The 72089-nt window shown below is 35.2% G+C and overlaps 1 protein-coding gene across 1 annotated transcript; it reads right to left on the minus strand.

Annotated features, from left to right (window-relative positions):
• Positions 1 to 41415: 41415 nt before the first annotated feature.
• LOC105155405 (autophagy-like protein) lies at positions 41416 to 49303 on the minus strand. The gene is made up of 6 exons (XM_011071279.3): positions 48950 to 49303; positions 47254 to 48615; positions 43570 to 45235; positions 43044 to 43261; positions 42160 to 42370; positions 41416 to 42060 (listed from the first exon to the last, which is right to left on the minus strand). Exons 2-6 carry the CDS (start codon positions 48195 to 48197, stop codon positions 41647 to 41649), a joined length of 3453 nt encoding a protein of 1150 aa, XP_011069581.1. The 5' UTR covers positions 48198 to 48615; positions 48950 to 49303; the 3' UTR covers positions 41416 to 41646.
• Positions 49304 to 72089: the final 22786 nt, after the last annotated feature.

Consider the following 72089-nt stretch of genomic DNA (forward strand, 5'->3'; position numbering starts at 1 on the left):
TTCTCTATAATTATCGAATAGATACTTATGTCAATTCTAAAATTTTGTAAAGACAAATACATCCTTAAATCTAAAAATAGTTTCTCTCTCTCCTTTTTTATTTTCTTCATTAGAATCAAAATTAGTCTTAAGTATTTATTTATTTATCATGGTACATTCTATGACTAAATAAATAACATGATTAATTATAATAATAAAAGTATTCGTAAATATTAATATATAAGTATTTTGTCCTTTACTGACATACACTTGATGGGAGACACTAATTTTATAAATAAAAGGCTACTATTCTAAAACTAAAAAAAATGTATGTATTACAAAGTGCCCAAATCAATTCCAGAAAATATGGGTATTTAGGGTTCAAGGGTGGGTGCAAGCTTGAATGACAATTCTTATATCTTCAATTTTAGTGTAATTGCAACTCACATATAATAAATAATAATAAAAACTAAAAAATTAGTCTTTTACTGAAATTAAATCAATATTATGAAAACATTAAAATTTCAGCAAGAATAATATCATAAGAAAATTCTAGTCCCTTTATGAGAGATTTGTGAGAACTGAATTTGGAGTCTTATAAAACACTGCATACAAAATAAATAAATAAATAAATAATGAGTAATACTATACAGATATTACATAAATATATATACATATATATTTAGATGTGATGCATATCGGGGTCTAGCTGCACCATAAAGATCAAAGGGCTTTCACGAAAATTCTAAAATTATCGAGGAACTAATATGCAAAGTAGAGGTTAGCACTCTGATACTTAAATTAGTAGCATATTTACTGAAAAAATGAAATAAAAAACTTAAATCAAAGTAAAAATAATGACTTAAATTATTTGTGAAAGTTATATAATTCGTGTAGAGTGCAAAAAGTTAGCTTGAGATAACTTCAACATCGAGAGAGAAATAAAGTTTGAGTGCGAGAATAGATGTTATTGCACCAAATATCTATTTATAAGTGCTCGTGGGGCAAGATTCGGAAAGTTGTTACTGCAAGCCATGTGCCGTTTGAATGCTACTCGTTTTAGCTATCCAATCAAAGAAACTGTCATGATTTGGACTTATATTGACTGAGAATATGACTCTTTAATTAAGTCTTACCTAGTCTGTCTGAGAATTTAAGAATTGTTACCTATTAGTTAATAGTCCAATTGCAATCAAATTACTTGGGATTAGCTGAAGATCTTTAAGTATGATGTTTCTCAATGTGTCGGCAATCTATATGGCTTGTCCGCATTGCTATATGTTGACTTGTATTACTGTAGTGAACTTATTTCTACCCCCTCGCCCCCCGCCCTCGGAGCGCAAGATGTAGTGTTGGACTGCTAGAGTAGATAAAATAGTCTTGTAAAAAAGATTTTTCTTGCTTTTGTTCAAATAATAGGGTGAACCTTGCTGGGTTGAAAGAGGTTTTTCCTGGTTAGGCTATACTCTCATGCACGTGGATTTAAGGAAAGTTGAACATGTTGGACTAGGTGACCAAAAAGTTAATTACATTGGTTGTTTTTCTATTCGTCAATCTTTATCAAAGTAATATTGATAAGATAAATAAAGTATTCATCATTGGCTCATGCGTTTGTTGTGCTTATTACTTATATTGAACGGCGTTTCAATATCATAACAAATTCCAACAAACTGAAATGTTAAACCTCTGGAGTTGGGCTGCCCATAGGCTGATAGCTAGGGAACCAACTTCTAAAGATTGGTATAAAATGTTACAAGTCAAGGACCTCTAAACAGGGCATTGAGAGTCCTATAAAGACTTGCACTAAATATTGCAGTATTGTCCTCCATTGGTGAGGGACGTAGGTCGTCTATGCAAATTTAGTGGGTTGATTGGCAATGACTGATTAACTGAACTGACTTGCAGGAATTGTCATATGGAAGCCTTGTGGACTTGCTCGGTATGACTGGAATTCCCAATTCTAATTGTACGAGATTAGTCCTTGAATTTGAGGAATCATGGCAATCGTGTGCATGAAGACTGTGTCTTGGAGCTGGCGGGCAATGACTGTTTTGTAAGATATGGTCATCATAAGCCTTGTCCAGTGAAGTCGGAGTATGTAGCAAGGACGGTAGATTCCAAGAAAGAATCTGTTTCCTCTTTCTCCTATACGCTCTGAGATAGTTTAGACTCTCAAGGTCTTTGGCCGAAGCGATTGAGTAGTTAGGATATGTTCTCTAGATCAAATCAATAGAGTTAACACATATCGAGTATGAAGCATAGTTTCCTAATCAAGAATGAGAATCGATGCCCAATTCCATACCCTAGACAAAGACCGAAAGACGATTGACATTAGGACCATACTCGTATGGAACTCGGATCCAGAATGTTCACAATACCATTCACATAGTCTCTTATGAACCATTGCTAGACGGCCACCTATAGTAATGGTTTTTTTTTTGGTTATAGAATAATCGAAATCAGATTTAGTTAATTTTATTGGTCAAATGCCCAAGTATAATTGAGGATGACCTAAAGGGTCATTTATAAAGAAAAATAAATAATTAGATCATTTATTTGGAATAATCCATTAGATGGATGGCCCAAGAATTTAATTATGTTTAATTAATTGGAATAATTAAATTTTGGGGTCAACCTTTTAAATTAATTAAATTAATTTAAAATAGACTTGAGCTAATTAATTAGTGGATTGAATAAATTAATCAATTAATAGATGGGCTTGTCTAATTAATGAATTGAATTCAATAATTAGTGGAGATGGGCTTAATTTAATTAGTTGGACTAATTAATTGTTTGGGCTTGATTAATAAATTAAATTTATTAATTGAGCATAATTGGGCCTGTGTATATGTATTAAATATTTACATGGATTTTATGTTGGGTATTTTATTTAATTGGACTATTATTGAACTTGATTTAATTTGTTGGACAAATTGAAAGAAGTCTGGTCCAAATATTCAACCATAGACTAATTTGGATGAGACTAATCTAGAGTATCCTTTTCGGAAAGAGGTGTGGTCGAGTGGACTTTTTAGAAGAGTCCCACTTGGCCAAATAGGCCGATTATGCATAAGTAATGCATGCTTTGTGGAGATTAGGTGTGTAGAAGTTTAAAATACTAGGTCTTTTGAACGTACTATAACACTATCTCACAGAAAAACTCGCTCCTTATAATGTTTTGGCTCTCTTTCTTTCTTGAGGCAGCCATGAGCCACAAAATTTCTCACTTTCTCCATTGTTTTGAGTTCTCATTAAAGTATATTCAAGTTGAGAACAAGAAGAAAATGTTTACACTAATTTACAGTGAAAAACAATTTGGAAGCCTTCTAGCAAGAAGGTTAGATCCATCTTCCCATGATGTGGTATGAATTAGCTTAGAGGGGTTCTACAATTGAACCCTCTAAGTGAATAGATCCGGAAAAAGGAGAGCATTTAACGAGAGTAGCTGAATAGAATATAAAGAAAATGTATTTTTCATGGTTACTTTTATGCTCCCCATTTATTCATCCTTTGCCACTATCCAACGCTTGTAATTTTATGTTTCTATGCCTTTTATTTGCACCGAAGGCTTGAGAATGATCTAAGGGTACACCCTTTTGATCTGATTTTTATTCCGTTATCATTTTAATCACCATTTCCAATTCCCAGGTCGATTTGCTCCCGTTCAACGACGACGGGGTGAAAGCATTTTTTTTTGTTTTTTGTTTTTTGTCTCTTATACCATGGAGATTTCCTTCTATGTGGATTACCTCTCCTCTTGAGCAGCCTAGGTATTCTTTCTGTAATCACCCAGCTCCTTTCCAATTTCTGCTAGTTCACCCTCCATTCTCATTGCTTTGAACTGAGTCTAAAAGACGTCACAACAGATGACGCAATTGGTATAACTTCTTGTATACCTTGTTTGCGGTTATTCCTGTTGGTCAAGAAATAAGACTAATGTATATTCTTGTACCTAGTGTTTGCACGTAGGATGTTTCACCAGTTGTTATTGGATAAACACATCAAGGGGGAGAAGACCCCAAGTGCTAGCCTTTCTGCCAAGTCCACTATGCTGAAAAGTCCCCCCTCCACTCTTGCTAGTTCTGCTTCCATTGGGGATAAGGCAAGTTGCAGGTTGATCCTGTCCCCATGCCTACAAAACATGCCAAAGGACAAACTGACCCCCTTACACCTCTTGTCCCCCAACCTGTTACTAGAGCGGGGATGCCTCTACCTGCCAAAGAGAGGGCTGGAAAGAAGAAATTCCTTGCTTTGGGATCTGAATGAGGGACACTGCTTGTTGTTTAAAGAAGGTGAAAGGAACCTAACTGCTGAATTTCTGAAGGGGTTCAACCACCCCTAGATAAGACCTATGTAAGTACTCTACCAAGGGCCGAAGCCCTATGCTTGTTTTTGTCCTACTTTAGTGGGGTAAATATCAATCTTTGAGTTTATAAAATTTTATTATAGACAATAGCTTAACCTGACAAGTTGTTTATTCACAGGTGATTGTGCTGGGAGGTGGCTTCCTTTGCTAGTTGGAACAAAGAGGCTTACTGTCAGAAGACGCTTTCAAAAGGGTAGCGGAGCTAGAGAAGGCGATTCAGGATAGGGATAGTGTGCATGAGGAGGATGCTGCGAGCATCCTCCATCTAAGGAAAGAGCTTACCAGTCAGCACACTTGCCTAGAACAAGTTAAGCTGAAACAAGAGTAAATCAGGAAGGAGGTGATCCGTGATTATTTCTCAACTAAAGAAGGAAAAGAGATGTTGAAGTGCATATGGGTAAACCACCTAGAGGAATACAAGAAGTTCTTAGATTTCCAGAGCCTGCTAGCTGATAGTGCTCTAAAATATTACTATCATGGGTTCTGAACTTGTGCCTTGCAATTAACAGTTGCTGGTCATCCTCCAGATGCTGGGTTGGCTAATTCTTCAAAGCCGGAAAAGGACATCCCTCATGAACTACCAGAAATCCTGTTGCATGCGAAAGTGTGCGGATTAGCCTGAAAACACGGCCGATTAGTGAAAAATAGTAAATTAAAATGATTAAAATCGGATCAAAATGGTGTACCCTTTAATCATTCTCGATTGTTGGTGCAAATAAAATGAAGCGATACATAAAATAAATATGCGTTTAATAAAGTGGCAAAGGATAAATAAAAAGAATAGAAAATTAACCACGAAATATACCTTTTCTCCATTTCCTATTTGGCTACTCACATTGACTCGAAGTCCTTCTCCAAATTCGTTCACTTAGAGGGTCCAAGTGTAGAATTCCTTTAAAGCAAGTTCACACCACACCGTGAGAAGATGGATCCAACCCTCTTTGATAAAAAGGATTAAATTTAGTGAAAGAAATCAAAACTGTTTTGCACTATCAATTAGTGTAAATGATTTTTTCTCGTTCTCAACTTGAATATACTTCAAGGAGAACTCAAAACCATGGAGAAAAGGGGGGAAAATTCGTGCTCATGGTTGTCCTAAGAGAGATAGCCCAAAAAAAAAAAAAAAGAATGAGGGGATTGTTTTGGACATAATGTTATAGTGTGTTTATAAAACCTAGTTTTTTAAACTTCCACACACCTAATATTTGGACCTAACTTATTTTAATTTGTCCAACAAATTAAATCAAGATTAATAATAACCTATTGAGTTTATTATAATCCAATTAAATAAAATACCAATAGAAAATCCATATGAATATTTAATCCAATTAAATATACACAAGTCCAGATATGCTCTATTATAAATTCAATCTATTAATCAAGCCCAAATAATTTAGTAGTCTAACTAATTAATTTAAGTCCATCCCCACAATTAATGAATCCAATGCATTAATTAGGCAATCTCATCTACTAATAAATTAATGAATTCAATCCACAAATTAATTAGCTCAAGAATATCTTAAATTAATCTAATTAATTTAAAAGGCTAAACCCAAAATTTAATTAATCTAATCAATTAAATTATTTGATTATCCATCCAATGGATTATCCCAAATAAATTATCCAATCATTAGTTTTCTCTATGAATTAATTTATTTCTTCCAAAGTTAATTCTAAATTAATTCCATCACTTCCACTATGATTTGTATGTGATTCTTTAAGTTCACCCTTAACTAGACTTGGGCTTGTTACCAATAAAATTAGTTAAATCTAATTTAATTAATTATATTCAATTATCCCATAACTAGAAATGCCCGTTACAATAGGTGTCTGTCTAGCAACAATCCATGACACTTGAGATTAGGTGAATGGTGTTGTGAACATTTAGACTCCAAGTTCTATACGGGTACGGTCCTACTGTCAATCGTGTCCCGACCTTTGTGTGGGCATGAAAATGGGTATCGATTTTCATCCTTAACTAGGCAACAATGCTTGATACTCGAGATGTGTTTACTTTATTGATATGATCTGAAAAACCCATCTTAATCAATCAATCGCTTTGGCCAAAGGCATTGAAGTTTAAATCATATCAAAGCATAGGAGATCTCACTGTGACATACTGACAAGGGAAGAATCCTTTCTTAGAATCCACCATCCTTGCTACATATTTCAACTACACTAGACAAGGCTTATTAAGGACCATGTCATGCGACACAACCATCGCTCGCCAGATCCAAGATACATTTTTTGTATGATGCGCCTATCATGATGCCTCAAGTCCGAGACTAATTCCATATTATTGGAACAAAGAATTCCAGTCATACCATCAAGCCCTCAAGGCTTCCATATGATAATTCCCGCAAGTCAGTTCAATCCGTCAACTATCTTGCCAACTAAGCCATTAAAATTGCATAGACAACCTACGTCTCATACGGATAAAACACGGCACTACAATGCTTAGCGCAAGTCTCTATAGGACTCTCGAGGCCATGTGTTGAGGTCTTCCACATGGAACGTTTCAAACCAACCATTAAAAGTTGGTTTCACAGCTGCCAACCTATGCACAACCCAACCTCATGGAATTAATCTTTCGGTCTGTGGACATTTATCGTGATATTAAAATATCGTTCAATGTAAGTAATAAGCACAACAAATACATGTGCCAATAATGAATACTTACTATATTAATTGGATAAATATTGTTATATAGGTGACCAGAAAGCGAATTGAATTTTGAAAATCATTTAGCAATCTTTATGAATGTGATATTAGCCTGATAAATGTAGTAAGTATTCATCTGTGGCACCATGTGTTTGTTGTGCTTACTATTTACGTTGAATGGTGTTTTAACATCACAACAAATGCCCACAGACCAATTGAATAACCTATGTAGTTGGACTCCGCATTGGATGACAGCTATGAAACCAACTTCTCCGAACCTTCCAGAGGTCTTTAGACTTGTGAACCCCCTCTAGTTCTGCGTATTCAATGACTCATAGATGTCTAATTGGATCCAATCTAATATACCATTTGCAAGCACACTTTGTCCTACAAAGTGTTTCTCGGTGCTCATCTTGCTCAGGAAGGACTTGCAACCTTGTAGACTCAACTTGTCTATTTCTAGACTCATTGAATTCACCAACTTTCTTATCTTAACTAGAGGAATGTGACCTAGCTTTGCATGCCAGATCAGTGAGTTTATCTTGATTATCAATTTTTGACCTAGCTTTTTAATTATTTACTTTGAGCACTCATAATCTGATTATGTGATAGTGTTGAAATAATTACGTAAACAACCTAGTAGATAAGAATAACCATTCTTTGTCAAATGAAATAACCATCGTTGATCAAAATTATATAATTCAAATTGTCCAACAATGGGAAAACATAATTTGATCGTGCTAGGTTACATAATTATATCCTATAAAATTTATCCTAATATGATCACTAATAGCAAAGCCTATCTAGTCCTATAACCACAGTAGCAACAGTCCTGCCATTGCTAAGTTTCAGGACCGTTTGTCTTAGCTTTCTACTCCTTTTCATCACCTGCAAACCATTTGCAGATATGAGCTTTACAGCTGATATCTAATACTAAAAAAGTATAATAGTAGTCATGTTAAGGCTCAATAATAAATTATATCTTGATTATGTAGGACTTTAGGACACTCCTTCTTCTATTGTCCCTTTTCATTGCAATTAATGCAAACACTTTTTGAAATCCATGACTGCCGAATCGCCTTCTCTTCCCTTTGCTCATGCCCAGCGGGGCAACAGGAGCGCTCTGAGTGCTTGCAGTAGTTGATTCTATCTCACCCTTCTTCCTCCTCCAGCGTTTGGACCCTTTGCCTTTCACTTCTGAGGACGAAGCCTCCCCTATCAATAACGACGACGTAAACTTTTCAATTATTGTCTCGTACTGGACCAACATGTTTATCAACTCATGAAGGTCTTTGTCAAACCCATTCATGTTATAGTTCACGATAAACGGGTCAAATAAGGGAGGAAGAGACTGAAGGATCACGTTAATGTACGTCTCTTTTTCAAGATCAGCCTTTGAGGTCCTTGAGCTTCTCCACAAGGGATAGCATCTTAACCCCTTCTCCTATATAAAAGACCCATCAATCATCTTGGCATAGAAAAATACTTTTGTCATAGCGTATCTAATATGCAGGTCCGAAATTGCATAAACCTGGCTCATGCAGAGCATTATCGATTGGACATCATCATGCCTGTTGTACTATTTTTGGATGTCATTTGTCATTGATGCCAATACGATATTGCGAACCTTCCAATTGTCCTCATGCTATTTCTCGAACGTCAAACATTCTTCGGATATGGGCCCTTCCGATAAGGCCCGAGGAAGAGATCTATCCAGAACATAGGTCTGGTTCTCGAAATCTATTACAATCCTAAGATTTCACAGGCAATCATTGTAATTTATTCCATTTAATTTATTAGCCTCAAGTGTGACGTCTTTAGAATTTTTTATATAATTGAGAGACTAATTGGTAATTATCTAAGAATTTAAATTTAATTATAGATAAATTATACATTAAAATTAGGATATAATAAAACTTGAACGGGTTAAATTGAATTTCGTTGTAATATTTGGGGGCAAATTATATTAATTAAGAAAATTAGGAACGACGTAATGGGTATTTTGAGAAAAATTTAATTAATTAAATAAAATAATAATAATAATAATAATAATAATAATAAACAAATATTTGGAAATTGAAATTTGTCTCGGCCAAGAAGAACATAGGTAACAAATTTATGTTTTAATTTATAATAATTTATATAATTATATTATTTAATTAGCCTATTTATTAAATGTTGTTTATACTGAGCGATCTACTATTTTAACCGGAATATTTTAGAAGTTTGGCTATTTAAATTAGTGCTGAATTAAATATCACATTTGATATAAAAATGACATAGTTGGTTAATTAAATTATTAGATTTGTTAGATTTAATTATTATTATAGTTAATTTACACAATTTCATCAGAATGATTAACCAAGTATGTAATTCTATTGTTTAAGTAAATTATACAGCAACGATTAATTGATAGAAAATTCATAGAAATATTTCGAAAATTATATTTAAGAAATATTAGGTTTTTTTTTTTTTAAAAAAGAGAAAATAAGGTTTTAATGATAATCTATTTTAGGGATGATATTAAAAATGATAGTTATAAATATATATATAAGAGGTTTGATTAAATGAATTCTTATGAGTTAGTTGATAAATTAAATATATACTTGGGAAGTTTAAAAAGTGTAGTTATTTAAAAGAAAATAGAACAGGGGTTTGGACTTTAATATAAGTGAAATATTAAAATATTGGTAGAAAATGTATGAATATTATATAATATTTTATTTAGAGTTTATAATATTCTATATATATTGATTATATGTATAATGTGGTATTATAGGACGTGACGACAAAGTAGAAGGTTGAGCAGTCCCTTGTGAAATCAAAGCATATTGGGAATTGAGGTAGTATAGCTAATTGGATTTATATATATAGTGATATATTTAGTATTATATTTTATATATATTGGTTTCTTATATTTGATCGTGAACTTGGATTTATATTTATATACATGGATTTTGTATATAATTAATTGTGAATTATTTGTTGGATGACCTTAATATCGGTGAAATTGTTACTATGTATTACAGGTGATTGTAATGTAGGGACAAGAGAGATATGATTATGTGATGATCGTATAATTGATTGTTGTATAAAATCAAATTGGAAAGTTATTATTGACGAAGTAATTATTATAGAGAATAGAATGATGATCGTAAATTGAAATAAAAGATGGTGCTTACCTAATTGTGAACATATTCAATGATTTACGATAATGTGATTGATGATGATGTGATATGAAAAATAAATAAATTAAGCTAGGTACCATGGCTCGTATGGTACCGGGTATTCCGGGTAGCAGGGAATATCCTGTATGTTAGCTACACACTGAGGTGGTGTGGGGATACCATATTTGTTGTGATATCCTATGCTGATGCTGTACAATAGAGTAGAGAGTGTGGGAATATAACATACAATGGATATCTTGTGCTGTACATGATATGACATTGACTAAGATGATGATGGCTTGCAAAACTATTGACTAATGTACTCCAATTAGAGTAAGTAGGACCCTTAATTAATAAACGATAACGTCAAATATTATATCGTGGATTGATTTACAATCGTGAATATGCATTATTCCTGACATCTGCTATTGCTATATAACGAATATTCTTAACTGATGTGATTGAATTGTACATGACTTGCAGCCTATGTGTATATAGATATAAACTGGTTAGTTATACATATTGAGTAGGCAGCTCATTCCTTACCACGTACTTTTTAGGAGATAGGTCACATTGACTAGCCACATCGGACTTTGAGTCGGGCTGTGGTCCTTATTAGGTGGGTCAGTCGTGATATCTGGAGTCGGGATTTTTGATTGTTTTACTGTTAAATATTCTAGTCTTTTACAGGATTTTCTGTTAAAATTTTGTAGTATTTTCCTTTAAGGTTATGTACATGAGGACATCTGGCGAGGTTAGATAAATACTTTTGGCGACATCTATTATCCTTTATGATGTTTATATATTATATTGATAAAGTAGAATAATTTATTTTACGGGTTGAAAAGAAATTACTTATAGAATGAATTGTAATTAAGGAAAAGATGAATTAGTGATAGTTAAATGTAGTGAGTAGCGGGTGCTACATTGGATGGTATCAGAGTAGGTCTACGTTTCTAGGCTAATAGGTTGATTATGAGATTTCCCTAATGATTGAATTGTTTAATGTAGGATGGTTTCTCAAGGTGCACGTGCTGACCCAGTAGCTAGTAGAGAAGAGTCAGTGGAGTCCGTAGAGGGCTCAGTGGCACATGCAAGTGCATCTAGGGTGGAGGTAGGTCGAGAGGGTATTGGTGCTGAGGCTCCAAGTCCGCCCGGTGGTGCTCCAGTAGCAGGATTACCACCAGAGTATGCACAAATATTTCAAATGGCCTTTCAGGCCCAAGCACTAGCTTAAGCACAATTACTTGCACAGGCGCACACACCCACTCCAGTGCCAGCAGCAGTAGTCCCTATAATTGATCGTAATTATGAAAGAATCAGGAAGATGGGAGCTATAGAATTTCAGGGTACCCTAGACCCAGAGATTGTTGAGAGATGGTGGAAAAAAGTCGAAGATGTGATGAACTTAGTAAATTGTGTGACGTCCGTAGAATTTTGTACATAATTGGAAGACTAATTGGTAACTATTAGGAATTTAAATTTAATTAGTAAATAAATTATAGATTAAATTTGGGATATAATAAAACTTGAACGGATTAACTTGGAGTTCGTTATAATATTTGGAAGTAAATTATACTAATTAGGAAATTAGAAAGGACATAAAAGTAATTATTTAAAAAGAATAAAAAAAAAAGAAAACAAGATGGTGGGCCGTGGCATGTGCTGCTACCGCCTCACCAATCATCCAATATAGATATGTATGTTAATTAACATTCACACATTAACACACACTCTCACAAAACACACACACTCACATTTAACACACACATCAGACGCGCACACACATTTTCGGAAAAACAGAGGTACGGAAATTGTAATTAATTTTTATTAATTTATATAATTATATTATTTAATTAGTCCGTTTATTAAATATTGATTATATTGAGCGATGAACTATTTAATCCAAGTATTTTATGATTTTAGCCATTTAAATTAGTATCAAATTAAATATCACAATAGCTATAAAAATGATATAGTTGGGTAATTAAAATATTAAATTTGTTAGATTTAATTATTATTATAGCTAATTTACACAATTCCGTCGGAATGATTAACCAATATGTAATTCTATGTATTATTGTTTAATTAAATTGTATAGCAACGATAAATTGACAGAAAATTTATAGAAATATTTCGGAAGTTATATTTTAGAAATATTATGTTATTAATGAGGGAAAATGAGGTTTCGGTGGTAATTTAATTTACGAATATTATTAAAAACGATAGTTATAAATATATATGGGGTTTGATTAAATGAATTCTTATGAACTAGTTGATAAATTAAATATATTTTTGAGAAGCTTAGGAAATGTAGTTATTTAAAAGAAAATGGAACATGGGTTTGGACTTTAATATAAATAGAATATTAAAAGATTGGTGGAAAATGTACGAACATTATATAATATTTTATTTAGAGTTTACGATATTCAATAAATATATTGATTATACGTATAACATTCTATTATAGGACGTGACGACAAACTAGAGGGTTGAGCAGTCCCTCGTAAACCGAAGCATTTTGGAATATAAGGTAAGTATAGCTAATTGCATTTATATATATATATTTATATGTGTAGTATTGTATATATTATGTATATTGGTTTCTTGGATGCGAACGTGGATTTGGCTTTATATTATTATGCGTGACTTTCGGATATTGATTGTTTATATAATTAGTTGTGAATTATTTGTTAGATTATCATAATATTGGTGAAATTGTTACTATGTAATATGTGATGGTAATGTAGAGATATGCGGGATATGATTATGTGATAATCATATAATTGATTGTTGATGAAATCAAATTGGGAGTTGTTGTTGAGGAAGTGATTATTATAAAGATTATAGAATGACGATTGTGAGTTGAAATAAAAGATGATGCTTACCTAGTTGGGAAGACAGTCAATGGTTTATAAAAATGTGATTGATGATATGTGATTGATATTGAGATATGAAAAATATACGATTTAAGCTAGGTACCATGGCGCGTAGGGTACCGGGGTATTTCGGGGCAGCGGGGAATATCCTGTGCTGTTAGCTACACACTGGGGTGGTGTGGGGCTACCATGTTTGTTGTGATGTCCTGTGCTATATTGCTACACAGTTGGAGTAAAAGAGTGTGGGGATATCACACAACGGGTATCCTATGCTGTATATGATATGATGATGGTCGCGAAACCATTGACTGATGTACTGCAGCTAGAGTAAGTGGGGCCCTTAACTAATAAATGATAACGAATGAATATTATGTTGTGGATTGATTTACAGTTGTGAGTATGTATTACTACTTATATCTGATGTTGCTATATGACGAATGATTGTTGTCGGTGTGACTGCATGTACGTGAATCTTTAGTTGTGTGTATGTATATAAAGACTGATCAGCTATACTTATTGAGTAGGCAGCTCATTCCTTGCCACGTACTTTTTAGGAGATAGCTCACACTGATTAGCTACATTGGACTTTGAGTGGTGCTGTCGTCTTTATTAGGTGGGTCAGCCGTGACTTCTGAAACCAGAGTTTTTGATTGTTGGGTTGTTAAATATTCTAGTCTTTTATCGGGATTTGTATTTAAAGTGTGGTGTGATTTTTCTTGAGGTTACGTACATGAGGACATCTAGTGAGGGTAAATATAAACTTTTGGTGATATCTAATACCTTTTGTGATATATATATATATTATATTAATAAATTAGAATTTATTTTACGAGTTGAAAGAGAATTACTTATAGAATGAGTTATGATTAAAGAAAGAATGAAATAGTAATAATTAGATGTAGCGAGTAGGGGGTGCTACAAATTGCACTCCAGAGAATCGACTTAAGTATGTTGCTTCTTTGTTCGGGGGAAATGCCTTGATTTGGTGGAGGTCTGTAAAGAGGGGATATGAGCCAAGAGAAATAATAGGCTGAGTTTCAGAAAGAGTTTGATGATAAATACAGACGCAAGATGTACCGAGATAGGAAGAGGATGAAGTTTCTAAATTTAGTGCAAGGGGATGGTCAGACGGTCGCAGAATATGAACTCCGTTTTGCGCACTAGCAAAGTATGCACCAGAAGCAATAGCAACGCAGAAGGATCGTTCTAACCGTTTTGATCAGGGACTACGATTGAAGATCAAAAGAGGCCTCGCCGTCATAATTATGAATTTTAAAACTCTTGTTGAATCAGCGGTCCGAATGGAAGAAGCAGTAATTGAAGACAAGAAGAAGGGGGAAGATAAGAGGAAATCAACGTACACAATAGGGGAATTGAGTAGGCTGACCAAGAGGGAAACCAACCGTTGATTCTCAGCGGGAAATGGAAACTTTACACGTGGTGGTCCCGTTTTTCGAGGAAGTAGTAGACAGAGGGTCGGTGGATCCACGGGCTTTAATAGAGGTTGGTTCAGACGCAGCTCATTTGCTATGCCTTCTACTGGATCGGGAAGGGGAGCTGGACAACGTTATGGTCGAGGACCAATTTTCCCTACGAGTTATTTTAACTGTGGAAGACAACATTTAGGGCCATGTTGGAGATGGTATAATAGAGTCAAGACCTGTTATCGCTGTGGAGGTAAACGACACATAGCCAGGAGTTGGTCTAGTCAGGCTATAGGTGTGGTTGGAAGTGCTGTTAGTGGGACCCGGAGCCAAAGTAGTGTTGGGAGTAGTGGCAAGGGAGCTGAGAGAGGCAAAAGCAGAGCCAGAGGTAAAGGCACTGACAACAGAGATAGTGGACACACTATTGGTAGCAGTATGAGGGGGGCTGGAGCACAAGTTACTCAGGGGTAGACCAGAGCAAGGACATATAACATGACAGAAAGAAAGCCCCAGCATCGAACGACGTGATATCAGGTACGATATTGTTATATGACATTGAGGCTTATGTTTTGATTGATCCTGGCTCTACACATTCATATATTTCATTAGAACTTGCATCTAAAATACCGAGAGAGAATAGCCTATTGGGATATAATTTGATGGTTTATTTGCCCGTGTCTCATGAAGCGCCTTCCGCAAAGCGCAACGTGTGGCTAGTAGCCCGCTGACTACTTCCGCCAATCTCCACACACACTCCCACTCGGCACTAACGCAGCGCACTGACAGGAATCAAAATAGGGAAGAATAATCACACAACAGCAAATTCCACATGCGATTTCAGAAAGGAGCTTTATTTATGCTGAAAAATGCGTATACAGTAAACAACGATGCTAGAGTAAGGGGATCTCCTTGAGGGGGACTCTAACACGTCACTAAATCAAGATTTTTTAACTCATTCCCCCCTATAATAGGATTAAAAAAATAAATTCTATTGTCTACACTAGATAATGAAAAAGTTGAAAAATGCACCTCAGGAGGCATAACGTTCCCCTGAACAATCTAAACAACAGAAAGCAAATAATAAAGCAGTAAAAGACCAACTCCTAGGACTTTAAGATTGCGGATGTCGATCGTCTGTCGGTGAAGGTTGATTGGTAGGCCATGTAGAATGGTTGAGTGGCCGAAGTGCACGTCAAGGGTGTCGAGTACGCGGGCGGCCCTTGACATCCTCCCCCACCTGAGATAGCGACGTCCCCGGTGCTATGGAAGCATGGTACGATTCGACAAGAGGTAGAAACGCCTTTAGGTTCGTCACTCGCTCCCAAGTGTTCTCCTCGCTACTGCATCCCCTCCATTTCACCAAGTACTCTGTGTGGTCTCTCTTTGCGTTACCCATCACTCGGTGATTCAGGATGGCTTCAGCCACCTTCTCCTTCGTTTTTGTCAATTCAAGCTGTGGGCAGCTAGGTTGATTGCGGGTATCGTCCTCCTTATTTGCTGAATACTTCTTCAATTGACTCATATGGAAGACGTTGTGGATCTTCCACCAGGGCGGCAACTCCACCTTGTACGCTACCGTCCCGATACACCTAACGAAAGGCAAAGGGCCAACATACTTCTGCATCAACAGAGGATCTCTCCCCCTTGATGACTTTGACAATCTCGGATCTAGGACCTTCACCAGCACCAGGTCTCCCGCATTGAACTTGATGAAGCGGCGAGTCTGATCTGCATACTTCTTCATTCGCTTCTGAGCTATCTCCAGGAAACTTCTAGCAATATCAACATTCTGCTTCTGCTCCTGGGAGAAACTTCGAGCAAGAGAGGATCTCACACTTTGTGGGGTGTCAAGAGTGTTAGGAAGGAGCGGTTGTTGCCCAGTAACGATTTCGAAAGCGCTCTTGTTGGTGGAAGAGCTCTTTTGAGCATTGAAACACAGCTGAGCGACATCCAAGAGCTTCACCCAATCCTTCTGCGTACCTTGCACAAAGTGCCGAAGGTAGTCCTCCAACATAGAATTATATCGTTCTGTCTGACCATCGGACTGTGGATGATAGCTCGAGCTCATGGAAAGTGTGGACCCGAGGAGTTTGAACAGCTCGGTCCAAAAGACACTAGTGAAATGAGAGTCTCGATCACTGATAATATCCTTTGGCAGTCCCCAGTACTTCACAATGTGCTTGAAGAAGAGATGAGCCGTCCCTTCCGCCGTAACATGTTTGGGTGCTGTGATGAAAGTAGCATATTTCGACAATCGATCCACCACGACGATAATAGAGCCTATGTCCCGACCTTAGGCAATCTAGAAATATAATCCATGGAGACGCTCTCCCATGGAGGCTTTGGGATGGGAAGTGGTTTAGCAAACCAGCCTTCTTCTGAAATAGGACCGTCGCTCCATACGGCGACTTAGCGGATTTTATGATTCCGCTCTCTAGCATATCCTTCAACTGCTTCCTAAGCTCCATAAGCTTAGATTGCGACATCTTGTACGGTGCCCTAGCGGGAGGTCTCGTGCCAGGCACCAACTCAATCTCGTGATCCACTGCCCTCTTTGGCGGTAACTTCCGAGGCAGCTCGTCTGGCATCACGTCCTCAAACTCTCTCAACAATCTCTTAATACCGCCAGGGATGGGCCCTAACACCTCTTCCATCTCCTCAAAACGAAGAGTGCACAAGTAGGATGGCTCATTCCGCTTGCGACCCTTCTCAAACTGCATGGCTGACAAATTCTTCTCTCCTGTGCGTTCGGCCAAGGTAGGGATGACACACGATTTTACTCCCATCATCATCAGCGAATCGACATGAGGTAAGACCATTGTGCGTGTATCCCGTAGAAATTCAAGCCCGAGGATAAGCTTGAAGTCGTCCATCACCACAACAGAAAGATTGGTCTTGCCCTTATAAGCACCAACCTTAATCAGCACAGACTTGGCCACACCACCAATAGGTTATGCAACTGAGTTGATCGCCTTCACACGCCCAACTCCCTTCTCCAACACGAGCCCGAGTCTCCCCACTTTGGCGCTCGCAAGGTAGTTTTGAGAGGGTACAGTATCAATCATGGCACGGATCGACTTACCATGGATCTTCACATCAACGAACATCAACCCTTTCTTCCTGGGAATCCGGGGCTGAACTTCTTCTTGTTTCTTTTTCAGTTGTTCCACAATAAGAGCCGGGGCAGTCTTTCTCGCAACGGGTGGCACAACTTTCTTTGCCGCCACCGTGGACAATGTACTACACCATTGGGATACGGCACTCAAATTGTCCTCATCCTCCTCTGAGTCATTCTCGCAACCTGTCGATGTTTGTGGCTCCACATTCTTCGAGGGCGACACTTTGTCAGTAAAGGTCGCCAGTGCATTCAGCAATTATTTCTTCGGGCAATCCCAAAATCTATGCGGACCATCGCATAGGAAGCACTCACTACTCCTCTGTTGTGCTCCCTGCCTGTTCTCCTGGGGCTTATTCCTGCCTGAACTGCCCTGTGAGGTATTCTGAACGTGGGCTTCTGCTCTCCCCCACCTCTGCTGAAGTTATTCCTGAACGATCTCGCCCCACCCGACTTACTCTATGCAGGACTAGACGTCACCTGCCTATCCCTCCGAATATCTGGGTTGAGATCTGCCAAGCGTTCAGCCGCAGTCATAGCCAAACTCAAATCAATCACCCATTGGCGTTGCAACTCAATTCTCGCCCACGGTTTCAGGCCTTCCATGAAAGTGAACAGCTTGTCCTTCTCCGACATATCTCGGATACTCAGCATCAGTGCTGAGAAAGCTTTCACATATTCCCGCATGGAACCTGTATGCTCAAGCTTTCGCAATGCCCGCCTGGCATTGTACTCAACATTCTCCGGGAAGAACTGCTCTCGGATCGCCTCCCGTAGAAGAGCCCACGTATCAAGCTGCACTTGATAGGTCTCGATCTCTGCATACTTGGTACGCCACCACAGGTTAGCATCACCAGTCAGATACATGGTCGCGGTTGACACCTTCCTTGCCTCGTTCTGCCCGTATGCCGCAAGGAAGTACTGTTCCATGTCAAAAAGAAAGTTCTCTACCTCCTTCGCATCTCGAGCACGGCTATAGGCCTTCGGTTTGGGAATTCGAAGCCTAGAACCGGGATCGTGAGCAACAATGGGGGCGTTACTCACTGCACGCTGGAGCAAACCAATCTGAATGGACATCTGCTCCATGTCACGCCGCATATCGGCAATGCCGTCGCCACCAAATATGTCAGTCATCTCTTGAATCACCTGCCGACATTCGTCCAACTCTGAATTCAACACCGTGATCTCAAATTCTAGGGAAGAGACCTTCTCCTCCTATTCAGTTAGGCAGGAGTGTCCGTCCTCCGGGTTCTCAGCTCTCTCGCTGGGTGAAGCTGCATGTCGCGTGCTCTCCACATCTTGCCCCGACACCTTCGCAGCAGCAGCATTCGCACGCCTCGGCCTCATCTTGGCATGAGACTTTGATACCACCTCTCACGAGGCGCTTTTCGCAAAGCGCAATGTGTGGCTAGTGGCCTGCTGACTACTTCCGCCAATCTCCACATACACTCCCGCTCGGCAATAACGCAGCTGGCCGACAAGAATCACAATAGGGAGGAATAATCACACAACAGCAAATTGCACAAGCGATTTCAGAAAGGAGCTTTATTGATGCTGAAAAATGCGTATACAGTAAACAACGATGCTAGAGCAAGAGCATCACCTTAAGGGGGACTCTAACACATCACTAAAACAAGCTTCTTGAACTCATTCTCCCCTATAATAGGCTTTAAAAAATAAATTCTATTGTCTACACTAGATAATGAAAAAGCTGAAAAATGCACCTCAGGAGGCGTAATATTCCCATGAGCAATCTAAACAACAGAAAGCAAATAACAAAGCAGTAAAAGACCAACTCCTAGGACTCTAAGACTCCGGATGTCGATCCTCTGTTGGTGAAGGTTGATTGATCGGCCATGTATAACGGTTGAGTGGCCGAAGTGCACGTCAAGGGTGCTAAGTACGCGGGCGGCCCTTGACACCGTGGGAGGGGGTGTGGTAGTGAATAGTGTTAGAAAAAAGAGCTTAGTAAGAATCGGAGATGTAAATTTACTTGTGGATCTTGTAATGCTGGATTTGAAGGAGTTTGATGTGATTTTAGGGATGGATTGGTTGGCACAACATAAAGCAATAGTCGACTGTTATAAAAAGGAAGTGATGATCGAATATTCTGGCAAAACCAAAAGTGGTATTTGTGGGGGATCGTCAGGTAGTACCAGTTTGTGTAGTAGCAACCATAGAGGCAAGACGATTGATGTTAGAAGGCGGTGAGGCGTATCTAGCCCATGTGGTAGATACCAAGAGGGTTAATACCACATTTGAGAAAATTTCGATAGTGAGATACTTTCCTAAAGTATTCCCTAATGACTTACTAGGTTTGCCGCCGCATAGGAAAGTGGATTTTGCCATAGAAACTCTCCCTTGAATTACCCCAATTTTTATTGCGCCATACAGAATGGCCCCACTGAAATTACATAAGCTCAAAAAGCAAATTGAAGAATTGTTCGGAAAAGGATTTATCACGCCGAGTACTTCACCGTGGGGAGCACCAGTGCTGTTTGTGAAGAAGAAAGATGGGAGTATCAGGTTATGCATCGATTACCGCCAATTAAATAGTGTAACAATGAAGAATAAATATCCATTATCGAGGATTGATGATCTGCTAGACCAGTTAAAGGGAGCTACAACATTTTCAAAGATCGATTTGAGGTCTGGGTATTGGCAGTTGAGGATAACAGAGAATGACATACCAAAGATAGCTTTCCATACTCGTTATGGTCATTATGAGTTTCTGGTGATGCCCGTTAGGTTAACCAATGCATCAACAACGTTCATGGCGTTGATAAATCGTAAATTTCAGGAATATTTGGATCCCTTTGTTATTGTTTTTATAGATGCCATCTTGGTGTACTCGAAGAATTTGGAAGAGGATGAGCAACATTTGAGGATAGTGTTACAGATTTTGAAAGAGAAGGAGTTATATGCTAAGTTAAGAATGTGCATTTTTTGGTAAATCAGGTGGTTTTTCTTGGGCATGTGATATCTGGTGATGGGGTTATACTTGACCCTTCAAAAGTAAAGACTATTATGGATTGGAGAGTACCAAAGAATGCAACTGAAATCCAAAGTTTCTTAGGATTGACTGGATATTATAGGAGGTATGTCGAGGGCTTCTCTATAATTTCCGGTCAGAGGACCAAACTGCTGAGAAAGGGGGTAGAATTTCAGTGGTGCCAACAAAGTTTTGATGAGTTGAAGAATAGATTGACCTCCAATCCAATTTTGGTTTTGCCGTCTGGTAGCGGTGGATATATAGTGTGTGCGGATGCTTCTAAACAAGGTTTGGGATGTGTGTTAATGCTAAACCAAAAGGTAATTGCTTATGCATCCCGCCAATTGAGGAACAATGAGTTAAACTATCCCACACATGACTTAGAGTTAGCCGCGATTGTGCATGCACTGAAGATCTGGAGACATTATTTGTACGGACAAAAATTTCAAATCCTTACTGACCATAAAAGTTTGAAATATATCTTAATGCAGAAGGAATTGAATTTGAGATAAAGAAGATGGATAAAACTGTTGAAGGATTATGATTGCACTATTGACTTCCATCTAGGGAAGGCAAACGTGGTAGCAGATACCTTGAGTAGAATGAGTTCAAGTACATTAGCCAATTTGGGGAGTCACAATCAGATATTGCTATTGGAGATGAGGTTTATGAATACAAAAATTGGAGGTTGATCAGGTAGTGAGTTTGTTAGCAGCCTTGCAACTTAGACCAGACTTTGTGTATCAAATCAAAGAATCGCAGACCTAAGATCCTTTCTTATTATGGATGCTGGAAAGTATAAGACAAGGTAAGAAAACAAGTTTTTCGATAAGTTGATGGAGTGATAGTGAATGGGGAATGGGTTACGAAAAGAGATTTTGCGAGAAGCTCATAGTTGACCATATGTGATGCACCCTAGTACTGCAAAAATGTATCAAAATTTTAGACCTTGCTACTGGTGGCAAACAATGAAGAAGAATTTGTGGCTAAATGTATCACATGTCAACAAGTAAAGGCAGAACATCAGGCACCAGCAGGTAAACTTTAACCTCTATCAATACCAAAATGGAAGTGGGAGAAGATCACTATGAATTTTTTCATGGGGTTGCCACGTACATTCAGAATATATGGCACTATTTGGCTAATTGTGGATAGAGTGACGAAATCTGCTCATTTCTTGCCGGTACGAATAACTGATTCTCTGGATAAGTTAGCTGGGTTATACATTTTCGTGATAGTGAGATTACATTGAGTGTCCGTATCTATTGTGTTAGATAGAGATCCTTGATTCAACCTCACGCTTTTGGAGAAATTTACAAAGGGTGTTAGGCACAAAATTACACTTCAGTACCGCGTTTCATCCTCAAAGAGATGGGAGTCAAGAACAATTCAAACCTTAGAAGATATATGAGAGCTTGTACAATGGAGTTTAAGAGCAATTGGGATGATCATCTACCTCTAATGGAGTTTGCATATAGTAAAAGTTTTCACTTTAGTATCGGTATGGCCCCATATGAAGCTTTATATAGAAGAAAGGTGTCACAGTCTGATTTGTTGGGATATAGAAGGATTAAGACAACTAGAAGGTCCTAAATTGGTGTAGGAAACAGTGGAAAAGATACAAGCAGTTAAGAAATGCTTGAAGGCAACACAAGATCGACAAAAAGTTACATTGATAAACACCAAAGAGAGATGGAGTATGAAGTAGGTGACAAGGTTTTTCTGAAGATATCTCCTTGGAGGGGAATCTTGAGGTTTGGTAGGTAAGGGAAGCTGAGTCCGAGATATATTGGACCGTATGAAATTATTGAAAGAATCAGACCACTAGCATATCGACTAGCATTATCGGCAGAGTTGTCACAGTTACATGATGTTTTTCATGTTTCGATGCTACTATGATATCGATTTGATCCTAGCAACATTATTGGTCAACCGGAGATAGAGATTTCTAAGGAGTTGACTTATGTGGAGGAACTAGCAGAGATTTTGGATAGAAGTGTAAGGAAATTGAGAAATAAGGAGATACCGATGGTAAAAGTGAGATGGAGTCATCATTCTCCGAGAGAAGCGATTTAGGAGGTTGAGGAGCATATGAGAGAGAAGTATCCCTATTTACTCCATTGAATATGTAAGTTAGTTAAATTTCGGGGACGAAATCTGTGTTAGGAGGGGAGAGTGTGATGTCGATAGAATTTTTCACATAATTGAGAGGCTAATTGGTAATTATTAAAAAATTTAAATTTAATTATAAATAAATTATACATTGAAATTGGGATATAGTAAAACTTGAACGGATTAAATTGGAGTTCGTTATAATATTTGGGAGCAAATTATATTAATTAAGAAAATTAGGAAGGACGTAATGGATATTTTGAAAAAAGTTCAATTAAATAATAATAATAATATAAACATATATGCATAAAATATATAAAAGAGGGGGAGTTGGCACCTTCTCACTCCCCCCCCCCCCCAATATATATATATATATATATTCATGTAGCATGCTTTGAAAGGAAAAGAAAACATGAACACCCACACACACAATACACAACACACAACATAAACAAATATTTGGAAATTGCAATTTCTCTATGCGAAAAAGAAGAACAGACGTAAGAAATTTATGTTTTAATTTATAATAATTTATATAATTATATTATTTAATTAGTCTATTTATTAAATGTTGTTTATACTGAGAGATCTACTATTTAACTGGAATATTTTATTAGTTTGGCTATTTAAATTAGTGTCGAATTAAATATCACATTTGATATAAAAATGACATAGTTGGTTAATTAAATTATTAGATTGTTAGATTTAATTATTATAGTTAATTTACACAATTCCATTGGAATGATTAATTAAATATGCAATTCTATGTATTTGTTGCTTAATTAAATTATAGAGCAACAACAAATTGATAGAAAATTCATAGAAATATTTCAAAAATTATATTTAAGAAATATTACGTTTTTTTGAAAAAAAAAGAGAAAATAAGGTTTTAATGATAATCTAATTTAGGGATGATATTAGAAACGATAGTTATAAATATATATTAGGGGTTTGATTAAATAAATTCTTATGAGTTAGTTGATAAATTAAATATATACTTGGAAAGTTTAGAAAGTGTAGTTATTTAAAAGAAAATGGAACAGGGGTTTGGACTTGATATAAGTGAAATATTAAAATATTGGTGGAAAATGTACGAACATTATTAATGTACGAACATTATATAATAATGCATTCAGAGTTTATAATATTCTATATATATTGATTATACGTATAATGTTGTATTATAGGACATGAAGACAAAGTAGAGAGTTGAGCAGTCCCTTGTGAAATCAAATTTTTTTTGGATTTAAGGTAAGTATGGCTAATTGAATTTCTATATATATATATATATATATAGTGATATGGTCAGGTTATATATTATATGTATTGGTTTCTTATATTTGATTGTAAACTTGGATTTATATTTATATACGTGGATTTTGTACATTGATTTTGTATATAATAAGTTGTGAATTATTTGTTGGATTACCTTAATATCGGTGAAATTGTTACTACGTGTTACAGGCGATTGTAATGTAGGGACATTCGAGATATGATTATCTGATGATCGTATAATTGATTGTTGTATAAAATCAAATTGGGAAGTTATTATTGAGGAAGTAATCATTATAGAAAATAGAATGGTGATCGTGAATTGAATAAAAGATGGTGATTACCTAATTATGAACATAGTCAATGGTTTGCGATAATGTGATTGATGATGATGCGATCTGAAAAATAAATGAATTAAGCTACGTACCATGGCGCGTAGGGTGCAGGGGTATTCCGAGTGGCGGGTAATATCCTGTGTTGTTAGCTACAGACTGTGGTAGTGTGGGATACCATGTTTGTTGTGATGTCCTGTGTTATACATTGATTGAGATGATGATGGCCGATAAAATCATTGACTAATGTACTGCAATTAGAGTAAGTAAGGCCCTTAGTTAATAAACGATCACGTCAAATATTACATCGTGGATTTATTTACAATCATGGGTATGCATTATTCCTTACATCTGTTGTTGTTATATGACGAATATTGTTAATTAATGTGATTGTATTGTACATGACTTGCAGCCTATGTGTATTATATAGACTGGTTTGCTATGCTTACTGAGTAGGCTGCTCATCCATGCCACGTACTTTTTAGGAAATAGGTCACATTGACTAGCCACATTGGACTTTGAGCCGTGCCGTGGTCCAAATTAGGTGAGTTAGTTGTGATATCTAGAACCGGGATTTTTGGTTGTTTCACTGTTAAATATTCTAGTCTTTTGCTGGATTTTGTGTTAAAACATTGTACTATTTTCCTTTAAGGTTATGTACATGAGGACATCTGGTGGGAGTAGGTATAAACTTTTGACGATATCTATTATCTTTTATGATATTTATATATTATATTGATAAAGTAGAGTAATATATTTTACAGGTTGAAGAGAAATTACTTATAGAATGAATTGTAATTAAGGAAATGATGAATTTGTGATAATTAAATGTAGTGAGTAGGGGGTGCTACATCAAGAATAGCAGTGAGTGGATTCTTAGACATCTACATCAAATGTAAATAGAAATTTAGTAAATTATTGTAATGTTAAATATCAAGTTTAAGACTTGGTCTTAAGTCATTAACCCATCTCACTATTTCTTTAAAAATCCCATCACTCTCAAGTGGGGTTTTCGGAGAACTATTTTCTAGTTGGCTTGGAGTCCACAAACGCAATCCTCCATGCCCGGCTTTTACGATTCACACGAAAATAGGCTTTATAGGAGGTAACCTATACCATTCTCATCCAATGAGATCCCCAAGTTATTTTGCCTCGTCTACTCACGTGATCCGGAGGACTCCAAGCAAATCACGTTACTCAGCGTTAGGTCCGACCCATCAACCAAATGAATATTTCAACTGTCACCCCCCACTATTAGTGAGACAGGAAAACATGAGTATATTCTATTCGTTCATAATAATAGTGTAGCTTTCTTCCATTTCAAACGGGCCACGACTCGTGAGACCACGAATGGGTAAAAGTAGCATCCGCACCACATTGTTGTGGATGGGAGGCTTGAATTTAATCAAACCATTTGAATTTTAATCCATTATGCTCCTAATATTTAACTTGGACCATCCAAGTGAGTGTTAAGTCATTATTATAAAATTTTTCATGTATCAGTTTTAATCATTGAGTATAAACAGATGCATTCCAAACACATCATACTTCAAATATTAAAACATACACCAAATGTAAAAATAAGTCTAGCACACCCTTGTTGGATGATCACAAGCCCAATCCTAAGTGACCCACTGAGTCCTTAGTGAGTCTATGGTCAATTTAGGGTGTGGCCTAACTATTACGAAATAGTAACTCATTATCTTTCTAATAGGCCTTCATCTTTGTTCTTCTTCCGTCGTGAGCTCCGTTCGACAGGCCTAGGCCTTCATCTCCTTGGAAGCTTATATTTACTCAAAATAAATGAAATCTCACATTCCTAACTACAATATTTACAACTGAAATTGAAAACCCCAATCAAAAGTTGGGGGAAGTACAAAAAGAGGGAGAAAGCAACCTTTATTATTTCAAGGCTAATAAAAAAAGAAGGAATTAAAACAAAGAGGCCCACAGGCTTCACCCAACATAAAAGTAAACCATGCATTCAGACAATGGGCTTTGTGATCATCCCCATTGTCTATCCAATAAACACTAATTAACACTTTTATATCAAATATAAACATGCTAACAAATAAATACAATCCGTGTATTTTACAATCGATATCCAATATCAAATACCAAAAATATAATTAAATGCAGAAAATAACATACTAATAATGTAATTAAAAATGGATATCATCCGTACATCCAATGTTAAATCTTTTATTTGTTTTTTTGAAAACTATTTTCAAATTAATTTACGGCACATTTAATTTTGAAAAAATCCAATTTAACTAAATTTAAAATTAGCCAAAATTAATAATTTTAGAAAAATTATAGAAATTAGAAAAATCCAATTTTTAGGGAAAAATGACCCAACAACCGTTCGAAATCACAGATGGTCGTCTGTTGCCGGCATGCACGCCAGGCAGCCGCAAGCTACTGCCTGCAGCGCTTGGCCGCGTTCCCTACTGGCCGGTGACGGGTCGGCTGGGCAGCAACGACTATACTGCTCTGTTTTTCAAATTTATTTTTTTGAATTTCTACAATTAACAACTGAAATAAAATCATGCATTTAAAGAAAATTCAATTTTCAAAAAATGCATAGATATCCATAATTTAAAAGTAAAATTAATACATATTTTATAAACACATTACCATGCTTCAAGTCATGAAACATGCTTTTCAAAAGTAAATTAAACACATTGTTCATGCTCAACACATAATAATATATTATTCATAAAGCCACAACATTGAATCGAACTCTAGTACCACTGAAAGAATCGGTATGGCCCAGGAATGTGATGGAAGCGTGAAATAAAAAATTAAACGGTTCAAAGGGGTGTTTCTTTTGAAATTTCTGGGCATTTGGTGTTTGTCAAAAGCATAGTAACAATATATAAGCATGCTAGACATGAGACTAGACAATGAAAGAAAATGCAAAAAAAATATAACATGAAATTTTACCTTTTGTTTCTTTAGATGAGCAGCAACATGCATTGTTTTCCTTTTCATTCCACTTTCGTTTACTTTAGGATCCAAATTAGAAGCATTCTAATTTGTCCACACCACACTATGGAATAGATATAGTTCTTCTTCTATTGTTAAATAGAACAAAGAACCAGAAGGAAAGACAACTTCAAACAAACACTATTGTTAAGCGCTTTTGGATTGTTTATGTTTTAACTTGAATCAAATTCAATATAGAACAAAAGGGAGAATATTTTGAGAGAGAATTGAGAGCCAAATTTCATAGCTTGTGTTAAGCTAAGTTGGATATATGTAGTTTTGTATATTACATACAGTTGAATTCAAAATTTATTAACTACCAAGTTTGCCTCCAAATCCACCTATATACACACATGCATATAACCTTTAACCATGATGAAATAACCACTCCATTATGTTCATCATGGTGAGGAGTTTCAACTCCTTTTTAACTTGCTCCAACTTCTCTCAAATGGGTTTGGACTTCAAGTATGCACCAGACTTGTATAATCAAATTAAATCAAGCTCAACCAAAGTTTATTGGACAATAATTAATTAAATTAATTTTAGCTCAACAAAGTCCAAAGATTCATTTAATCCAATTAAATAAATCTAAACCCAACACTAATTAATTGATCCAATCAATTAATTTAGCAAAACATAATAACTTAATCCAATTAATTTAAAGGTGTTAAGCCCAAATTTTAATTAATTCAATTAATTAATTATTGAGCCATCAATCAAATGAATTATTACATAAATGATCCAATCTTCTATATAATCTCCTTGAATTAAATTAATTCATTTCTTCTCGAATTAATTATAAATGAATTCCACCAATTTCATAGTGATTAATGTGTGACTCTTTAGGTTCACCCTCAACTAGACTTGGACATCGTATCCAACATAAATAATTAATTAAATTTAATTTAATTAATTATTTTCAATTAACCATTAATCATAAACGCCCGTCACTATGGGTGGCCATCTAGCAACGGTCCATGGCATTAGAGACTAGGTGAATGTTGGCGTGAACATTTACAGTATGTTGATTTTGATTTGAGATGGGCCAAAATATACAGTATGTTTGGATTGTTTGTTTTTGTAAGTTTTAGGTATATTCTACATTATTTTAAAACAGTATTTTGATTACTTTTTGTCTTCTTCACCTCGCTCTTCACGTCGTCTTCTTCTCAATTTTTTCTTCTCTTTTGACACAATTTCTATGACCCACCGACTTAAACATATACCGTTCGACTCCTCTCAATATGGCGAATATTTGGATCCTATTGGATACCATTTTTATCAACACGGCGATTTTAGCTTCGATTCAGCGCCGTCTGAATGCCGACCACCGTCAAACCACCACCAATAGTTTGCTCATCGTCGGACGAGTCCAATAAACCCTCACCCATCCATTTTCATCAACGGTATGTGTAGATTTCTTACGATTCCATTCTTTTTTTTTTGTTCCCATTGGCAAGTTTTAAGTGAACTCGGCGATTTGACTAAGAAGTGGTTTGTTTCGCTTATTTCTCGTAGAATGGCGATTGATGCTCCTCCACCCAACGGCGACCATGTTCAATTACGGTTTGCCGACGATCTCACAAGGTGGTGCGATTAGACTTGTATTTTCCTAAATTTTTCTCAATTTTTATGTAGTTTTAAGAATTGAAATTTGATTCAATTATTGATGACATCAATAATTGCTGCCAATGCATGTGGTGCATTCTACTATTGAATACCTTTTCATTTAATTTACGTATGATTTGTACTCTTCTGAAATATTTTTCGGATATGAAGTTACTTTTTCTACTCTAGTCAGTCTCACTTGGATGTTGATATTTTGAAAAAAATTACTATTTCACCCGTGAAGTGTACTGTCCTTCTCCCTCTATATAATATGTTACAACTCTTTATGAGATTTGCACTTTCGTTCTTTGCTTATTGCTAAACATTCTAAGAGTAGTCTGTCGAGCTTATTCTGCCGGAAGTAAAGTAGTGCATTGCAGTTGTTTACACATTGTTGGTTGAGTACTCTCATCCATCCAACATTTGGCTTTACCATTTTTTGGTTATTAAGGTATGTATCTTACTTTCTCTCACAAGTCGTGATCTTGAATGTTGTATTTTTCAAATTTTTAAGATGAAAAATGTTTAATTTGGTTTTGCTTCCTGTTGACGTTTGTTGGAAATGATGAATTACTTCGACTTGTTAGTTTTATGTTCTTGGATTTGCATAATCATCGGATAGTGTGTATTGTGAGGCTCGTTTGATTTAGTCTGTGATTAGCTGTATGTTTTTTATTTTTTGTTTGTTAATTCAGTTTCAGTAGGAATTCATTCCGCGTTTTGTTTAGATTTTGTAGATTGATTCTTCGTTATACCTCATCTACAATTTAGGAGTCTAGAAGATTCAATTTGTTGTTGCAATAATGTATGTTATGCAAGCTACAATCATAATAGGTTATACTTACATATTCATTTTTTTATGGCGGAATGTGTGTGTGTTATTAACCTTCATTTAAGATTTTTGTTTATGCATTTGTACTTTACATTGAGAAGGTTATTAGCCTACACTGCTGTCCAAATTAAATAGCAGTAGGAAGCTGAACATTCCTTCTCATGTCAAGGTTCAGATTCTCTTTTATCAACACTTGGAACTTATAAAGTACTGACTAAAAAGGATAGCCATTTTTTAGGATAATGTAGTAAAAATTTCTTTATCACTTCCTCCCTCTGTTTCTTGGTTAAATCCTAGAGACCCTTCATGTCATTCCAAATTTAATCCAATGGCTCTCTTTTTATGCACTTAAACACGCATAAAATTGTTATGGTTTAGGAGCAATCTCTCATATTAAGACTCCTTAGAAATGTTTGTTCCTCTTGCATGTGAATTCATCTTCCTTTGTATTACCATCTCTTGATTTTCTTCCATTTCAAACTTGAAGTCACATGGAATATCTCAGGAATCTTAAATTAGGAGGATTTGCTGTATGGTTGACTCCAATAATTTGTAGGCCTTTCTGATCTACATCCCTATATTTCTTTAAGTTTAAGTGGTGTTTTATTTATCATGTACATGTCTGGATAAAAGATGCTCCGATGACTCAAACTTTGTTGTATATCTTGGTTATACATAATATTGCATGTTCAAAAAGAGAGTCATGATTTGAATTGCTCCATTGCTACTGCGTAAATGGAGATTAGAGTAAACAACATTATAACCTGTTGAGTTATCGGTTTATAATATTTGTGTAGTATATCTATTGAAAGTAAGGTAAACACTTCAGGATGACAAACAAGATAAAGCTAGAGTGAGAAACACTGGCAATGTCATCTAGCTAAGATCTCTCACACACACAACAGGGGATAGAATAGTTTAACACACATCAAACTCAGAAGTCAAAAGTGGTCTTAGTCTATTTTTCTTTTAAGCATGGTGTGACATGCTTTTAGATTTATGGCCAAAAAAATGCTCATAAAAATAGTGGTCTATCTTTAACTCATCTAATAAAAGATCTTAATATGTTTTTTTCTAGTTTTTTCTTTTATTGGTAGATTGCTTGGTCAAACAGAGGAGCTCGGAAAGTAATTATTTGAATTAATTTGATGCTGAATAAAGAAAAATTAATCTTGAAAAGCTGGTCAAGTTGTCGGTTCATGCTATGATCTTAATAAATAATATTACCTAAAATTAATCATATTTAATAAAAAAATTCAAGATAGTTTGTTCAACTTATTTTTTTTTTTCATTTATATTTTTTTTTTCTGTGTTAACTGAGTTGTATTACTTTTCTTCTACTTATTTTTTTTTATGACCGACCATAGTAGAAGATTGGGAAAAGGGATATTTTTTTTAAAAAAATAATTTAATAATTTAACATATCTTTTAAATAAATAATCTATTTCACTAATTCTAATATGAGTTATATAAACTGCAGAAATTATTTTATATTATTATTTATTAATTTTAGTAAAATTTAATTATAACAAAAATAAAGAATATGAATAATCTTTTAATAATATTTTAAAAATTATAAAAATGTGAAATTTTTTTAATTTAAAATCTTAATCTAATAATTAATTTTAAATTACTATATTAATTAAATAATTTAATCATTAAAAAGTATAAATTTATGTAAAAATTTAGTCAGAAAAAAGATAATAAAATAATTTAAATTTAAATTAATAAATTAATGTAAATAATAAAAAATCTATGGAACCATATTACTCACCCCTATATATATTATTTTTACACCTCTTCTACCTTTTGATAATTACAAAAATACTTTGAGGGCACTAATGTTCTTAAAAAGTTATATTAAAATTTGACCAGATAAACAGAGGTATATTGGAGTTTTAAAAGCTGCCAGGGGTGACTTCTATAATTTTTAAAAAGATAGGGTGATTTATGTAAAAAAAAATAGGTGAAGGGTGTAAATGTAATTATTTTTTTTAAATACTAAAACAGAAAGAAAGAAAAGAAGAAGAAGAAGAAGATCTAATTCCATAAATACTAAAATTTTAAGCACAAATCCAACCAGCAATCAATACAATAGATGGCACAGGTAATATATAAGGAATTTGTTCATATGTGCTCATTTCACAGTTAAAATAGAGGAGAATGACCCGTCGCCTGAAATTGTAAAAATTAAAAATAAAAAAGTGGCTTCAACTTTTATAAGTTTATTAAAGAATTCGAGTCCTTCGTAATGTTTAAAAGAATGTATGATGAATTAACAAAGTGAATTATAGTTACTCAATTCTGTTCGAAAGATAACCAGTTGGCTTATGATGGGAAGCTTGAAATTCTTAACCCAAGAATTATCCCAGGAGTAGTTTAAAAATTTAGCAAAAACGACATTCATATACATCTGTATTAAATTTGCTCCATTTAAAAAGTCTTTTTTTTTAATTAATAGAATATTAATTTATCGATATATTAATATCTCTTTAAATTAATAAAATTTTATGATTCCAAGATTATTAATTTATAAAGGTTTTACTGTATTTGTAATGGCCTACATCTAATATTCTTTGCCTTCAACTTTTTTTTCTCCTCCTTTTGTTCAAATCTAGAAAAAGAAATGCAAAAAAAAAAAAAAAGTGCTAAGACCCGTTTTAAAATTTTGAACATATATAATATTAAAATTTAAGGACATTTCGATATTATTAGAAATAAGTATCTTGTCATTAATGTGATTAAAATGAAAAAAGTTATTAAAGTTGTTTCGCCCTACCATATAGATGCATCGATCGGACGACATAGGTTCTTCGCATACATCTCGCGTGGAAAAAATTGCATGGACCCGGTACATAGAGCGAATTTCCATCGAGTTTATGCACGAAGAGTTTGTAAACCATCGTCTGCAGCCATCAACTTTTTCACCTTCTGTCTGGGCTCGTATAACCGATAGGATGAATTCGACATTCGACCCAAGCTATGTATTTAACCCGGAACAACTCAAGGGTAAGCTGAATAGGATGCATCGTGCATGGCGCCTATTAAATGACCTTGTTAAAAGGGGAACTGAGCGGAACACTGTTATAGATGAGTTTGAACGTTTGGAGGAGCTCTGTCGGGTATTAACCTTTTTGTCTTAAATTTACATATAATGCGGACTATACGGAACATCATGTTTTACCTTTGATGAAGAAACATTCCACGTTGCTCAAATAAAAATTGCCTAAAAACTGCCTATGCAGGAAAATTCGGAGTACAAAAAAATAGTTGAATATGGGATACCACACTTTGACCTGTGCACCCAAATGTTCGCAAGGAACATCGCAATGGGAGGCATTGCACGGTCCTTCGCACAACCCACTCAAGGAGCCCAAACTGTATCCATCGGTGATGATGAACATATGACGGTTGAGAATTCAGGCCGTCGCCGTCGCGTGAGGACTATGAGGATATAGCATTCTCCGAGTCACAATCAATGCCAACACCTGGCGGGTACTTACCTACTTCGGCGGCACAGAGTTTTACATCACCATCTAGTAGCAAATGCCCAATAAGGCGCGGGATGAGCGAATTGCAAAATAAGAAGTGAGAGATAATGGACAAGTTGCAAGAGTCACTACAGGGAAAGATTGACAGAACTGGCCATAAAGCTACGGAGTCTATCGAGCGTTGCGTAGATGAGTTGACAAAATTTAAGGATCTGCCTGACACAATCTTCACAACAGCGTCGGAGCATTTTCATAGTCATAGCACGCGAACGATCTTCCTCTGTTTAGATGATGACAACAAATTGCGTTGGTTGTTCTCATTGGGAAAGTAATTCATGCTTGTCATAGCGGATTGACTATGGGTTAAATAGTTATATGTGTTCTTGTTCTTCTAAATTAATTGGTGTGCTGTCGCAATCACCATGGGGCTGAACATCTGTACTTTCTTAGTTAAAAGTATTCGTCTATTTATTATGATTGCTGATGCTTATTGTCTCAACTCGAGATCCCATATTGTGTCTCTTTTTTTTACATTTACTCGTGCAGAACTATGGCGAGTGCGAGCGAGAGAGCTGTTGAGGACACAAATTCATCCAGTAACAACCCGGGGGCATTCGAGACTCCAGGCAGCAACGAATCTGCTATCCCTGAAGAGTTTTACGCTTTTAGAGATATGATCTGCCCGGAGCTGTTTAGAGAAAATGTGCCTCGTAATACTAGTGCGTTGCAAGGCGAAGGATGGGTAGCTTAGATAATGATAACTCCACACACGGGCAGATTTTATGACAATATTCGTATGACAAAACCATGCTTCTATGTTTTAGTTGATGCGCTAACTTCTAGGGGATTGTTGCCTCATGGTCAGACCTCAAGAGTTAGCTCCATTGAGGAGTTGCGCTCTTCATGCAGACGGTCAGCATGCATAAACGACAACGCGACAATATGGAGCGATTCAAACACTCACTTGAGACTATTCACCGTAGATTCCACCGAGTGCTTTCCGCATTGTGCGCTATGGCACCCAAACTAATCACTCGCCTCAATTTTATAGACACTCATCTGAGTGGGGCTACCAATTCAGATTTCTACCCTTACTTTAAGGTAAAAGTTGTATCATCATTGATCTACAACAGGCCGCCTTGCATTGTCAACTAATTACTTGGCAATTCATAGGCATATAACTATGATCCATTCATACTTCAACTTTTTTTCAACGGGACTTTGGTGTCTGCATGGGTCCCGTAGATAGATCAGAATCGATATTGATCTCGTAAAGGACAACTAGCATAGAACGTTTTGGCTATTTGTGACTTTGATATGAATTTTACATACGTGTATGCTGGGTAGGAAGGGATGCAGTTGACGCCCGTGTCTTAAACAATGTTATACCAAAGAATCCAAATTTCCCTTTTCCTCCAAGTGGTGAGAAAACTAGTTAACACAATTCCATTATACACCATTCAAGTGAAACTAGCAATCCTTATATTATCAATTTTGATAATAATTTATGAAGTACTGCAGGCAAATATTATCTAGTGGATGTTGGATTTACAAACTACCAATATTTTCTTGTGCCTTACCGAGGTACTCGATACCACCTAGCCGAGTATAGGGGCCATGGTTGTCGATACCGTATCCTACAGGACCTACTTAACCATGCCCATTCTCGATTGCGAAATGTACTTGAGCGTTGCTTTGGAGTACTGAAGAAGCAGTTTCCAATATTGCAATGGGGGATGCCAAGCTACCTTCTTCAGCACCAAGTGGATTTAGTTATCGCTTGTTGTACAGTTCATAACTTCATCCGTAGGTTCAGTCATGATGACATCATTTTCAACGAACCAGAAGATGAAATTCCTCCCGATATGGATGCATGTTACCATAGAGGACATCATATCGTGACTGAACTAGAAGCATAATGTATATTTCGCGACAAAATAGCAATGCAGATGTGGCATCTTATAATCCAACCTAGGCATTGGTAAACGTAAAGTAAACACATCCAGAAGCAATGCTAATGTGCAACTTGTGACTAGCGTGTAACAAGTACGAAATGAGGATTATGAGTCAAAATTGGTTAAGGTTGTTACATTCAACCCAGTATACTACCTTTAAATGTGTTCGACATATAATTTAGATGTTCGTAAGATTTTAATTATGATATCAGCTCGGTGTATACATGATTTATATTTTATACTTTTAGATTAGTTGTTGCAAACCTGAGCATAAACCAAACCAACAATGTTCCCTACATAATTATTCTTGTTAACATCTTTTACACAATGGTATGAGTATCTATTTTGCAGGAATGGCATATCGTAGATACTTGGAGCGGGTTAGCTTTCCATAGGAGGAACATTGGACATTGAACGTTGAGCAGCGCTTAATATGGATGATCGTTGATGACAATACCCAGGTCCCAATGAGAGATGATCAACGTGTAGAGGCACACATGTCTCAGTGGGTTTATGGATTACGACGGCATTTTGGGTATCATTACACACGAGATTAGATCCGTAAGAAATTTTATGAATTGAAAGAGCGATTTCATCAGTTCCACGAAATCACTCAGATACCAAGAATTTATTATGATGTTGAAATATTTTGTATGAATTTTCCTGATGAGCTACGACCACATACGAAACGGGTATGTCATGTTATCGCTTTAATTAAATCATTGTAACCTAACAACTGCCATTTCTGAATTAGTATTTATTTTTCAATGATTGATTGTCAATATGAACCTGTTGTAGATCTACCCGTTGGCTAGACGATACTACCAGTACCCAGAGCCTCATTACCCCAGCATGCTCGAGATATAGGGCCCAATTAGATTGTCGCTTGGTCCAGTTGAGATGCACAGTTACGGGGGGCATAGCCAGAGTAGTAACGCACTGCGTAGTTTTGTGAGAGGTGGCGAAGAAGCCCCCATTATCATATCGGGATCCACTGTACCAACGAACCAAATGCATACCCATATTGCCAGTTGGGATGTTGTGGAATTGGTAGCTCGTGGGGATGGTGGCCCACGATTGGCGCGCAATATTTCATTAGCGCCACGTCGAAGTCTGGACATGGGTTCGGGAGTTGACGGGTTTGGATCATGGACAGATTATATTTGTCACTTTAGCATGCAATCCGATCCATAGAGGCCATTCGCATAGTGAGGAAGACAATACAACACGCTTGCTGCGACCACAAGGAATTCCACCACGTCGACGTGATGGTCCTTAAGTATTCGTGGTGGTGTTGTAGAATATGTGAGTCAGTCGCTTGTTGTCATATGTTAATTACAAAGTTAACGGGAACATGATTTTGTGCGTCTTTTATCATTCAATGACTGATGTGTCCTCATTGTCGTAGTTTAATTGGACACTACACCATATTAATCCAAAATATATTTTTCGAACCATTGCAATCTGTAATTATAAATTATAATTAGTTAATACTGGATTATGTGGATCTTTAAAATTATAAAAAATTGAAGGATGCATTGGAGGGTTGATTTACATGTTAAATGTATAATATTTTCTCTGGTGAGGTTTGTATTTGATTTTTAAATACAAATACATTTCATTTTGACCACTTAATATTTTGTACGTAATATTTTCTACATCATTGGAATAATTAAAAATTTAAAAAATACAAAATAATATATCAATTCTAGGCGGTTAATTCATATATTACATTATTTGAATAATGTATTTAATTTATCACCTCGAATAGAACATCTAACAAAAAATATTGTTAATCCATTATTAGAGTGCATTTAATTATTTATAAAAGTGTATTTACATAAATTATTTTTTTCATTTCCGTCCATATATAATTAGAAAATAATATTTATTTTAATCCATTCACAACTAAATAAATTATATACATTTTCATACACATACATATATATAAATATATATATAATATCATACTTATTTTATATTATCCCAAAAATAAATCCAAACATACGCACTATCTCTAACTTATTTTTATTTATCTTTGTTTTTCTCTCTCTATTTCCACAAAACACCCCAAAACAAGTTAAAAACAAAATCAAATATTATGTTAGGCTCTCGAGCTCCATATAGGTAAGGTCCTTCCGTCGACCATCTCCCGGCCTTAGTCTAAGGCATGAAATTGGTGTCAGTTCCCATCCTGAACCAGACAACTATGTTGAATACTTGAAATGCGTTTACTCTATTGATCGACAAAGAAAACTATTTGTGACGTCCGTAGAATTTTTCACGTAATTGAAAAAGTAATTGGTAATTATTAAAAATTTAAATTTAATTAGTAAATAAATTATAGATTGAATTTGGGATATAATAAAACTTGCATGGGTTAAATTGGAGTTCATTATAATATTTGGAGCCAGATTATATTAATTAAAAAAATTAAAAAGAACGTGATTGATATTTTAAGAAAAAATTAATTAAATATATAAAATAATAATATTATATATATAAATAATATATTGTACAAATTGAGGGGAGAGAGAGTGTAGAATGAGGCGGTGGGGCCTCTCTTGTTCATATTAATAAGCACACATACAGTACACACATACACATAATACAAACTCACACACACACACCTTAAACACACACTGACGCACACACACATTGTCGAAGACAGAGGTACAGATTTTTATTATTTTAATTTATATTAATTTATATAAATATATTATTTAATTAGTTCTTTTATTAAATATAGTTTATATTGAGCAGTGAACTATTTAATCGGAGTATTTTATGATTTTGGCTATTTAAATTAGTGTCAAATTAAATATCACAATTGCTATAAAAATAATATAGTTGGGTTATTAAAATATTAAATTTGTTAGATTTAATTATTACTATAGCTAATCTACACAATTCCATCGAAATGATTAACCAAATATGTAATTCTATGTATTATTGCTTAATTAAATTTTATAGCAACGATAAATTAACAGAAAATTCATAGAAATATTTCGAAAAGTTATATTTAAAGAATATTATGTTATGAAAGAGAGGAAATGAGGTTTCAGTGGTAATGTAATTTACGAATGTTATTAAAAACGACAGTTATAAATATATATGGGGTTTGATTAAATGAATTCTTATGAATTAGTTGATAAATTAATTATATGATTGAGAAGCTTAGAAAGTATAGTTATCTAAAATAAAATGGAACAGGGGTTTGGGCTTTAATATAAGTGGAATACTAAAAGATTGGTAGAAAATGTACGAATGTTATATAATAGTTTATTTAGAGTTTATGATATTGTATATATATTGATTATACGTATAATATTTTATTATAGGACGTGACGACAAAGTAGAGGGTATAAGGTAAATATAGCTAATTGGATTTATATATATATATATGTGTGTAGTATTGTATATATTATATATATTGGTTTCTTGGATGCGAACGTGGACTTGGCTTTATATTATTATGCGTGGTTTTCGTATATTGATTGTTTATATAATTAGTTGTGGAGTATTTGTTAGATTATCATAATATTGGTGAAATTGTTATTATGTGATATGTGATGGTAATGTAGAGGTATGCGGGATATGATTATGTGATGATCATATAATTGATTGTTGATGAAATCAAATTGGGAGTTGTTATTGAGGAAGTGATTATTATAAATAATAGAATGACGATTGTGAGTTGAAATAAAAGATGATGCTTACCTAGTTGGTAACACAGTCAATGGTTTATGAAAATGTGATTGATGATGAGATATGAAAAATATATGATTTAAGCTAGGTACCATGGCGCGTAGGGTACCGGGGTATTCCGGGACAGTGGGGAATATCCTGTGCTGTTAGCTACACACTGTGGTGGTGTGGAGGTACCATATTTGTTGTGATGTCCTATGCTATATTGCTACACAACTGGAGTAAAAAAGTGTGAGGATATCACACAACGGGTATCCTATGTTGTATATGATATGATGATGGCCGGCGAAACCATTAATTGATGTACTCTAGCTAGAGTAAGTGGGGCCCTTAACTAATAAATGATAACGAATAAATATTATGTCGTGGATTGGTTTACAGTTGTGAGTATGTATTACTGCTTATATCTGATGTTGTTGTATGACGAATGACTGTTATCGGTGTGACTGCATGTACGTGAATCTTTGTCTGTATATATATATATATATATATATATATAGGTTGATCAGCTATACTTATTGAGTAGACAGTTCATTCCTTGCCACGTACTTTTCAGGAGATAGGTCACACTGATTAGCCACATTGGATTTTAAGCGGTGCCGTCGTCTTTATTAGGTGGGTCAGCCGTGACATCTGAAGCCAGAGTTTTTGATTGTTGGGTTGTTAAATATTCTGATCTTTTATTGGGATTTGTGCTTAAAGTTGTGGTATGATTTTCTTTGAGGTTATGTACATGAGGACATCTAGTGGGGGTAAATATAAACTTTTGGTAATATCTAATACCTTTTGTGATATATATATTATGTTAATAAATTAGAATTTATTTTATGGGTTGAAAGAGAATTACTTATAGAATGAGTTCTGATTAAAGAAAGGATGAAATAGTAATGATTAGATGTAGCGAGTAGGGGGTGCTACACTATTTCCTATTTGACCAATCGCTATGGTCATAGATTTAGAGAGTCTAAACATCTCAAAGTACATAGGAGATATATCCATCATATACTGGTAGGGGACGAATTCTCTCTTCAAATCCACTGTGCTCACTACATAATCTAACTACACTGGACAAGGCTTATAATGACCACATCGAAGACACAGTCATCTCTCGCCAGATCCAAGATGTAGCCATCATATGAATGCGTGTGCCATGATGCCTCAAGTCCAATGACTAATCATGTATTATCAGAGCCAAAAATTCAAGTCATAATGACCAAGCCTCCAAGACTTTTATATGACGATTCCCACAAGTCAGTTCATTCAGTTAACAACCTTGTCAACTAATCAACTAAAATTGCATAGACATCCCATTTCTATCGCCAATGAAACACAGTACTCATTCAATAAATGCAATATTTAGTGCAAGTCTCCATAGGACTCTCAATGCCCAATCTCGAGGTCTTCGACTTGGAACGTTTTAGACCAACTCTCAGAAGTTGATTTCATAGCTACCATCCAATGCGCATCACAACTACATCGGTTATCCAATTGGTTTGTAGGCATTTGTTGTGACGTTAAAGTACGATTGATTTAAATAATAAGCACAACAAATACATGGTGCCAAAGATAAATGCTTGCTACATTCATCAAGATAATATCACATTCATAAAGATTGTTAAATGGTTTCAAAAATTGTCTATACAATTGACTTTCTGGTCACCTATTCTGACAGAACCCACCGTCCAATGCAACAATACCAAATTAATTTAATATTTAAAATTATAATTATTTATTAAAAAATTTAATACTGATGGATTAGAAATAATTTGATACGGTTAATCAAATGGGCTGCGGATAAAACGAACTTATGTACTACCCAACTTCAAAGTCAATATGGGCCTAAACCCAATAGAAAAAGTGGATTGGGTTAGCCCGCCAGCTGACCCAACAACATACATATATATCAATCGCTGAGCTCAACAGGCCAGTCCTACTATAAAATTGAAATCAACACAACAAGTATTACTTCTTAAAGGGTCATTTTATATTATAATAATTAGTTATGAAGATATAATCGATAACACTTGGAGATACATCGCTTGTTGCTTCTCTTAGCGTTTGGTTGCCTTTGCGATTGAGCAGTTGAAAGAGTACGAGTGCAGATACAAGAAATCTCTTGTGTTGTTTGACACCTTTTCTAATAATCACTTTTTAGATTTGAGTTTCATTTGAATCACGTCTTGATAAAAGCTACTAACTAGTAGTCCTATTTGAAATTAACTTTTTACCTAATCCTATATTATGCCCATTTAAGGGTTTTTTTTTTTTTTTTTAAATTCCATCATTAATTCAAGAAGAAGAGTAGTTTTGGAGTTTAATTACAATTTGCAATTGTGTATTATGAAACTGTTAATTCAAACGTCAAAATCACTTTTTCTAAAATCATTCTTTCATATCTTATTATCATATAACCAATTATACAAATCTTGAGGCCAGACTCAACCTCAGTACTGTAAGGATTTCCTGAACTTCTCCTAATCTAATACTAAACCGTCCTCACTACTATCATCCACATTACCAAGTCATCAAAATGAGAATCATGAAAAGTTCTTAATGGAAAAGGAATAAATATTGGGAAATTTACACAAGATCCCATAATTATATACAAAGCGATGGATTGAATTAATTTGCAGCTATACAAGGGAAGATGAAGTGAAACTCTCGTTAAAGAGTATTCATCTTAAGTAACATCCCCATTACAATCTATATATATTTACACTTAGTTTCTTCCATCACATCTATATCTGCCATTCGCAACAAGATCAGGAAGCAGGCGAGTGAATTGCGGTATCAGGTAACATGGCTACAGTCACTATGAAGTATTCACACCCTACGTGAAGCCCATAAGGGTTTGATGTCGATCCTGATTTCGAGCCTAACCGGCTGGGTCCCATTTCGGAGGTCAGTATATCTACGCAATCTCTAGTACTCTCAGCTCGATCTGGTGATGTCGATGGTGGGGACTTCACTGTCTGTCTCTCAATGTGCACAACCTGCCCTACAATGTAGCTTGGACGGATTGGTAGATGGTCGGTAAATAAGGCCACGGATTCAGCAGAAAGGTAATAGTAAGGGCAGTTACGGTTGATGGCCTCATAATAACCTGCGGAGTTGAGGACGAATGCAGCGATTTCATGGACTTCTAACCGGCCAAAAGAGAGCTTCTCTTTGTTTGCCTGTGACGAAATGATTCATTCCTTCAACTATGGTTTCAGAACATGAGACCAAAAGAGATTTCGACTACATATGGTAAGATACTACCATGGTAGGTTTACCTGCTTTTCCAGCTGATGCTTCATGTAAAGTGTGTTGACCAGCTCTTTCTTCTCTGTTAATTCCTTGCTAAGCTGCTCGTTTGCAGCTTCAGCTTTTGAGTATCTATCGAGCAATTCCGCACGCTGTCTTGATAAAATGCTAACTTTATCTGCGAGTACTCGAACACATTCACGGAACTCAGCAGTACTATCATCCTCGTTCTCGTTGCAACTGGAAAATTTAAAAGCAATTCAATCAAACATTAAACTTTTATTTGCATTATCGAACAATTCCAACCATCCTCCAACCCCCAGAGAAGATGAAAGCAAAATGATGAGGAAGGCAAGAAAAGAAGATAAATTAGACACATTATTCGCAAAAGATTATTTTTCCAACAAAAAGTTCAAATAAAACGTTGATGCTTCTAAAATAGGATAGATTAACCCTAGAATTAATTGCATTTGTACAGAGATTTATCAGAAAGATTATCAACAATAATGACGAGAATAACAACCCTGTTTTGTATAAGCAAGGTGCACTAAAGTACAGAAGTCGTTTATCTAAAAAGGTTATTATTCTGTTCTTTCCCTAAAATAACCAAAAATGAAGAGGGACATAAAAGGTGAATATAGAAAGTGTTGGAAACTTGATAAAACTATCTTTTCCTTGACTTTTAAAATTTTCATTTCCATGTGCACAAAACCCAAAAATTCATTTGTCCATGAAATTAATCATGATCAGGTAGAAATTGGATCAAGTGTAAGATAAACATCCTATAACATCACTCACATCCACGAAAACTCAAACGTACATGTCAGTCAAGTATAAATATATCTCGAGCACATGCTAAAAGTAATCCATGAAAATATTGTCAGATGCTAAGGAGGAAAGCAGTAGCACTTACCTGCCTAAAGACTGAGCCAATGCACGCAAAGAGTCAGCAAAAGTTGCCACGCCAGCTGACAAAACACAGCTTCTAAGTCTTTCAAAAAGACCATGCATCTTGACAGCAGAAACACGTAATGTGCTATACTCTGAAGCTCGTCGATCAGCTGCACAAAGATGGGTTTGGGCTTCCTTTCTTGCCTCATGCAGACAATTCTCCAGATGAGCACAATTCAACTGCAATAACAATAAATAAACAGTTCCGAGTCATTGAGGCATTTTAAATACTTTATTCATAGAACAGAATAAACAATGTAAAATTTCAGTAGACACAGGGGACATGCTCTAGCAGCCAAGAATAAGAAAAAGCAGAGAAATAGGTGCATGCCCATCTTTTATTAAGCTTACACTTAGAACAAATTAGCAATTATGTTAAGAAGTTTGGAAATAAAAGGGAGGCATGCTGCATAATCATTGAAGCCCCCATCCTTTTCACCTGGCTCCCAAAAAAACAGGCAGATCAAAATCATTCCAGTTACTAATACCTGAGATTCATCAAGTAGCTTCTGATTGATCTCCAGCTCCATTCCAAGCTTGGACACCTTGTCCATTAATTCTTGGATCTTCGTTTCTGCATTGTCTAATTGACTTGATTTCTCTGCTAGGGCATTTTTCAATTCCATTACAAGACCGTCACTCACTTTAGCATCCCCACTTGGTTCAACAGCTGTTTCATATGATAGAACATCTGCTGGTTGTGACATGCTAACAGCCATATTACTTGCAGTGAGTGCCATGCCTTCATCAGTAAAGGGTGTTTGCTTCTTATCCTTGTCAGAAAGATGTGCTTTGTCACGGTGTAGATCTCGCATTGATGAATCCAAGTGAGGATTTAGCATAGTAGAGGAATCTGTCATATTATCATCCAAGCCTTCTTGTGCTTTATCATGATCCGGAAGGCCAGATTTAATTGAGCTAGATGCACAAGAGACCTCTTCCATTGCATGGGGCATGTGCATTTCTCCAACCGCTGATACTTCTGATTTGTTCTCATCATCAGTCTTTGCAATTGAAACCGCAGAACCAGCCCTATCATCATCAGGTGAATGCTTATGTCCTCTCAGATATTGATCAGACAACCTTTGTTCTAATTCCTGAATCCTTTTCTCGTAAGACTCACATTGCATCTGCTTCACCTTTATAATCGATTGGAGATGTTTTTCATACTCATCTTTAAGATGCAAAGCTTCAGAAGTCTTCTCTGCAGCAGTTTTCAATATATTCTCCAATTTACTGTCATCAAGGGATTCATAATCGAGCTCCGTACTTATAGAACATAACAAGGCAATTTTAGAAGCAAGTTCAGCTTTCAGTTTCGCATTCTCAACTTCTATCTTGCTAGTTCCCGCAATCTCCACCAACTCTGATCCCTCAAGTCTGTCTTGGAAATCATACCTCTCATGCATGTCCACCACACTTCCTTCAACTTCAGTAGACTGAGAACCATCATTAGATGTCGACAATGAAGTCCTCGAAGCCCCATGCTTTTCACTCTTTGGGGAGGGTCCGAACAGTGACTCTGGAGCATAACGGTCTAAGTCGGAAAGATCTATATCAAGTAAATTAGTGTCAAAAGGGGTTACATTGACATCACATGGGTTAGGGGAGTCATACAATCCCATAGACGCTAAAATGTCCCTAGGAATATAAGCATTGTGCACTTTGAGAAATTCCTCACGTCTCCTAACTTCAGCATTCCTCTCTGTTGCAAGTTTTTCAGCCAATTGTCCAGCCTTGCCCATGTAGATTTTCATTGATGCTTTCCTTCTCACTACTTCAGCAAGGCATGCCCTATATGCAGGACCAATCCCACGCACCACTTTTAAGTGCTCAAATTGATCATTCTGACGCTTCAAAGCCTCCTGGAACACAGAGAACTTATAGCGCACGTCTTTAATGGTGTATTGAATGTATGCAATCTTTTGCATATAATTATGCACAAAGATATTCATCTCATTCTTTTTGTCCCTGCAGAAATCAAGCAAACTGGAAATTGCACGGTCACATGCCTGCATCTTTGGAAGGTAACTTTTCTCATGGCTATCATACATAGGACCCAATGCTGAAACAGCATCATGAGGACGAAGTGAAGATGACAACTCGCTGGAAAGACAGTCATCAACAAGCTTCTTTACAGTATTTACATCTTTACTGCACCAAATACCATAAACTTTTCCTCAATAATCACTAAGAAAGCAAATTGTAGAAGAAAGGGAATGGTAAAGATGTACATTAGACAACATAAAAAGAGCAAACTGAATAAAGAGCAATCTAAACTAAGACCAATCTGAGAGTGGAATCAATGCCTTAGCAGTTTTCAGAAATGAATTTTTTTTTTTTTTTAATATTCTGGGTCGACATGTCCATAACTTTCAATTCCAATAGCCAGCAACATGAAGAATCGGGCCTCATTCTACAAGAATCTAAAACATCTCTGCCATGTATCTGAAACCTATTCTGACTTCTTATATCTATAATAGAGTTTCTTCGCCGAAACACACATATACAAATTATCAATCTTAACAATAGAACAATAACATTGTCATGATATCTTTATGTATTATCTTCATTTTGTCTTTACTATTATTACCAAAAGATTGTTACACTGATTATTATCCTTCTTTCCTTCTTAATACAAGAATGAGAAGTCAACTCCCCGTTCCTCTAATATGTTGGAGTATGTTAATTTATTTAAGTTTCAGCTTGGATCCACAAGAGGATTTCCCATGCATGCTTTTAATACACATATGCCGCCCAACGCTTTTCCTATATTGACATGTTCAGGTAAGTTTTGTGTTTTTCTCAGGTTATAGATCAATACCAAATCAAAACACCAAAAACAGCTACATATACCAGAAAACATGAAGGATTACCCAGAAACAGTTTGTGTTTTATTGTTCCCAAAACCAGAAGAAACTGTGATCTAAAGCCAGAAACCCCAATATTACCAATTCCAATCCTTTCAAAAGCGGTTGAACTCAAATACAGTGATGAAAATCAGAACCACTGTCTTCAACAGAACTTAGGAGAGCTAGAGAAAGAACCGCACCCAACCTCTCAACACCAAATTCATAACCACAACACTACAATAACGAAAAGTCTTTCCCTTCATCTCTAAGATGTAACATCAAAATTTCAAGTTACACTGTTAGTCAGGATGTTCTGTGTCACAACATAACATAGGAATGCTCATTTGTAGTTCTATTCAACTCCTACAAAATGTTATACAGTTTGATATAAAAGAATACTTTGACAGATGCCACTCCCATGTCCCTTCTTTGGCATCTCTGATTTTATTTATTGCCAAACACAAACTTCCTAACCTTAAATACCAACAGTTTTTTCTGTATTATCTCTCTCGTGTTCTTTCCCTCTATAGGTGGATATAATAATTAACACAAGACCATCAATGTGCCATTCCAGTCAACCTGAAAATGCTCTACTCCACGTCTATATGAAGTTTCCATGACAGTAGAAAGCAAAAAGGTTGAACTAGACTGAATAACGCTTGTATACAAGGTCATTCCACAGGGGCGGCGCCGCCTTCTACTTTTTCTTGCCTTTTAAGTGCATAAGACAAAAGGAAAATAATTATAGCAATAATTACCTCATATACAAATACAAATGAGGATAGTTCGGAAAAATCCAAAAACACAAGATTGTAGGATTGTCTAAGTGCAAATGAATGGGAAGAATGGGACATCTTATACGTCAGAAGTCATCTTCCGATCAATGCTGTCATATAACCAATCAAAACACTCATTCCTAACACCACAAAAGGTCAAGGAATGTCTTTCCTAGAAGTAGGTTACAACAAATAAACAGAAAGCATAAAGCAAGTGAACTGTTTCGGTAATTATTGGTAAGCAGACATGTTAGTGACGGCACCAGAGTGATGCTTTAGTGACGGCACACAAGAAAAAGTTCATTACACAGGAACTGGAATAACCAGATTGCTGTCATATACCTTGCATGAGATTACATTACACTGCTATTACGTGAAGCTTGCCATACCAACCACACAGGCAGCAGAAAAATTGGAATATAAAATGCATTGAATATATGTATGTGTCCGTGTATGTGAGTGTGTGCGCGTGTGCGCGTGTATGCGTGTGTGTGTGTGTGTGTGAAAGAGAGAGAGAGAGAGAGAGAGAGAGAGAGAGAGAGACCTTAAAGCTTGCATTATGCTCTTTTGCTCATTGATAAACCGCTGGTGGTCTTTGATAGCCAAATCCAAGTCTTTCACAAGAAATGAAGCTTTGCCAGAATACAAAGTTTCTGTATTCCGCTTTAGATCTCCAAACTCCTGTTTAAATTCTGAAACTTTGTTCTCAAATTGCCTGTGAGAAATGCTACAATCCTCCACTGTCTTCCATAAGTTTTCTTCTTTCACAAAATCTAGTAAGCATTTCCGGTTAGCAGTTTGCAAGGGTGGAAGAAGCCTTACAGATCTCAATTTTTCCATATCCCTCCCGAAGTTCACCAGAAGGTTGGTATGAGTACGGTGCTGCTGTGAGTAACATTTCATAAAATCTGTGTAGTTTTGCAGTACAATCTTATAGAAGTGATCTAAATTACCCCTTGCAATTTCCAAAGCCCTTTCTTGCACCTTCTGCTCTTGCAAAAGTCTCTCACATGTCTCAATTTTTGCTAATGTACGACTGTAAATAGCATGTCCACACTGAAAGTGATATCTAAATTGTCTCTCATAAGAAGGCAAGGCCTTTAATGCCGGGTCTGAAACATCATCTAGAGGATGAGGGTTGTGAGATGAGGAGGGCAATGGAGGATCAGAGATATCAATTATCTCAACTTGCTCTGGCGCAGGCAGTGGTGAATTACTCCGCATTCTCGCTTTATTGAACAAAAATACATCCTGGTCATCAGATGGAAGTTTGTACGTTGAGAGGGGCCGCTGAGATTCCAATTTCATGTCCAAGCACAAAAGAAGCTGATCATTAAATGGTATCCCAGAAACCGATTCAAGGAACCTCTGCACGGCCTCAACAAGAGTATATTCATCACATTCAAGCTCATATGAATGCCCATTCTCAGCAATATGAACCACAAGTTTTCCCATTTGAATTACACCTACTGAAGCATTAGAACTCATTTTCTTGAACCCCCCAAGAATAAATAGCTCTCCACCACAATAACCTAAGTATCAAACTTTTCTGCAGGTACCAGGAGAAGCAAAACTCACACTCCACTCCAGAAATGCTTGACACAAAGACTAACCAATATGATGGTCAATCCCACCACAGTAGATCGCACAAACTGCAGAACCCACCAAGATTCTATCCAAAAAATCCCAGAACCACGAACAAAACTTGCAAAAGAACCCCAATTGCCTTCAACCCACCACTGATTTTCACCAATTAAACTCTAATTTCACCACCGATTCCTTCACATAAGCCCCAGAAATTCCAAATCCACCTCAGAGATCTGTCAAATTAACCCGATTTTTGGCGTACCCAGATGAAATATTTAACCAAGGAAAATTCCAATTGCCACCGACTAACCGCAGAATCCTTCTCAAAAGAAAAGAAAAAAAAAAGGCACAATATTCAGAACACCCACGAATACAATACCAACAAAAACCCCAACTTTATTCACAATTGTAATGCATCCCCAGCAATCAAGTAACGGAAACCACACCGAAGGTAGAAAAAAGACAATAACAAAGGGCCTCAGCAAAATCCACTCACCTACCTAATAAACAAAACTCAATAACTAAAAGACAGAAAGCAATGGATAGAGATGTAGAGAAGAGAATTCCAACCCACAGCTACAAGAAAACAAATCCTACACGAAACCCATGTGGTTTTACGTTTCCTTAAGTCTGCGCTGATATATGCATTTTACCTTGGTGTATGTATAGCTGTTTCCTCCTAACAATGGCGTGGAGTGTCGTCGGACGATGAATGATTGATTATAATATTATTGCCGAAACTCTTTTCTTTTCTTTCTCCTACACTCCAAATAGAGTATTTTTATATAGTATTTGAAAGAGAACCTTCTGACGGAAGCAACCAACACAACAGCAGCAGCAGCTCAAGCGGCAGACGATTTTCTTCTTCAGTGCGTGTGGTTTTTCATGATCTTGCTGCACAAACAAGGAAGACTCTTTGGGGAAGAACTGGGAAATTACAGTACATGTCTCTGTCTTCATTCATTTATATAAACCTCTTCATTTTTATTTATTTATTTATTTATTTCCTTTTAAATTCTCTCTCTCTCTCTCTCATTTTTTATTTTCATAATATATAATACTTTGACAATTATTGTAGATGAAATAATACCAAAATGTAGGCGTCTACCATATATGTATGTATGTAGACGTGTATGTGACTTCTTTGTATGTACATAGGCACGTACATACCATGTATGACTGATTCTCATATGACTTTATTTTTTTATTTTTTTAGTATGAGATTCATTACAATATTTAATTTCAAACAAAAATTCAGTACATCAATGATTAAGTATGTTCTTTCTTGGGACATGTTTTGGTAAAATGGTTGTGGGTTTTGCACAGTAATAATCCTACTTATTGCCTTTTTAAGAAAAAATCTTGTATAAATTTGAGTTATTTGAAATCGAATTAATCATATGGTAAAAATAATTATATTTATTTTGTCATTAACTATTGAATAAAAATATAATAAGTTGTGTAAATTAATTATCTTACATATATATTCTTTTTTAATTTAACCAAAATTAACCCATACGAGAATTTTTGTTTGTTTTCGAGGTTTAAATTTATTTCTTTTGAGCATTTTTAGAAATGATTAATCCAATTTAATTTAGGACGAAGGTTGCATAATTCATTACTAAGTAATTAATCGTGAAAGAATTTATTATAATTGTAGGGGGTAAGAGTTAGATTGGAGCTTTTCTCCACATTTGGTTTTAATTTAAATATAATTATTAGAAAAAAAAAATACAAACAACTCCTTTGATATCGTAAATGAGCAAACTACCTTCTTATGAAACAACAAATAGCGATCTACCTCCCAATATTATTTAAAATACAATAATTTACCTCTCTATGTCTTTTAAAATGAAGCAATTTACCTCCCTGTATAAGGAGGTAAATACTTTATTTTAAAAAGTATAGGGGGATGAATTGCTATATTTTTTTCATAGGGGGATAATGTGCTCATTTTCAATATTACAAGAGGATAAATTGCTAATCAACGAAAAAAATTTATCTGTGCGCTCAAAATACAAGTTCGGATGTTCAATTACAAGTCCAGAAGCGAGTCTTGGTTTAGGGATTAGGATTATTCCAAGAAGTACGTATAATATATTAATCGGATCCAACTGTCAAATTCAGTATAAAAAAAATTGTGTTTTGTATTTTTATTTTGTGTCTGAATTTTAATTATAATAAAGAAAACATTTTTGATTTTAGGTTTTTTAATATTATTTCTTGTTTACATTTGATGTAGTGTAGACCCAAGAATTTGTGATGAAGTAAAATTGGACTATATATGGACGGACATTCTTTTCTTTGGACTATAGACATTATTTACATTTAATTTTGTCAAGATTGTCGGAAGGTAAGATTAATTTTCTATTTTTTTTACTTTCATATTTTGGTGGATGAATGCGACTGTAAATATATTTTTAAAGACGTAATATGTATTTAATCTTAATTTTTATGATTCAGTTTGAGTAATACGAAACTTGTTCTATCTATTTTAGATTGTAGATGTAATTTTTTATTCAGATAAGTGGAATATCTATTGAATTTTTAATTTAATTTAGGTCCTAATAATATGAATTGAACTTGAGTTATATTCAAATAAAAGATCAATATACTCAGACCATACATAATAATAAAAAAAACATTATCATTAGAGATGGAATTATCAAATTAGAGACAATTGGTAAAAATGGGCATGTAGTGGCATACTATGTACATATGTCATGAGCTACTAGCGGTACACAGCATAATCGATATGTGTATAAAAATATTTAAAAATTATAAATAATTAATATTCTTATTAATAAATTAGTTATCAATAATAGAATATTGGTCTTAAAAAACATAAAAGTGTCAAAAATTGAGAAAGTTTGAGGGGTATTTTAGCAAAAAGATATTAAAATTAGTATTATGATCAAATATTATTGAAGAAAAAAAATGAATTAAAGGATAAATTTGAATATTCAAAAATTGGTACGAGAACATAGTTCGATTATAGATAATTTTTTTCCTGGAGGGTGGGGGTGGGAAGAGGGTTAGGTGAATTATTTGTTAAAGAATTAAATATGACGAAACTATTGATTTTTCTTAATAATATACTATATGTTTCATTGTGTGAAGCAATCAAACCAAAAATAAAAATATTTTTGCAAGAAATGATGGGGAGTCATTCAATCTAAACCTGCAGGATGAAAATTATTTAAAATAAAATAAATTTAAAAAAAATGTGAGTACAACGAATGAGCAGAAAAATGTAGATGATGAATGAGGTTATGGAATTGGCATAGCCCACGTAGTTGTTGCAACGTATATTCTCATCCAGATATTGAAATCGTCATTAATTAAGTGCTAATTAATTATCCCCTAATTAACCACCCTAAACTCATAATTAATATTATAATAGTCGCCGTCATTCATCATTAATTTATATAATCCCTTTTTATTTAAGCATTTATTCACCATGGGTTAGATAGGCATGTAATATATTTATTATCCAAATAGCATAAAATAAAGAGAATTTTGTTGCTTGAAAGGGATATGGCTAAAGAGTTCTAGGAGGATTTTGTCTTATATATATACTAATTAAAAATAAGGGTTTTATATATATATATAACATTTTTATGTGAATATTAACAGCCACTATAAAAAATTAGATTATTTTTAGAATATAAATTAATTTAAAAATGATGGTAAATTAATATTATTTATCCCGAATAAAAAAATTAATGTGAAAACTCAAGTTTTAATCGCGTTTAATTATTTTTTGTCTTATTTTAATTATGATCAAAATATTTATTATGGTTTTAAGTTATGACTAATGTTATTATCTCACGGGCAGAAATAACGATTGATAACTATTGGCCAACTATGGTTATTTATTATGTGTCCGATTTTTTATTTTTGCTATATTAATTAACCATGACAAAAAGTAATATTTTTTCTTGCGAGGGTAAAAATTCTCTAAGAAAATAAAAGGAGAACATGTTGAGATTGCGCACATCTCCAAAGAAACAACAACCTTGCACTGAAGAAGTGATAATTCATGTGCTGATTTTCTTCGGTAAAAATCGCATTTTAACTCTTGGTTTTCTATTAGTTGTATAGTACATTTTTTCCCCTTTCCTCATTCCCTTTAACTTGGTGTCCAGCTGGCCACTGATGTGGCGGAGTTAGTTAGGCAGTTGGGATATTTCTGACACCTTTGCAGCTATTTAAATTACTTCTTCAGTACATTCGTCATAACAGAGAATACAACTTCATTTTATAGAAACTATCTACCATGGCAATGCTTGTTGTTTCCTGTGTGAACCTTGACATGGTATCAGAGTCATTATTTTAATGGTTTCTGCATAGTGCGAAGTTTTGGAGGTTTGATGGCAGAACCTTCAACGAAAGCTACTAAAGCATCGGCTACAAACCTTGAATCTAGAGGAGAGAGAGCCATTGTAAAGGTACATCACTTGGAATATCCTCCTCACCTATCATTACTGTGCCATTGAATTGAAATAATTGGTTGGCGTAGAGTAGAGCAGTGTGAATCACACTAGGAGAGAGATAAATTAGGTTTTATAGATGGAACATGACACAACCACGAGAAGGAGCTGAGGCGATTAGGCAATGGAAAATATTTTATGGTATGGTGTTAACTTGGATATTGAACAGTATATCTAAAGATATAGTGAGTGCATATCTATATACAACCTTCGTGCAAACTTTTGTAGTTGGAGCTTGACGCATGATATGGCAGATCTAAAGGACCATTTTTGTATCAAATACAGAGAGAAATCAATTCTATGGTCACATACTACACTAATCTCAAACAACTCTTGGATGAGCTATGTTGTTTGATGCCCCCAGCCTTGTGTACATGTGTCTGTGTGAGTGTGGCTGCAACAAGATGAGTACTACATAAATTGAAGCAAGTCAACTAATCCAGTTTCATGGGATTAAATGACTCATTTGATGGTGTGAGAAGTCAAATATTAGTTATGGAGCCTCTTCAACATGATGATAAGGAGCACTCTATAGTTATGACAGTAGAAAGATAAAGGATGGTGCATTTAGAGAATGCACAGTTTGAAGAAAATACTGCTATATATGCTAAGAATGAAGATCAGAATTGCAACACAGGATACAAGAATTTTGTGAAGAAAAGAACTAGTGCTAAGAAACAGTTATTTTGTGTGAATACTTGCTTCAAGATCCACAGGGTTCCGAATCGGTATAATGATCTGGTTAAGATGTTGAAGGAAGAGCTTATATTGCTGCAGAGGTTGATAAGGCTCCTGAAGCAACTACTGCTTCACTTATCTCAGATCTGATGGAAGCTTCGAAACTGATTCAGAAATAAGGAGTGACTGATCCTATTAAGGTGCACTTGCACAACTTGATGAGATCGCAGATATGGCTTTTAATAATGATGTTAGTTAGAGTATTTTGGATTCATGGATTGTGGACACTAGAGCTTCGAGACACATGTGTGCTGATGCGAAATTACTTTATTATTTAGCTTCTGTTGAACCTATCACCATTATTCACTTACCTGACAGAAGCACAACAAAAGCGACATGGACAGGAATTGTTAAACTTTCTACAAATATCACTCTTAAACTTTACAAATATCAAATTGCCAACTGCATTTCGAAGTGGAAGTCCAAAACTTTATCTTATGCAGGCCGACTGGAACTTATCCGTTCGGTTATTCAGGGCGTTGAGTGATTTTGGCTCCAAGTTTTTCTTCTTTCAGCGGCGGTCATCGAGAAAATTTACCGACTTTGTAGGAATTTTCTATGGAACTCTAGGAGGGCACCAGTCGCTTGGGAGGAAATTTGCCATCCCAAGGAAGAAGGCGGTCTCGGTATTAGGCACATTCAATCTTGGAATGTTGCGCTCCTTGCACACATCCTATGGAACATCCACCGCAAGGCAGACACGTTGTGGGTGCAGTGGGTCAATAGTGTCTACCTTAGAGGTGCCTCGATTTGGGACTGGCAACCGAAGAAGGGGAATTCTCCACTCCTTCAATGGCTTGCTTATATCCGCAATAGGGTAGTCACTGCTTTTAGGTCACCGGCGGCAGCAATTAAACATATGACGGCATGGGCTACCACTAAGGGTCTCCAAACGTCGAAAGCATATGAGTACTTCAGGCCGAAACTTACGAGAGCCTTGGAAAGCATCTATCTAGAAGTCTTTCATCCCACCAAAGTACTCGTTTATTATGTGGCTTGGCTTGCGTAGCAGATTAGCTACAAGGGACAGACTTGGGTTCCTCCATGAGGAGGATTTGTGTTCACTTTGTATCAACACCAAGGAATCGGCCAAACACCTTTTCCTTGAGTGTCCGTTCAGTAACTACGTTTGGTCACATATCCGACAATGGCTTGGGATTAACCGACGTATGTCTACCCTGCACAGTGCAATGAAATGGCTCAAGAAGGAGAAAATTGGCTCCTCCGTTCATAATAAAGCTCAACACCTAGCTTTGGCATGCACGATCTACACCCTCTGGAGACATCGCAATGAAGTCATCTTTGAGGGCGCAAAACATAGTCCCAAGGGGCTTATTATTTCAGTCAAGATCACAGTCTATAGGCTCCTCTTGACACTTTTCCCACACGGTTTAATTGCTCTTTAAATTTTAGTATGGGTCCTTTTGTCCGGGTATGCCCGGAGTACTCTGTAAATATTAATGGATGAATAAAAACTTACATTTCACCAAAAAAAAAAAAAAAAAAAGATTACCCTCTTCCCATCTAAACTGAAAATCACCAGATGAATTGCTATACCATATTGCCCCATCATATCAGACCTTCATGACATTTGGATGCTTGTGTTTTGCATCAAATGTCCACCCTCATAAATCCAAATTTGAACCAAGAGGTTCAGAATGCATCTTTCTAGGTTATGTCCAGGAACAAAAGGGTTATGAGCTCTATGATATTGATCATAAATCTGTTATTGTGTTTAAAGATGTGACATTTCATGAGGAACTCTTTCCTTACAAACACAGTTCAAGTAAATCAGGTCCTAGCCTTGTTCCTCTACTTATTGATCCTTCAAGTATGGACTAGATTGAATATCCTATATCCTCTTTCCTCAATCACATTAACCCCTTTTCTGTCCTCTGAAACTATTCTAGCATTTGAGTCTCCTGACACTTTACATAATCAAGAGATTGCCTTACCAAAACCACTGAAGAAGCTCAGCACATGAATGATCAATTCTTCAGTGTAAGGATGTTGCTTTGATATCCTGGAAGACAAAGAAGCAGCCCACAGTGTATAGATCATCAGGCGAAGTGGAATACAGGAACCTGCTGCAACAGTCTGTGAGGTTCAATGGAGACTTCCAAGCGGCTTTTCCTACTCCTATTCCATTGTATAGTGATAATCAAGCAATGAGGCACATTGTAGCTAATCCTATCTTGTAAAATCTAAGCTTATCGTGGATGGGCTCCATGAAATCAAGAATTAAAAAAAGAAACTATTTATTCGTCTAATTGAAGAAGAAGAACAGTAGTTCAAGTATATAAAGGGAAATCACTAACTAAACTGATTTAAACTAAGTAAAACAACTTAAACTAACTAACGGATTATTGCAGAAGGAAAAACTAACTGAAAAAGAAAACGTGTTCTTGAAACACACTTATTGCAAAATAAGAAAAAAAAAAAGAGAAGGAACAAAACAAAAGAACGAAGGACTAAACCACTCCAAGACCAACTTGCTCCTTGAGACTCATATATTTCAGCAGCCCCCCTGCAAATTGGACTTGTACTCAAGATGACCAAGCCCAACATCGAATACAGATGCAAGAAAGAATTTTTGGGCAATAGCTTAGTAAATAAATCCGCTATCTGTTGTTTTGAAAATAGATATGTAGGCCGAATAAGGCCCTCTTTGTATTTATCCCTCACAATGTGGTAGTCAATCTCTACATGTTTGGTTCTCTCGCGAAACACAGGATTTTCTGTTATATGTAGTGCTGCTTTGTTATCACAGAGAAAAGGAACACGTATAGCAATGTTAATTCCAAAATCCTTAAGCAAATTGTTTACCCATTGATCTCACACACAGTTGCTCCCATACTTCTATACTCTGCTTCTACAGAGGACCTGGACACCGTTGTTTGTTTCTTGGTTTTGCAAGAAATTGGACTCATTCTCAGAAATATGCAGTACCCTATTAGTGATCTCCTTGTGTTTGTACATGCAACCCAATTTGCGTCTGAGTAAACTCGAAGAATGAATTCATTCTTCGCAAGGAAGTGTATACCTAATGAAGGATTGCCCTTAAGATACCTAACCAAGTGTATAACTGCATGCTAGTGTTCTTGACATGGATGCTGTACAAATTAACTCAACTGCTGCATAACAAATATCTGGTCTTGTGAATCCCAAATATTATAACCTTCCAATCAGTCTTCTATATCTGAAAGAGTTCTGTAGGGCGCCTCCTGGTTCTAAGGAAAACTTTAGCCCTGCAGGAAGTGGGGTGGGAATTGCTCTCCCTTCTTTCAGCCCAACATCTCTAATTATGTCAAATGTGTACTTGTTTTGAGTGGTAATGAGGCCTTATGTTGATCTGGCTAGCTCAAGACCTAAGAAATATTTTGCTGCTCCTAGGTTCTTAATAGTAAATAATTCATTCAAATATTCCTTTACTTCTTGTATGGATTCATCTGCAGCTACAACAACAAATATATCATCTACATAAATAAGGAGTGCAATGAAATTTAAATCAATATATTTTGTAAAGAGGCAATAATCATGCTATTGGACAAAGCCTAAAGCTTTGTTCTTTTCTGTGACCTCCCGATTCCTTGTAGCTTGCTTCAAGCCATAGAGTGACTTCTTGAGCTTAAACACCATTCCAATAAGCACCTCATAACCTTCAGGGGGATCCATATAAATGGTTTCATCCAAATTCCTAACCAAGAATGCACTGTTTACATCTAGATGGTGTAAACTCTAGCCAATTGCCACAAGAAGCCTCATTGTGTCTGTCTTTGCAACAGGAGCAAAATCACCATAATCAATCCCTTTTTCCTAAAAGGTACCTTATTTAAGGTTTGTTTTCTTGATTATGTAATTTGGGCTGTCATCACTTCTTCTTTATCAAAACAAGAAATTCCTTAATACACTTCCTCTATTTCTCAACCTGCAAAAACTTGAAGTAAACCTTGCCAACCGTTAGCAAGGGGTCCATCAAAAGAACTGATTACATACATGGTCATATGCATCACTTAAGCCCATTAAAAACTGCATAAGTTGATTAAACGCAATTTGCTCTGCAAGTTTCTTACTAGCTCCAAATGAGCGGGCGGGTAGAGGATCAAGATTTGTTAGTTCATCCCATAATTTCTTTAATCTTGTGGAGTACACTGCCACAGATTTGTTTCCTCGAGTCATGGAAGCTATTTCTCTTTGAATTTGATAGAGTAGAGGCCCATTGCTTTCACTAAACCTGGATTCCAATTCCAGCCATAAATTTCTTGCAGATGTTGTATAAAGGAAGGCTTCAGCAATGTCCTTCGAGATGGAATTCAAAATCCAGGAGACGACCATGAAATCTGTTCTCTGCCCCTACTCCATTTCATTTTGGTCATCAATGGGCTTGTGACAGGAACTATAGATGAAACCCAATTTTTGTTTGGCTCCAAGGGCAAATTTGATGGATCTTATCCAAGAAAAATAATTGTTTCCATCCAAAGGCACTGAGACTAAACTCATTCCAAGATGGTCGCCACCCTGACGTTTCATAATTTCATAGACTTGTTGAAGTTTTGATTCTTCTGTCTTCTTCCTTCAACAGGCTTTTTGTCACCCATGGTGTTGCAAGGGAAAAATCAAAAGGATTGTATTTTATTGTCAGAACTAGAGTTCTTGAAGAGATACACAGTGGTAATATTACTACTCTAGTACCATGCAAAATCTGAGTTTATCGTGGATGGGCTCCATGAAATCAAGAATTAAAAAAAAGAAAACTGTTTATTCGTCTAATTGAAGAACATTAGTTCAAATTATAAAGGGAAATCATTAACTGAACTAATTTAAACTAACTAAAACGACTAAAACTAATTAGTCTTATGTTTCTGTTAGTTGTATGTTGCGTTTTATTTCCCTTTTCTTGGTCCTTGTAACTTGATGTCCAGCCGGCCACTGATGTGGTGTAGTTAGTTAGGCAGTTAGTATATTTTCTAGCACTTTTGTAGCTATCCTTCTTCTATACATTCCTGATAATAGAGAATACAACTTCATTTCATTGAAAATATCTACCATGACATTGCTTGTTGTTTTTTGCGTAAACCTTGAACTTCAAGTAAAAGTGCAACGTATCGAGCTTCATTTATAAAAGTTCAGGGGTCTTGTTACTAATTTTTGGGGTTTAAAAGGGTAAATTTGCTAAAAATAAAAATGGAGTAAAACTATTTAACTAATATTAGAGGTAAAAATAATATAATGTTACCAAAATAACGAGGTAATTCATTATATCTTTTGAGAAGGTTGCAAAATTTAATATTGTAATAAATTTATAACTACAAAAACAAAAAAAAAACTTATTTGAATGGGTTTAGGGACGGATTTTGATATGACCTACATCCCATTTCATTATTGGAACCGAATTTCAGATAATTTTGGGATGAAATAAAATTTGCTTTAAAAAGCCCCGTCCAAAAATATTCTGGACGGATTTGGGATGGCTTATGCCAATCGTCCCAACATTTGGGACGGAACTTGGGACAACCTAACAAGCTGTCCGAAAATATATCTAAAGGATGAGCAATTGAAATAAAAGTTTGGAAAAAATATTATAGATGGTTTGGGACGGAACTTTTAAACCGAACGTATTATTTTTAGAACGGTTGTCGAAATGGGATTGGGATATGTTTCCCTTGAGTCAGGTGTATTGTTTTAGATTTTTGGGATAACGTTCCAAATGTGTTTTTTTTTATATTTGGGATGGAATGTCTTTTGTCCCTAATTTTAATTAATTTAAAAATATTTTTGATTTTATTTTTTTGTTTATATTTTTTGTTAATATTGTCTTAAATTTATAATTAAAGATAATATTTTTCATACAAAAAAAATTAAAATTAGCCAAAATAATTTTTAAATAAATTGTATTGTTCATTCATATTTGAAAGAAAAATATCAAAAATCCTCTAAACGGCTGGGGCCAATGCTGGTCTGTGAGATCAGGTTTGCAGCATCCTTGGCCGGCTACTGCATAGATTCCTCGGTTGAGGCATTAGGAGCTGACGATGGGGGTGGAACTGTTGGTGGCTGGTCCAGGAGAAACGTTTGGATTCCCATCTTGTTGAATATCACGCCCAACATAAGCTTGATTTCCTAAGCTGTGTTGAGTCAGGAGGTTCTAGCAACAAGGTGGGTAGTGGATGTCGATGCTCTGTAGTGTTTGGTCCACGAGCGAGCCTTTGGACCCCATTCCAAAGACTCGGCCCGTTTTCTTCTCTTACCGCCTCGGCCTAAAGCTACTCCTTCTCAAGGCTGCAACACATGCAGTTGATGAGGCACCATCCTCTTGTGACGTCGACTGCGAAACACACTCCTCTAGCATCTTTTGGTATGTCTCCTAAAAATAAGTAATATAGTGATGCGCTAGTAAAATAATTATATATGAATAATATATAATGTTTTAAAAACAAGAACAACATTACCATTTAAATGGCTACATATTTAATACCTTGATAGTGATGCACCTCCCCAGCTTAATTTTCCAGAATAGAATGATCGATCGCAAACACTAGACCATGTAAAATAGATATTTTTATATACCTAATACATAAAAAATGAAGATTGATATATATATATATATATATATATTCAACTTTTAGAGCTAGAATAGTTATATAAATAGGAAGGATGTAATTGAAAAGGAACACACATGAGATGAAAACACAAGAATTTATACACATTTTTTAGATGGATTTTGGGACACCAAATATCCATTATGATAGAGACTTTAGAGGTGTTGGATGGATTGTGGGAAGGAGTTTGGGATGACATAAAGTAGCCCTTGAAATTTTTGGACAAAATTTGAAACGGTTATTTGGGACTGCATTTGGAAGAACATTCTGCTACAAAATGGACCTTCACCTGATCGTGCCAATTAAATTTCAAGTTGTCCCAAACGTGATTCCAAATTTGGGACGACAAGCATGTTGTCTTAAACGTCCTTACAAACTATCACCTACCCGAACCTTGGGATGACATTTGAGATGGTTTGGGAATCGTCACTTTGTTTGGTCTAATTTTAGGATAGAGTTTGCGATGAATTTTTTATTTTGGGACGATAAGTGCCAGTGCAAGGCCTTCCATTCTAAATCCATCCAAAATTTTCCCAACATCATCCCAAATTGCAACAAAATTGGGATAAATGTTACCCATCCCAAAAATTAATCCTCATAATGCCTCTTTTTTTTTCTATAGTGTATATATAACATCTACTTTATTGTTACTGGTTAATTACATGTAAAGCCCCTCCAAAAAGTTTAATTACTAGTTAATTGCACTATGGATTAGTGTAAATGATTTCTTCTCATTCTCAATTTGAATCTAATTCAAGGAGAACTCAAAATTCATAGAAAAGAGAGACAAAATCCATGGCTTATGCTGCAAAAAGAGAGAGAACGAGCCTTTTTGACATGGTGTTATGGTGTGCTTAAAAGACATAATCTTTTATACTTCCACACACCTAATATTTGGATCGGGCTTATTTTAATTTATCTAATAAATTAAATCTAGCCCAATAATACTCTATTGAATTTATTATTTAGTCCAATTAAATAAAATACCTAATAGAAAATCTATGTGAATATTGAATCCAATTAAATCGACACAGACCTAAGTATACTCAATTAATAAATCCAATTTATTAATCAATCTCAAATTATTAGTTAGTTCAACTAATTAATTTAAGCCCATTTCCATTAATTAATTAATTCAACTCATTAATTAAACAAGCCTATCAACTGATTAATTAATGAATCCAATGCAAAAATCAATTAGCTCAAGCATATTTTAAATTAATTCAATTAATTTAAAAAGATAAGCCTAAAATTTAATTAATCTAACCAATTAAATATTTGGGCTATCCATCTAATGGATTATCCCAAATAAATGATTTAATCATTTATGTTTCTCCATGAATTAATTTAATCCAATTAAATTAATTCCATCACTTTCAAAATGACTTGTGTGTGATCCTTTAGGTTCACCTTCAACTAGACTTGGGCGTGCGGGACCAACACAATTAATTGAATATAATTTAATTAATTATTTTTTATTATTCCATAACCAGAATTGCCCATTTCTATGGGTGGCTATTTAGTAACGGTCCATAGTACTAGAGACTAGGTGAATGTTGGCATGAACATTTAAGTTCCGAGTCCATACGAGTATGGTTCTACTGTCAATCATCTCCGAACTTTAGTCTAGGGTATGAAATTGGGCATCGGTTCCCATCCTTGACTAAGAAACTATGCTTGATACTTAAGATGCGGTTACTCTACTGATTCGATCGAGGAAACCTATCCCTGATCGATCAATCACTTTAGCCAAACACTTTTAGAATCTAAACCATCTTAGAGCACATAGGAGAACTCTCTGTCAGATACTGACAGGAGACAGATCCTCTCTTAGAACCCACTTTCTTCACTATATATTACGACTACACTGGATAAGGTTTATGATGACCATGTCTCACAACACAACCATCGCTCGCCATATCCAAGATACAGTTTTTGTATGCATGTGACTGTCATGATTACTCAAGTCTGAGAACTTGTACTATCGAAAGTTCAAAACTAGGAATCTCAGTCATACTAACCAAGCTTTAAAAGGCTTCCATATGACGATTCCCGCGAGTTAGTCTAGTCAGTCGACTACCTTGCCAACTAACTCACTAAAACTGCATAGAAACACGACTGCAATACTTAGTGCAAGCCTTTATAGGACCTTCGATGCCTTATCTCGAGGTCCTTGACTTGGAATACTTAGATCGACCCTCAGGAGTTGGTTTCATGGCTGGCAAACCTATGCGCAATCCAACTCCATAGGTTTAACCTTTACGGTATGTAGGCATTTCGTTGTGACATTGAAAACTCCGTTCAATATCAGTGGTAAGCACAACAAAACACACTGCCAACCTGATGAATTCTTACCATATTTATCAAATCAATATTATTTGATAAAGATTGGCAAATGACAAACAATCAATCCAATTGGCTTTTGGTCCCTTATTTCAACAAATTACATGTAAACCTCTTCCAAAAAGCTGAAATTATACTTTTCTTTGAAAGAATTTTGAAGTTACACTTGCACCCTCTCTAAAAATTCTTTATTTACAATTACACCTATTTTGTTAGAGTTGGGCCACAAAATGCTAATCTCAAACCCCCCCCCCCAAAAAAAAATAAAATAAATATAAACTTCTAATTTTGCTCATCATTCAATATTTCGTATAAATTATTGACTATATAATTATTTTTTTTATTAATCAATGATTACCTTTTATCTAATGACAATAATTTAAAAATAATATTTTATTATAATTAGGCCATTTTGACTTTTTGTAATTAAGAGTTAGTGTGTAAATTTTTTGTTCACATCTCATTGAAACCCAAACAAAAGTGGTACAATAATTAAAGGAGAACACTCTAGGAGTGTAAGTGTAATTTAATACTTTTTGGGGTAGAATGTCATTTCATATTTTTGGTGGGGATTTAAGTATAATTAATGCTAATTTATACATGACATCTAGGCTTACATATCAACAATTTATCTAGAGTTGGAAGAAAAGAGGTTGCCCCTAAATACATCCCCTCGTTTCCTATTCAGAGGGTGTTTGGGTGAGATTGTAAACTTTTTAAATATTTTATGAGATGTTTAAAAAGCTTATAAGATGTTACAAAGTGTTTGGTAAAGTTTTTAGGATAATAACTTATAAGCTCCAAAATAAAATATTAGGAGTTTATAAGCTCTTAAAAAAATAAAATAAATAAGGAGTTGTTGACTTATTTTAAAATCTTGTCAAATTCTTTAAAATTAATTATGAATTTTCCAAAACAAACGTCTTATAAGTTGCATAATTTTATTTTATTCAAACACTTCATGAACTTATTTTTAAAATAAGATTAATATTTATAAGCTCTAAAAATATCTTATAAGATTATGAGCTTATAAGCTCCTCAAAACATCTTATAAGATGTTTGAGTGCTTATAAGTTCTAAATATTTATTTGGCTAATTTTCTTTTAAAGAGCTTATAAAATCTCAAAATAAGATGTTTTGGATCTTATAAGCTTTTCTAGAAAAGTTAACTTTCCTAACTTTTTTTATGAGATTTATAAGCTATGTAAAATTAATATGTTATAAGATAAAAATATCCACATTCATACACTTATACACAATCTCTCTCTCCACTACAAAGAAAAGGCTGGATTGGCATGGATGGAACGATCGTTCCAAATCCAATTCCAATACATATTGGAACTCATCATGAATGGAATGTGGTCGATAATGTCATTATCCTCTTTTTTTTTTGTGGTATTGTTTTGGCACGGCCAAGCTGTTCCCAATGGTGTTCCAAAATTACAGTTACAATTTCTATTCCTAAAACCGGTCCAAATTTGAAATGAGTAACAATTGAAACTCTGTTTGGAACACCTTATTAAAATTAGGGATGGTCTTGTATTGACTTCCTATATGTGTGATGATTGATGTATAAAACATGACAGTTAGTAAATGTGTTCCAAAATGAGATACAATTTGGGACGGTTTAAGTACACAACTGGTATAATATGCCAAAAATCGTTCTTAAATATGAGTTTTATTGGAGACGGGATGTGTTACAACGATCATGACTAAATGCATTATAAGTTGGAACGGTTTTGTTGTATTGTTAATATTTAATTACTAATTTCGTTCCAAAGGAAGTACAATGGCTATAATCAAATGAATACAAAAATCGTTCCTACATGTGGTCCTATGACCATTATAGATTATAAATTAACGGTTATTTTTAACGGTTATTTATGTGTTTCAGTATCCATTCCAAAGACAGTTCTAAATTTTTCTATATATATATATGTTCCTCTTTTCCCAATCTCATTATCTTCTTCCATTCTTCTTATATTCTTTCTATTTCCTCACTCTCTCTCGAATTTTCTTGATCTCTTATTTTTTCACTAATATTCTTTTACTCTCGTTCATCAATCTCTCTCGAATTTTGTTGATATTTGAAGTTATTTGGATCAGGTAATAACTTTAACCCTTTATTTGTCAGTTGATTATATTTGTTGTACATTTGTTAACTAAATTTAATGTTATAATATATATATATGTATGTGCGTGTAGAATTTATTATGTTAAGACAGTTGAGAAGATGGATGTATGAGAAGAACCTGCCGAAGAGGGAGGGTCTTTCTATGGACTTTGAGGATGGTGTTACTACATTTGTAGAATAGGTCAAGTCTCAACATGCATATATGAACGATGAGAAAAGTTAAGTATCCTTGTCGGAAGTGCAAAAATGAAGTTTTCAAAATCATAAACAAGGTAAATTTTAACTTGTATATGAAAAATTTCCTGCTGGAGTGTTATAATTAAATTTCACATGGCGAGGAGAGGGTGCAGGAGTACTTTGAGGCCGTCCCACCGCACCCCTTTTGTAGGAGGAGCAAACTCCCGCTGCTCTTGAGGAGGATGGTACCAGTATGCACTGGGGTAATGCGGCGCAGATGATTGGCGCAGAGGATGATTTTCGATGCTGCCTGGCCTTTTGGTATTCTAATTATCACTAGGATGGTGCGCTTGATAATGGTACAAAGTCGTGTCCTACTGATGCCAGCCCTAGTTCATATTATGGTGGGCCCCCCTATGATTATGTTTCTGGGCTACAGATCGATTTCATGATGTAGTGTAAGCTGTTGAGTAGTCATTGTGGAACGATTGCACTCAATCTCAATTGGCATCTGTTGATGAGTTTGTGAATATCAAGGCCGAGGGTTATATTTATCAGCGTATATATGATCAAATATCCTAGAGGGCGGATCATATATTAGCCCGCAACCACACTCTCCCCATTGAATAGTATAGTACGAAGAAGTTGGTAAGAGATTTGGGTTTACCTATTGAGAAAATTGATACAGTAAGAATTGTTCCATGTTATACTGGAAGCTTGACATTGATCTAGACTATTGCAAGTTTTTTAAAGAAGCTAGGTACAAGTCGACCAGGGAGCGAAATCCTAGCCGCAAGAAGAGCCCTCATACCATTCTCGGGTATCTACCTATTACCCCTTGCCTACAGATGTTGTATGCTCCAGAAGCGACTGTCGAGACATAGGAGGGATCCATGTGCCATCCTCGTTTGATGCAGAGACACGGAAGTTTTTTGACCGAACATATCCCAATTTTGTAGTAGAACCTCGAAATGTTAGACTAGGTTTGTGCATGAATGTGTTCGCACCACACGGGCAGTAGAGTCGTATGTATTCATGTTGACCTGTTATACTCACATAGTACAATCTCCCACCGGGAATGTGCATGAGTTCTGAGTATATGTTCCTGACCATGGTGATCATTGGCCCTTAGAAACGTCTCATCGATGTTTACCTAGAGCCGCTGATCGAGGAGTTGCAAAATTTGTGGCATGTGGGTGTATTGACACACGATAGTGTGAAGAACGAGACATTCACGATGTGCGTTGCGTTGACGTGGACTGTGAACGACCTACCCGCTTATCGAATGGCGTCTGGATGGAGTTCCGCTGGTGTTATGGGGCATCCAGTTGGTATGAAAGACACACGTGCATTATATCTTAAGAACGATAGGAAAGCGTGCTACTCTAACTGCCATAGACAGTTCCTACCCCCGGACCATCCATACCGTAGAAAAAGAAAGCATTCATTAAGAACCAAGTTGAAAGGAAGGTTGCACGATCAAGATTGATGGGAGAACAAATCTGCAATTGGGTTGAAGAGTTTAGTCCTACGGTTGAAGTACAGTTGTCACTTCCAAATGGCTATGGTAGCGAGCATAAATACACAAAGAAAAACATCTTTTGGAAGCTTGAGTACTGGTCGATGCATCTGATACGACATAATCTTGATGTCATGCACATTGAGAAGAATGTGTTTGACAACATATTCAATATCATTATGGATATAATGGAAAAAAAATGAAGAATAATCTGAATGCATGGAAGGACTTAAAGATCATATATAATCGACCGAAGATTGAGGTGGATGAAAGGAGGCCGAATGTTTTACCCAAAGTCGTATATGTCCTGACCAAGGAGTTGAAATGAGGATATGTCAATGGATTAGTCATCTTAAGTTTCCTGATAATTACGCATCTAATTTGGCCTGTTGTGTCGACGTGAAGGAGCTGAGGCTACATGGCATGAAGAGCTATGATTTTCACGTATTTGTGGAGAAGTTGATCCCGATTGCGTTCCTTGAAATGCTCCATGAACCTGTGTAGAGTGCATTGACAGAGGTCAACCTTCTATTCCAGATTCTATGTAATTGAAAGCTAGTGCCGCGATCATCTAGTGCAGCCTCGAGAAAATATTTTTGCCAGCTTTCTTGACACAATGGAGCATCTAATTATTCACCTGCCATATGAAGCACGAATGGGAGGGCCTGTGTAATACAAGTGGATATATTCATTTGAGAGGTAAGTACACGAATTATTCTAGATTTTTGAAATAGTACTAGTGTCACATGGTTTCTAATAGATATTTTCTTTATTAGATTTTTTCAAGATTTGAAAATGAAGGTGAAAAACAAAGCACACATCGAGACGTCAATTATAGAGGCTTACCTTGTAGAAGAAATTGGTGTATTCACCTCTTACTACTTTGAGCCGCAGATTACAAATAGAATAGGCCACATAGAAATAACGACCTCTGTATTCAATAATTGGTTCAAACGTCGTGTAAGTTCTGTTTTATGAATTGTGCCTTTTGAATTATGTTACAACTGTAATTCGTCAATATATGGTTTCTCTAATATGTGCAATACAGGTGAAATTCGAATTAAATTACACAGATAACGAGCTTTCAAAATTGCATTATTAGGGTCCCTACAACTCAGGTCACAATATTCTCGTGTTACTTAGTGAATGGTTATAATTTCCACACTGAACGTCATAGCGTAGGCAAGTCAACTATGAACTGTGGGGTGTGTGTCAAAAGCTCATTATATACGGACACGAATGGTGACTTTTATGGGATTCTCCAAAAGATAGTTCAGTTAGATTACTCATTTATTCCAAACATGTAGATCGTTCTGTATAAATGCAGTTGGGTCGATGTCGTGAGAGGTATGAAGGTACATCCTCGTTATCACCTCGTTAATGTAAACTTCAAGAAGGTATACCAAAAGAACGAACCATTCATCTTGGCGCAATAAGCAATACAAATCTACTACACTAGCATGAAGAGAGACAAAGTGGACTGGATGGCTGTTTGCTAAAACAAAAGTCAGAAGAGTCATTGATGACTCTTGATGGACCGAAGTTGCATTTCAAGAAGATGAGACAATATCTACTCCACAAGTTGTGACAGGAAACCATCATTATAAACTGCATAACGCAAATGGTATACAATTAATCGTTGAGCTTTCTGTTGCTAATCAACAAGGAGCAGATACATCCCGCTTGGTGCATTAGGAATCTGATAATGAATCTGATAAAGATAGCTTTAACGAGGATTACGAGACTAAAGAAAACAACAATTATGATTGAAAGTTCACTGTTTCTTTAATCAGACATCTATATATAACCCTGTATAAGTTACTGATTAATTATATATTTTTTTAAAAATGTTTGTTGTATTTAGGAATGGTTGTAAATATAAACAACCATTCCCATTCCTATTGTAACCGTTTCTTCTTGTACACGTATATTGTTAAATTTAACAGTAGGAACGGTCAAACAAATAAAAATCGTTCCTGAAACTATTACAAAAATATTCAAAAAAATGAGGAAAATACTAAAATTATGAATGCTCAATATAAATTGACCTTGCCTAGAGGAGTTCAGACTATTTTCAATTGGCGCCAAATGAAAGTGAAGGAAGTTCATTTTTGGGAAAGGTAATTTAATATTTGGTTGTTTCTAAAATAAATTTAAATAAAAAACCATTCCTTAAAGTATAAAGAAACCATTCCCTACATGAATAGTAATAAAATCATGCCTAAATGAGTAAAAAAACCGCTCATAATCTTAACAAATTATTTCTAGTTCACTTTTTTGGCTACAACATCTCTACATTCGTGAGCCCGATTAATTCCAAACTTGAATGCACTTAAATACATTTGTGAAAATATGTAGCTGTCTAATGTAAAATCACATGGTCTGATTGGTAGTGGCATCGTTTTGAATCTCGTTGATTGTGAATCAAATACGATATCTCAGTATTCGTATAACAAAAAGTTCCAAAATTTCATCGGATATACTATTAGGTTATTTTAATCATATCCGATGGTCTGATTAAAATTTTAACGGCCTGCTTAGGCAATGCAGTATAACCGTGTAGATGCTACTAACATCTACGCAATACTAACAATCTTGGATATATTAATATACTTGATATGCTGAACATGTATCAATTTATTAAAAAGAATTATATGTGTCCAATGGTCTACATAAATTTATGCTCGACTTTTCTTTGATCATTAACATATCCTATTTTTTCTTTAATTTTAATTTTTTCAATTTAATATATTTTTTTGTGACTCGATTAGGAATGGTCGGTATATGTAGGAACAGTCTCTCTATGATACCACCAAAACAACATCGTCTTAAGGCAAAACGTCGTCATTTAGGTTGTTTTAGTACGGGTTTAGAACACTTAAATAATTAAATTACCATGTCAAATTGAAGTGCAAAGAACACTAATCCATAGTACATAACATGATATCGTTCTATTTAGTTAGGAACGGTCTTTAGAACGACTTTTTTTCTTTCAATAAGTTACCATTCAAAAACTTTATAAATGTTGGACACTTAGCAAAAAAATTTTCTTTTTCCCCCACTCTCTTTCTCATTCTCTCACTCTGTTTCCCTCTCTCTCCCCGTTAGGCGACAATTCGCCTTCTCCACTGCTCCGCCTTTCACCCTCCTCCCTCTCTCTATCATGGTTAGCTCTCTCTCTCTCTCCTCTTATTTTCACCCCCCATTTTTTTGGAAATATTTTTCCCCATTTCTGAACATTTTTCGAAAACATTTCTGAACATATTTCTGAAACTATTTTCATCAATATTTTCAGAAATAATATCTGTTGTTTTTTGGTTATATATTTGATCTTAAAATATATTTTTCTAAAATTAAAAAAGTTTCTAGAGATATAATATATTTTTATGAAATTAAAAAATAAATTTCTTAACTTAAAATATATTTTTCTAAAAATTAAAATAGTTCTCTGAAATTAATATACTTTTTTTGAAATTATAATACTTCTTTGAAATTCAAATATATTTTTATAAAATATTTTTCTGAACTTAAATTATATTTTTTATGAAATTAAATTTATATTTTGAAATTATAATATTTTTCTATAATTTTTGTGTAATTTTTGTGAAATTTATTGTATAGTTGTATAATTTCTGCAATTATTGTATAATCTATCGTATTGTGTAATTTTTGTAAAAATTATTATACAGTTGTATAATTTATGCAATTCTTGTGTAGTTTATCAAAGTAGTGTAATTTTTGTGAAATTTATTATATAGTTGTATAATTTATTGTATAGTTTTGTAATTTATCATATTGTCTAATTTTTCTAAAATTTATGGAATAGTTGTGTAATTTATGCAAGTGTTTTTGTAACTAAGATGATAATTTACATAAAAATATTATTTACATAATAATATTAATAATCACAAAATTAGACCAATATGTCCAATAATAATATTATTTACACAATAATGTCAATAATCACAAAATTACACCAATATTTCCAATAATAATGTTATTTAAATAATAATATCAATAATCACAAAATTACACCAATATTTCCAATAATAATATTATTTACATAATAATGTCAATAATCACAAAATTACACCAATATTTCCAATAATAATATTATTTACATAATAATGTCAATAATCACAAAATTACACCAATATTTCCAATAATAATATTATTTACATAATAATGTCAATAATCACAAAATTACACCAATATTTCCAATAATAATATTATTTATATAATAATATCAATAATCACAACATTATCTTAATATTCCCAATAATAATATTATTTATATAGTAATGTCAATAATCACAAAATTAGATTAATATTTTAAATAATTATATTATTTAGATAATAATGCCAATGAATTTCCAATAGTAATACTTTCAATAAGAGTCATTAAAAATGTATAGTTCCTTTGTGCCCATATACAAACAAATCACGTATTGCTTTATATTTTTTTAGCACATCAAGTGAATTTTTGTCAGTAGAACTAGTTAGATTTATCCATTTTCATTTATCAACAAAAGATAATGGTGAGAGAAAAAAGTGAATAAACTTGAGTAGTACTATAACAAAAGGTTCAGGTGATTCGCTAAAGAAACTTAAAGCAATGCTTGACCCATTTGTATATATGCACAAAGGAACTATATATTTTTAATATAATTAATGAGTACAATAGTCATAAATTCACCAAAATTATTGAATTAGGGTAATTTTTTCAAAAATTACAAAAACTAATACTTACTATAATTTGTATAGATTATGTCTAGTGGTAAGCCTTCTGTACCACGTAGTCGTGGTCCTGGTCGTGGCCCGCCACTTCCAGCAACGCCATCTTATGTTTCTTGGGTTAGGCAAGCAGTCTTTCGACCACCCTCACCACCTGACACGGCCGGACCGTCAGCCCGTAGACTCCAAATGATGTTAGACCATCTGGTGCGGCACTGACAGCTAAGGAAGCCAGACAACCATCTGCTACACCAGTGGCTAATCCTACCCGTCCGTATGGTGTTTTAGCACCAACACCACCAGCAAGGCCCCCCACCATCAGCATGCCAGTATATCAGCCTCGATGATGCGAGGTAAATTTTTTTATGAATATTTTTAGTATTATTTTATCTAAAAAATCACTAATTAACATGTCCTTTTCAGGTTTGACCATTGCTTCCACGAGCGCATCAATGCGGTGGTGCGAGGACCCTTGCCCCAACCATGGCCATATTTGAGACAGGTGCCGCCAGAGCATCAATATTTTTGGTTCGAAAGCAAGAAGGTAAATTCTTTAAATTAATTTGGTATTATCTTATAATCTAAATTGTTTGATAAATTTCACTGATGTTTTATTTAATTTTCTTATTATAAATAACCTACTTGTGAGACTGTGATGAAGAGTTCATGTTTTGGGTCTTCCACAGGTGGGCCAGAAAATACATTTGAAAGACATTCTCCATCTCCTGGCCGAGCTTGGTCAATCCACTTTGGCAGGCTAATGATGTATGGCTCCGGCTCGAGGCGTACTGGGCCAGCTTGGACTTCTAGGAGGAGTCCTCAAAGAATAAGGCGAACCAGATGGCGAACACTAAGGCATCCTTGACTGTGTACTGCAGGAGATCTTCCTGTGTCGGCATGTGCAAGAAGAAGTTTGTAAGTACATTATAGTATTTTTAAAGTTTATTATTATTTTATACATATTATTGAAATTGTTTTATTCTTCTACAGGACGCAGAATTCGGTCAATCGCCCAAACAGATGGAACTGTTCATTAGATGCTACAAGAAGAAGGAG

Source organism: Sesamum indicum, linkage group LG2 (assembly GCF_026168435.1).
Source record: "Sesamum indicum cultivar Baizhima isolate 11 linkage group LG2, ASM2616843v1, whole genome shotgun sequence".
Taxonomy (NCBI): Eukaryota; Viridiplantae; Streptophyta; class Magnoliopsida; order Lamiales; family Pedaliaceae; genus Sesamum; species Sesamum indicum.

Excerpts from the sequence above, each read along its gene's own strand:
- LOC105155405 (XM_011071279.3), bottom strand. The coding sequence starts at position 48,197 with ATGAGTTCTAATGCTTCAGTAGGTGTAATTCAAATGGGAAAACTTGTG. Across the intron at positions 43,262-43,569 it reads AGCTACTTGATGAATCTCAG|TTGAATTGTGCTCATCTGGA; the intron begins GTATTAGTAACT and ends TTGTTATTGCAG. Across the intron at positions 42,061-42,159 it reads AGCATCAGCTGGAAAAGCAG|GCAAACAAAGAGAAGCTCTC; the intron begins GTAAACCTACCA and ends ATTTCGTCACAG.